General features: G+C 40.0%; 1 protein-coding gene across 1 annotated transcript; it reads right to left on the bottom strand.

Annotated features, from left to right (window-relative positions):
* Positions 1–39,459: 39,459 nt before the first annotated feature.
* LOC104220840 (uncharacterized) lies at positions 39,460–40,329 on the bottom strand. The gene has a single exon (XM_070151767.1). The coding sequence runs from the start codon at positions 40,327–40,329 to the stop codon at positions 39,460–39,462; it is 870 nt and encodes a 289-aa protein (XP_070007868.1).
* Positions 40,330–72,089: the final 31,760 nt, after the last annotated feature.

The raw sequence follows: 72,089 nt of genomic DNA, 5'->3' as shown, positions 1-72,089 counted from the left end.
GAGGTCTTTTGGACGTCGATGTTGGTTTTGGTGTGGGGCTAATGAAAGGCTATAAAAATGAAAATAATTTGATGGGTGATGTGCTACAACTTTGGAATCAAACCTTTGTTGGAACTTAAAACATAACCTCTGCCCCAGTTTTCTTGCTTGGGGAATTTTTTTTTTTTTACACTTATGTTGTGCTATGTGCGTTACGCACACTGTGCCTATTATGCACACTATGTACATTATGCATCCTATATTCACTATGATTCATACTATGACCGAGCCGTGAGGCGCCTACGTATCCTCTTTGAGGAATCAGGTCAAACGTAGTTCCCACGGTTTTTCATTTCTTATGATTTTTATCTTCTTTTTCTTTTTCCTTCTTTTCATTTTTTTTTCAATGTCTTTTCCATTAGTGATTCCAAAAGAGGGGTATGAAAGAATAACTTAAGGCTCAAAGGGGGAAGCGAGGGTTAAAAAGTGTTTGGATAGAAGAAAGAATTGCCTCCGTCATCCCATTATCCAATAAATGCCAAATACAAACAAACGAACCAATAATTGCTATAATTAAAGAAATTACGCATAATATCTCTTGACTGCATCAGAATTGATAGCCATGTCGACACATCTCCCCTCGACATCTGTCAAACACAAAGCACCGTTGGACAATACTCTGGTCACGATATAAGGCCCTTGCCAATTTGGGGCGAATTTGCCTTTTGCCTCGACCTGATGTGGGAGGATCTTCTTCAATACCTGCTGCCCTACTTCAAACTTCCTGGGGCGCACCTTCTTATTATATGTTCTTGCCATTCTCTTCTGGTACAGCTGACCATGGCACACTGCTGCCAATCTTTTCTCATCTATCAGGCTCAACTGTTCCAATCGAGCTTTGACCCATTCATCATCATTAATCCCGGCTTCAGCGACAATTCGGAGGGACGGAATTTCGACTTCCGCTGGTATTACGGCCTCAGTTCCGTACACCAACAAATAAGGAGTTGTGCCTATGGAAGTTCGGACGGTAGTGCGGTAACCCAACAAAGCAAAGGGTAATCTCTCGTGCCATTGTCTGGACCCTTCCACCATTTTTCGCAGTATCTTCTTGATATTCTTATTGGCTGCTTCGACTGCTCCATTCGCCTTGGGACGATATGGGGTGGAATTGCGGTGTGTAATCTTGAATTGTTGGCATACCTCTCTCATCAAGCTGCTATTAAGATTCGCACCGTTATCCGTGATGATCACTTTTGGGATCCCAAATCTGCAGATGATATGGGAATGAACAAAGTCCACCACTGCCTTTTTGGTTACCGATTTGAAGGTTTTAGCCTCAACCCATTTGGTGAAGTAATCAATGGTCACTAGAATGAACCTATGACCGTTGGATGCTGCCGGCTCGATGGGCCCAATGACATCCATGCCCCATGCCACAAACGGCCAGGGTGCTGACATCGTATGTAACTCTGTTGGCGGAGAATGAATCAAATCTCCATGTATCTGGCACTGATGGCATTTCCTCACGAAAGTGATACAGTCGTGTTCCATGGTGAGCCAATAACACCCTGTTCGAAGGATCTTTCTTGCCAATACATATCCGCTCATGTGTGGCCCACAAACTCCAGCATGTACCTCTGCCATAACCGTCGTTGCTTGACTGGCATCTATGCATCTCAACAATCCCAAATCCGGGGTTCTTTTGTACAATACTCCTCCGCTGAGGAAGAAACCATTCGACAAACGCCGAAGGGCTCTTTTTTGGTCTCCAGAGGCATGTTCTGGATATATCCCCATTCTGAGGTATTCCTTGATATCATGAAACCAGGGTTCGCCATCTGCTTCTTCTTCTATGGCATTGCAGTAGGCGTGCTGATCACGGACCTGGATGTGCAGAGGATCAACATACATTTTGTCAGGGTGGTGCAGCATTGATGCTAAGGTGGCCAAGGCATCTGCAACCTCATTGTGAACTCTCGGGATGTGTTTGAACTTCACCGATCGAAATTGCTTGCTCAGATCATGCAAGCATTGTCGGTATGGTATGAGCTTTAGATCTCGTGTTTCCCATTCACCCTGAATTTGATGTACCAAGAGGTCCGAGTCTCCCAAGACCAAGACGTCTTGGACATCCATGTCAGCAGCCAAGCGCAGACCCAGAATGCAAGCCTCATACTCGGCCATATTGTTGGTGCAATAGAAGCGTAGTTGAGCCGTAACAGGATAATGCCGTCCTGTTTCAGAAATGAGTACTGCTCCTATTCCAACCCCTTTCGCGTTTGCAGCTCCATCGAAGAAAAGCTTCCAACCCGGTTCCTCGGGTAATTCCAACTCATTTGTATGCATTACCTCTTCGTCAGGAAAATACGTTCTTAAGGGCTCGTATTTTTCATCAACGGGATTCTCCGCCAAATGGTCTGCCAGCGCCTGGGCTTTCATGGCCGTCCTCGTCACATAGACGATATCAAACTCTGTGAGCAGAATTTGCCACTTTGCCAACCTTCCCGTGGGCATAGGTTTCTGAAAGATATACTTCAATGGGTCCAAACGGGATATGAGATAAGTAGTATACGAAGACAGGTAGTGCTTCAACTTCTGAGCTACCCAAGTTAGGGCACAACATGTTTTCTCGAGTTGAGTGTACTTGACCTCATGTACTGTGAATTTCTTGCTAAGATAGTAGATGGCCTGCTCCTTCCTTCCTGTGTCATCATGTTGCCCCAATACACAACCAAATGAATTTTCCAAGACCGTTAGGTAAAGAATTAAGGGCTTCCCAGGCTTCGGCGGGACCAATACGGGTGGATTGGACAGATACCCTTTGATTTGGTCGAAGGCCTCCTGACACTCTGCCGTCCAACCTACCGCAGCATCCTTTCTCAGCAACCGAAATATGGGCTCACAAGTTGCTGTGAGTTGGGCGATGAACCTGCTGATGTAATTGAGTCTACCCAGCAAACTCATTACCTCTGTTTTGTTCCTTGGCGGTGGCAAATCTCGGATGGATTCAATTTTGGATGGGTCTAACTCAATCCCCCGTCGACTGACGATGAATCCTAGCAGCTTTCCTGATGGAACCCCGAATGCGCATTTGGCCGGGTTGAGCTTGATATCATACCTTCGGAGTCTTTGGAAAAATCTCCTTAGGTCTGCTACATGGTCTTCCTGACGCCAAGATTTGATGATCACATCATCGACGTACACCTCGATTTCTTTGTGTATCATGTCATGAAACACAGCAGTCATTGCTCGCATGTATGTTGCCCCGGCGTTCTTCAATCCGAACGGCATTACCCGATAGCAGTAAGTTCCCCATGGCGTAATAAACGCTGTCTTTTCCGCATCTTCCTCGTCCATTAGGATCTGATGATAACCCGCATAGCAATCTACAAAGGATCCGATCTCGCGCCCCGCGCAATTATCGATCAAGATATGGATGTTGGGTAACGGAAAATTGTCCTTGGGACTTGCTTTGTTGAGGTTGCGGTAGTCGACGCACACCCTGATTTTTCCATCCTTCTTTGGGACTGGTACCACATTGGCCAACCACTCGGGATATCGAGTGACCCGAATGACCTTCGCTTGCAACTGCTTAATCACTTCTTCTTTGATCTTTACACTCATTTCTGTTTTAAATTTCCTTAGTTTTTGCTTGACCGGAGGGTATGCCGGGTCAGTGGGCAATTTGTGAACCACTAAATTGGTGCTTAATCCAGGCATATCGTCATATGACCATGCAAAAACATCTTTGAATTCCATGAGGGTTTTGATCAATTCTTCTCTGACATTCGGCTCAATGTGGATGCTAATTTTGGTCTCTTGGACGTTATCAGCGTCTCCTAGATTCACAGCCTCAGTGTCATTTAGGTTAGGCTTGGGTTTCTCTTCAAATTGGCACAGTTCTCGGTTTATCTCTTCGAAGGCTTCACCTTCGTCACATTCAGATTCATCATCACAAACGACCTCTTGCATCATTGTGTCGGATTCAGATTGATTTATTAGACTAGGTCGAAGATCCGTTGTGCATGCCATGTCATTAGAACCAGTAAAAAGAGAACTGTTCAGAAAGAAAAAGAACAAAACAAAATTAAAATGGGACAAAAGAAAAGAACTTTATTAAACTTGCGGGATAAAAGGGTTCACACTTTTACAAAAACTAAAGTAAAATTTGGATTACACCCTTGAATAATCCGGACAAAACAAAACACACAAAACATAAATCAAAGCCTACTACCAAGACTCCCCTCGGACAGGAAGAGGAGTAACTGTCCAATTGTTGGTCTTGGCCTCAGGCCCCACAAACTGTATCTCTGCTCTGCTGGAACCTTCTCCAGCTTCCACTATACTGACATCCTCGAATAGCCTCTCCAAACTCTGATTCAGGTCTTCATTTATACCGATCAAAGGTCCTAGAATCCTTGGGACCGGTGACCCCTTGGCACTTGCTTTAACAAAAGACCTTGAGAGACGGGGCACCGGCTTAGGCAGAAACCAGACCCTCTTCTTCATTTTTCGCGCTTGCTTCCTATCTGCTGCGGTTGGTTTGAACCCCAATCCGAAAGTTTCCAGATTTTTAGGAAGGGAGACAGGTTGGACAATCCCTTGAAGCTCGACTCCCAGGCCTTTTCCTGGCACAAATCCATTACCCAGCATTTCTGAGACCATCATGACTGTTGCGGCAGCTACCCTAGGGTGCGGGATGATTTCTCCTTCAGAAATTTTGTTGGCCGACCCTGTATCGAAAATCTGGTAGACCCAAGGACCTTTGTCATCAGCGGTCTCTATGAAAGGTACAATGGTTCCGCCCATGGTGCACGTTGTATCCTCGCCGTGTAACACGACCTCTTGTCTTTCCCACTCGAACTTCACCATCTGATGTAGGGTGGAGGGCACCGCCTTGGCTGCATGAATCCATGGTCGTCCTAACAGCAGGTTGTAAGATACTGTGGCGTCTAATACCTGGAATTCCATGGTAAACAGGACTGGACCGATGGTCAGTTCAAGTACAACATCCCCCACAGTGGCTGTTCCGTTTCCGTCAAACCCTCGGACACAGATACTGTTCTTGTGGATCCTTCCATGGTCGATCTTTAACTGGTTCAAGGTAGATAGTGGGCAAATATTGGCGCTTGAGCCGTTATCCACCAATACTCGAGTTACCACCGAGTCTTCACATTTGACAGCTAGGTATAGAGCTTTATTATGCTCCGTACCTTCCACCGGCAGGTCATCATCTGAGAATGTTACCCTGTTCACCTCGAAAATCTTGCTGGCAATGGTTTCCAGGTGGTTTACAGAAATCTCACTGGGTACATGAGCTTCGTTCAATATCTTCAACAGGGCCCGACGATGCTCCTCAGAATGGATCAGTAATGACAACAGTGAGATCTGGGCCGGTGTTTTTCTCAGCTGTTCGACCACAGAATAGTCTTGTACTTTCATCTTCCTCAGGAACTCTTCAGCCTCTTCTTCGGACACAGGTTTCTTGGTTGCAACTGGGTTGGTTCTTCTTAGCTCCACCGGAGCAAAACATCGACCTGATCGAGTCAGCCCTTGCGCTTCACAACTGACTTCTTCCACCTGTTTTCCTTTGTACATCACCACCGCCTTTTCATATTTCCAAGGCACAGCCCTGCTGTCAATCATCGGCAGCTGGACCACAGGCTTTATGGTCACCAGTTCTCTACATACCCCTTTTAACACGACTGCCGGCGTGGGCGGGATCCCTGATACTACCAACTTGCTTGGCTCGGGTTTGCTTGTTATGGCAGACGGGCTTTTTCCCAATATCACTACCGGCTTGACGCCTTCTTCCTACGACTGTACACTCGTTCCTCCACTGGTTGAGACTTCTTTCAGGGTGGCTTGGATCATCATCACTGTTTGTGAGGGTTTTCTCAACTCTCCCCCCTCACACACCAACTCAATCATGTGAGTTTCGTGGTGCGCTGGTAGTGGGTTTTGGTTGATGTTAGGAGCTTCTGGTGTCTGGACCTCGATTTTATTGGTGTCGATAAGGTCCTGTATGGCATGCCTTAACTTCCAACACTTCTCGGTGTCATGCCCGAGCATCCCTGAACAGTATTCACAACTTGTTGATCGATCCAAATTCTGAGGTGGGGGATTTGGTTCCCGAGTATGGACAGGACTAACCAAACCCAATTGCCGCAGCTTGTGGAACACAGCGGTGTAGGTTTCTCCCAGTTCGGTGAAGGTTCTTTGCTTCCGCAACCTGTCATTCCTAGCATCTGGATTTCCCCGGAAACCTGCCCCTGAAGGGTTTCTATATGCCCTTGGTGGAGGGTAGGTGTTTTGTGGTGGTGCATATATGTTCTGGGGAGCCGGTGCGCGCCATTGTGGGCGAACCGGAGGCTGAGTGTATACCTGGGCTTGGTGTACGGAACAATGTGGTTCTCGAGGTGGATAGAAATTTTGTGGTGGGTTGTATGGGTAGTTTGACCTGTGAGGCCTGGGTTGGTTGTAGTGCGGCCTGCCAGCCCTGGACCAACTGCCTGCCTCGATCGTGGCAACCTCTTCTTTCTTTCTTCTCAGCGCACCTCCCGTGCCGCTTTGAATAGCCTGGGTTGTGGCTTTGAGTGCCGAATAGTTCAAGATTTTGTCAGACCTCAGACCCTCTTCTATCATGACCCCTATCTTGACCACCTCGTTGAAAGATTTTCCAACTGTTGTCACCAAGTGACCAAAGTAGGTTGGATCCAATGTCTGCAAGAAATAGTCCACCATCTCTCCCTCTCTCATGGGAGGATCGACTCTAGCTGCTTGTTCTCTCCAGCGGAACCCGAACTCGCGAAAACTTTCCCCGGGTTTCTTCCCAGTTCTCAATAATGTGAGACGGTCAGGGACTATCTCGAGATTGTACTGGAAATGACCTGCAAAAGCCTGTGCCAGATCATCCCACGTGTACCACCTACTGGAATCCTGCCTGGTATACCATTCTAGTGCAGATCCGCTCAGACTTTGGCCGAAATAAGCTATCAGCAGCTCATCCTTGCCGCCTGCCCCTCTCATTTTGCTACAGAATCCCCGCAAATGTGCCATGGGATCACCGTGCCCTTCATATAAATCAAACTTAGGCATCTTGAACCCAGCCGGGAGTTGGACGTCTGGGAAAGGGCACAGATCTTTGTATGCTACGCTGACTTGATTGCCCAGCCCGTGCAAGTTCCTGAAGGACTGCTCCAGGCTTTTGAACTTTCTCAATACTTCATCCTGTTCAGGGGCCTTAGCCGGCTTCTCAATCTCTGCCGGCACTTCCAAATGTGGATTGTAAGCCTGCGGTTCGGGGGCATGAAACGTAGGCTCGGGGGGATAGTATTGTGTATCGTGAGCCTGAAACAATGGCTCACTGGTCGTTCTTTGCAAAGGGGATGATGTTGGTCCCACAAAAAATGGGAATATTGGGTGTTGGGAGAGGTTGATGGGGTGGTGGAGCTTGGGAATCATGAGGGCTTTTTTCTTGATGATAAAGGGGATTTGGGGGACTTGTGGAAGGGCCGGAGTGAGGGTATTCCGGCATGTGTCCCAGTGTTTCAGGGCTCTTTTGTGTTTTGGCTATGGCTAGCTGCATTGCACTCATCTCTAGTCCCATCCTTTCAATCTTTTCCATCGCTTCTTTCAACAACTGGCTCATCGGCCTCTCTTCCTCATTACTATTCTCTGAGGTAGTCATGCTGGTTGCTATCGGTCCTTTGGATCTGGTTTGATAGGAGTGTGTTGCCAGAGTTCTTTAACAACTAACTTGTCTGGTATCAGACAACAACAAACTTTGTTAGCGTTAGAGTTTAACAGATTTGATCATAGCACATAGAGGATGCAATGCACCTAGGCAGTTAACCGTTTCTACATGCTTTGCTTCAAACAACATGCGTCATCCCGGTTTGCTCATTCGTCCCTTCTTAAAGTATTTTGGGAAACCCTGTGTTTTATTTTATTTTGTATTTTCTTTTCTTTCTTTATTAAAAGCAGTCGAATCTTATGGGGATTGCCTACGTATCACGTCCCCGCGTGAATCAGACCAGGCGTAGTTCTGCCTCAAAGTAAAGACACATAGAAATTCTTCTGGAATCACTTAATTTCATTATCAAAAATTGCTATTACACATTACTTTAAACAAAATAGCAACAGTACAGACTCCACGGTTTTAAACTTGGTTTGAGGAAAAGAAAACAACATATGTGGAAACAACAAACAAAACGAACAGGACTCGATCAAAGACTAATTTTCCAACTTAGGGACCCACGAGGCATCTTTCGGCCCTTTCGCGGCCCTAGGTGTAAGGTCTCTTTGCAAGCTCTTCAACTCGTTCATAATCTGGTGGACGCGGCCCATGATGGAGACAATGAGGGTTTCCCGAGGTGTTTGTTCGCATGCCAAGCATTTCAGGTAGATGTAATGCCCGATCTCGTCAATTCTTGCTCGAATGTTGTCCCTTTCTGCGAACAACTGCCTTATATGTCGGCTCTTTAATCCTAGCGTTTGTGCATTGGTGGCGAGCTGATCCTGGAACATCTCCATTTGCCTTTCCATCCTGGTCATTGCATTGTAATAGCGTCTTCTGTCGGCTTGGGCATCTTGTGTTTGCTTGAAGATCCGCTCTTGCAGAGCGGAATTTGTTTCCTTTACCGCTTTGACGCTCAGTTCACAATCCCTCATGACCTGCTGTAGGCGCTTCCTCCGGGCCATTGTACCTTTTGCCCATTTGACCTTCATCCTTGCTATGCAAGCCTCTGATTGGTCTAATTCTTCTTGGCTCTGGATGACCTGATTTCTCAAACTGGCTATCAATCTTTCGTCGGAGCAACGCTTCTGTCGGTCGATGTTATTCTTACTGGCTTGGCGAAGGCGGGCCTTCAGGGTTTGGTTCTCTTGGGCTAGCTTGTCTTTTTCAGCCTGCTCCTGGGCGACTTGCACATTGTTTTCGAATACAATCCTTTCAACTTGTCGCTTTAGCTTCCTGATTTCAACCAGGTAACCTTCCTCTTTTGCGAGCCAGTCCCATTGTTCTCGTGATGACTCAACAAAATCTTGGAGGTGAGGCCGTTTGGTTGGCCGTTCCACAATGTTCTTCTTGTTATGCCAAGCGAGATAGGCCGGCGAGACTTCACCCCTAGACACATCACCTACCCGAGTATTTGCCGTCAGGTACTGGCATTCACTCCATATGCAACGAATTGTCTTTTCAGGAAATTGGCCGTCACTACTGACCTCGACTGCATAAGTGCTGAGATCTTCGTCCGGGTGTAGTACTTGACATCTTCCTAACTGCCTCATCACCCTGTAAGGGGCATAAGGTTGAATACCTCTGAGTCCCATCAAGAGGAAGTGAGGACCAGTGGCGGGCATGTATATGATTTCTTCCACAGAAAGCCAACCCAAAGTCCAGTTTATTTGATCTGCGGTGATGACCCGGAGATAGGATATCCATTCTTCAAACCCTCCCGGTGATCGGAAACCTGAAACCCTTAGGTTATAACCCTCGATGCAGCCCCCATTTGTAGACATGTAGCGCATATACTGAGGATGGTGACACAAGTGTTCGATCATCCACATCTGTAATAACAAGTTGCACCCCTCGAAGAAGTCTGTCTCGGCCTTACAAGCCGTGAGGGCTCGGTACATTTCTGACACTATCATAGGAGCAAGGATGCTTTTATCGTTGGTAATCAGGACTTTAACGATTCCAGCCACTTTCAGATCGATATTTCTATCTTTTTGGGGAAACACCACAAGGCCCAAAAATGCCACCATAAAAGCGAACCGCCTATGCTCATTCCATTTTACCAGATTTCCCCTACTGCAAACACCACTTTCTGGATCATTAAATCCTCCTATGCTCCCGTACCTCTGGTATATGAATTGTAGGGTAGAAAAACCTCTATCCAGTTCAGCGTATGGGACTCCCTTGCTTATCTTCAACAGATCCATGAATTTGTGTGAATTCACAGCTCTTGGAGCGATCAGGTATTTGTGTCTCAAACCTTCAGTGACGTCCATGTAACCCGCCATTTCTTCTAAGGTTGGGGTGAGTTCAAAATCCGAGAAACGGAACACGTTGTGGGCCGGATCCCAAAATGTAACCAAAGCCTTTATGATGTCGCACCGAGGCCTGACGTTCAACAAATTAACCAAACCTCCCAGGTGCAGTTTGATCTTGTCTTGCTCTGACTTTTCCAAATCCTCCCACCATAATCGCACTTCCAGAGGGATTTTGCTTCTAACTGTTACCGGCAAACTTGGACTTATGCTCATTCTGCATGTTTATTGGGGTGATTAAGCAAAGATCCAGACTCATTGGACTCAAATACCAAATTGACACACCCTTTTTTTCCTAGAAAAACGAAATTTGGTTGTTTCTGAAAAGTATGATGTCACCTTAAAAACTTTCGTTCTTTGGATTGTACCTATATTTTGAAAAACAAGTTGAGCCCGATGGGGGTTGCCTACGTATCTCGCACCCTGCGAGAATCAAACTGATGTAGTTCAGGCATAAGCCGAATTTTGGAGACACTATTTTTCTCTTAGAAATGAATCAAAGACTCTTACTTTCTAAAACAAATTAATAAGACACACATTTTTTCTTTTTTTTTTCAAAATTCTGGCAGAGCTTTAACCATTTTCTGGGTATTGATTTTTCAAGAATAAATAATTATCTCTCTATCTGTTATTCTTTTTTTTCTTTTTTTCTCTCTTTTTTTTTCCAAACATTCCCGATATTCAGAAACCGGTCAGCATGCAAGCCTTGAAACAAGTAAATGCATAAAGCAAACAGGATGTAGCAGGATGGTCTTTATTCTCAGGTTGCTTGTCTTAGACGGACCCAACCCCTGTGTTGAGTCCCCTAAGTCAAATGCACATGATGCAAATAAACGTTCCTACTAGGGATCCGGCATGTGGCTTTGTTATACTAGGTTCAAAAACCTGGGTCGGTGTTCTAGACAGTGTACCCGAGCGGACAACTCGAGCTGAGGAAGGAGCTCCTTTCCGGGAACCAAAAGGCCAGCCGGCTTAGAAACTTTCCGAGCCTCTTTTATTTAGGGTATGACACTAACAGAATAGGGAGTCTCAACCAGTGAGCACATCCCCGGAGGTAAGAAGAGAAAGGTTTCGGCACAGTTTATATACAGTTCAAATAATATCAAAGCGGTAAAAGCAGCATTTAGCACATTAGGCTCAAAACATGTAATAATCAGATAATAAATAAAGCCAAATAATAACAATTATTCTAAGCTCGAATTCTTAACCCTGAACCAGTGGTTCTGGGTAGAGTCCCCAGCAGAGTCGCCAGAGCTGTCACACCTCCTTTTTCCGCACCCGAGGGCGCAAGGGAGTTTTTCCAATTAAAGGACAATCGAAACGGGGTTGGTTTATTTATTTCAGAGTCGCCACTTGGGAGATTTAGGGTGTCCCAAGTCACCAATTTTAATCCCGAATCGAGGAAAAGAATGACTCCATATTACAGTCTGCGTACCAGAAATCCGGATAAGGAATTTTGTTAACCCGGGAGAAGGTGTTAGGCATTCCCGAGTTCCGTGGTTCTAGCACGGTCGCTCAACTGTTATATTCGGCTTGATTATCTGATTTTATACAAATATGAACTTATGTGCAAATTTTAAACTTTCAGGAGAGATTTGGATTTGGGTCACATAAATGTGCACCCGAGTTAAGGAAAATAAATTATTAAAGGCGCGCTTAAAGCAACTAGCGTATTGTTATTTTGGGGAAAGCCATGAAATTCGCTAAACGGCATGTCCCGAATTCTAAGCATTTTTATATATATACATTTAGAGGGCCCGCACTTTGTACATTTTTGTTTGTCGAGGCTCGTCTCATTCCTTATGAAAAGAATTTGCAACGTCATGGAAATGCATCTCAGACCACGCCACAATCAATGTACCCGTGGTTAGAGACACATTTCGATTCCGTTGAGATTTGGATTTGGGTCACATAAATGTGCACCCGAGTTTAAGGAGATAACATTATTAGGTACGCGCTTAAAGAGACTATCGCGTTATTATTCTGGGAGGGCCGTGAGATTTGCTAAACGACCCGTCCTGGAAACTGAATGCTTCGATAATATACATTTAACGAGGGCCCCGCAGCTTGTGCATTTTTATTTGTCGAGGCTCATCTCGTCTTTATTTTAAAAGGATATCCTATAGCAACTACGTTTCTTGTCGCATTTGTCTCTACTAATTGAAAGCGGAGATAATCCTAGTTAATTATATGCTTGCAGGTCATTTATAGCAGGATTCAGAATGCGTAAAAAATCAGAAACAAGGTTGCGCCCCACAGACAAGCGATCGAATCTCATGGGCCCAAACCCAGTTTGTGCGGGATTGGCCAGGCTTGGGCCACTGATTTTCTGACGAGGCCTGCTTGGTCTGTTTCAACTTGGGCTCGACCTTCGTGAGGTTGAGACCGTAAACTCGTGTTCTTTGTTTTAAAGGCGTGGTTTATCAATTATAATAAGGCAGTTTATCAAAAGGAAATGAACTTAGCTAACAACGGATAGCTTCATGCTTGGCATGTATTAGAGAATATGCTACACGATTAGATTAAGTCTAAGATACAACCTACTGCATTGGGAATACTTTTACCTAACAGCATACATATACGAACTAACATTCAATCACCATGCATTGATATCTACTAGGCGTGCAAGCTACCATTAGTATCCAAACAAAATGTAAACTATTATACATTACATGATATTCAATATAATAGTCTATGTATAAAAAAAATCTTCAAATCTTCTCTTTTGTATTCATGCTCAACTTTCAAGTTACATTGATGTTGTTAATCGTGTACCTGGTATAGAGGACAAGAAGAAGGGAATGATCAGCTGGGCAGTATGCAATAAACACAGCAACAGCAGATACACAGCGACAACACAACAACAAACCAACAACCACAAGTGTTTTCCACAGTCCACAGACAACCAGCAACAGTTTCCAGAACAAAGAAAACCAGCAGATGGTCGAGCACCAAACAAGTAATCCCAGAAAAGAGTAATAAGATGCAGCCAAGAAAAACCAGAATGTTCAATGCAGTAACAACAGAAAATCAATAACCACAAAAGCTCAGCAAACAGCCAACAACAATCAGCAAAGACAGCTTGAACAACTTGAACTCTTACTCAGTTTTCAAATGATACTTATTCACAGTATTCTGAAATCTCTTTCTGTTTTTTTTTTCTGAACACTAAAAGTCCAACCCTTTTTTAGTTCTGCAACAGCTTATTTATAAGCCAACAACCCAGTGCAGTCAAGCTGTCTGGATCCTGCCAGTTGCAATCTGCCCATACCCCTTAACTCCCCATGCCTAAAGGCATCTTTCTCGGTAAACTTAATCAGCCCCCATGCTTTGTCCTATTGCTCTAATCAAGGATTATGGGTGTATTTAAAGTATTCATTTTGAACCCATGCCCTCATGTTTTGTTCCCCATTGTCATTAGGTTAATCATATTTTAATTACCACTTGACATATTCTGAAATTATCCCCTAATCAGACCTTGTCTTATGCCAAGATTACCCTTATACCTTGCATATTACTGTATTACCCTAACTCTTAATAGTCAGTATATAAACCTCTCTGATTTCAGCCAATACCTGACTACTAGTTAATTAAACTCAATACTGCTTTCAGGTTGATTTGTTAGATTTCTAAAGTTGGTCGCCAATTTTCTGCCTAAGTTCAAACAATGATTCAAACTTTAAGCAAACAGGGGTGCCAATCAAACGGTATGAGTTGGCCACATTGGGAGCCAAACCTGACCAACTCACAACCAATTGATCCAATATGCAGTCAAGGGTGTAAACTATAATCGACGTGCTACTATATCAGGCTTACAAACAACATCATAAAATAAAAGAAACAGGCACAGTAATCGTACTGAAATGTAGGCTCCTGATTTTCAAACATTCAAGTGGATTCAGTTGATGACACTTATTTAGATGACTATACAAACTATAACATACAGCAAACAACCAATAAAATCAACAAAACAAACTCAACTTTAAACTCAAAAGTACACACATGGATAGACGAGTCAGAAACCAAAACAAACCAGAACATGTACGACATATAGAGTTTAGGATGACAAAAGAAAAGGGAAAATACCTCCGGGACTTGAAACTAAGACTGACTCAAGCTCGAGCTCGGGCCAGGTGATTTTGGGGTCTAATGGACTTTAATCGAAGCGTTCTCAACTGAGAACACTTCGGTAAAAGTCTGCTAGGCCCTGATCCTGCCACTGATTCGGACAAAACCCATAAATCTGAATCCTAGGGTTCTTGAGGTTCGATTTGGGAACCGTTCAATTCCAGTCAGATTCGAACGGAACCAAAGCCATTCAGGGGGTGAGGGAGGTCAGGAGGGGCTGTGGTGTGAGTTTAGGGTCAATCGGTGTAGATCTGGTTTTTGCTCGAATCTTCGTTTGAAGATTCGAGAAGCTACGGATTGATTCGAGGTGAACGGTTAACGGATTCATGTTCAGGGTGGTTGGGTGCATCGGGGATGTTATTTTGGTGGTCATCGGAACTGTGGTTACTGGGCTCATGGGGGGGAAACCTAGGCTGCTAGGGTTTGAGAGGAAAGGGGTCCTGGGGAAGATGGTGAACAGTGGCTGAAGGGGGGGTGGTTTGGGGCGTGGGGGTAAAGGGTTAAGTTTATATATGTATTGAGGGTTTAGATCCTGGCCGTTGGATCAAGTGAGATCAAGGGCCAGGATATACTCATTGAAGAGAGACGACGTCGTTCGGGGGCTGATAGTGGGTTGAGACCGGGTAGGGGATTGGACCGGGTCGTGTTAACGGGTTTAAAGGAGGGCTTGGATCCGTTGGATAAATGGGGTTGGACGGCTCAGATCAACTTGCCTGAAACGGCGTCGTTGAGGTGAGATGAACAGCCTGATCAGGACCGTTCGTTTGAATCAGATCAACGGCTTCAATAGGGGTGCCGATACGGCGTCGTTTGAGTCCGTGCTTGGGCAGGCTCGACTTGGACTGGATCAGTGCTTTGGTTTTGGGCCTCGTTTTGGGGCCCAATCAAATTTTCCCCACCTTTTCCTTTTTTTTTTGATTAACAAAAAATTGAAATAAACTTCCTAAATAAATTGTAAAAATTAAAAATTAAATTAAAACAAAATTACACACATATTAGTTAACACCTATAACAACTAACACACATTTTAACATTAAATACAAATCACTCAATGACAAGACATATATTTTTTTATTTTCTTTTCCTTTTGGAGTAACTTTCGCGAAGCAAGAACATTTTCAAATTGCTACAAATGCATTTTCTGGGCAATATTATCCTACTATTTCAAACTGTTTAGTTTATATTGCAGCACTATCTGATTTGTTTGTTGAATTTGGTGAGGGTGGGGACATTTATGAACTTGCTATAAATGAAATGAAACAAAAGTTTAAAAAATATTTTTTTTCCTATCCCTCCTATTTATGGTCTTGCTGCAATGCTAAATCCTACAATGAAATTGGGAGGTCCTCATTTTTGGTATTCAAATATTTATAAGGCTTTAGATCTTTCAAATGAGGAAATTGCTACACTTGCAGATGCAAAAGCTTCAATTAAAATTAATGCTCAAACAGTTTATAATGCTTATCAACTTGCCTTAGAGCATGCTAGGCCAACTATTCCAACCCCTACTTCGTCTAGCTCACAATCCTCTAAAAGAGTTGCGGGCTTAAAAGCTCTTAAATCTTGGACGGAGTTCAGGGGGTCTCAAGGTGAAAATTATGATGAAACTTCACATCTAAATGAGCTTCAAGTTTATTTGTCTCAGGGACTTGAAAAGGAGAATCCAGACGGCTCTTTTGATCTTTTGGAATGGTGGAAGGCAAGGGAAAAACATTTTCCGGTTCTTGCAAGGATGGCTCGGGATATTTTATCAATTCAAGCTTCAACTGTTGCATCAGAGAGCGCTTTCAGTCAAGCAAGACTGCAAATAGGTGATCATAGAGTGTCTATGAGGGATAGCTTGAAAAAATCAGTATTGTTTAGAGATTGGATCCGCTCGGAAAGAAGAAACTTTGGAATTGCAGAAGCACAACCGGCGATAGATGAAGCTTATGAAGAAATGATAGCGGAACTTGCGGAGGATTCGGCTTCGCCCGGAAGTGGTGATGAACAAGCTTCTTTTCCACCACCACCAACGCAACCTCCTCCGAACCTTGAAGGATTTATGAGATTTGTTAGAGATAATACATAGACTAATATGTAACTTGTATTTTGGCACATCTTCCTTAGTTTTTTTCCTTCTAATGGTGGTATTAGTACCTTGTTGTGCTCATTCCATTGGGGGAAGGATGACTAAGAAAGATATGCCATTTTTGGTAATAAAATTTATTGCTTCTACCCATGAATATCTTTTCGCAATATTTCTTTGTCTATACTTAGAATTATTTATAAGCTACAATATATACATAAGATACAATATATATACTACAAGAAAATATATTATGCGAATATATATACATAAGATACAATATATATACTACAAGACAATATATAAGAGAATATATATACATAAGATACAATATATATACTACAAGAAAATATATAAGAGAATATATATACATAAGATACAATATATATACTACAAGAAAATATATAAGAGAATATATATACATAAGATACAATATATATACTACAAGACAATATATTATGCGAATATATATACATAAGATACAATATATATACTACAAGAAAATATATTATGCGAATATATATACATAAGATACAATATATATACTACAAGAAAATATATTATGCGAATATATATACATAAGATACAATATATATACTACAAGATAATATATAAGAGAATATATATACATAAGATACAATATATATACTACAAGACAATATATTATGCGAATATATATACATAAGATACAATATATATATACTACAAGAAAATATATAAGAGAATATATATACATAAGATACAATATATATACTACAAGAACATATATAAGAGAATATATATACATAAGATACAATATATATACTACAAGACAATATATTATGTGAATATATATACATAAGATACAATATATATACTAGAACAAAATATATTATGCGAATATATATACATAAGATACAATATATATACTACAAGAAAATATATTAGAGAATATATATACATAAGATACAATATATATACTACAGGACAATATATTATGCGAATATATATACATAAGATACAATATATATACTACAAGAAAATATACTATGCGAATATATATACATAAGATACAATATATATACTACAAGATAATATATAAGAGAATATATATACATAAGATACAATATATATACTACAAGACAATATATTATGCGAATATATATACATAAGATACAATATATATATATACTACAAGAAAATATATAAGAGAATATATATACATAAGATACAATATATATACTACAAGAACATATATAAGAGAATATATATACATAAGATACAATATATATACTACAAGACAATATATTATGTGAATATATATACATAAGATACAATATATATACTAGAACAAAATATATTATGCGAATATATATACATAAGATACAATATATATACTACAAGAAAATATATTAGAGAATATATATACATAAGATACAATATATATACTACAGGACAATATATTATGCGAATATATATACATAAGATACAATATATATACTACAAGAAAATATACTATGCGAATATATATACATAAGATACAATATATATACTACAAGAAAATATATAAGAGAATATATATACATAAGATACAATATATATACTACAAGACAATATATTATGCATGACAATTTAGTGTTTTACTATTGTTTTGTTATTTTCTTTTTCGTCAAGCACTTTAATAATTAGATCTACATATATACTACATATATATTTTTAATATAGCCATAATACTACAAGAAATTGCCTTAAAAAAAATAAAAATAAAAACCGCTAGGCCCACGAGCCCGGCCCGTTAAGCACAGGACCATGTGGGCTTAGGCCGTCACGGGCCGGTTCCACCCATTGAGCCCACGAAGCCCGGGACCGCGAAGCCCGGGACCACGAAGCCTGGCCCGTTAGGCCCACGAAGGCCCGGGCCAGAATACAGCCCTGGACAATGTATAATATAGTATTAAACTTTGCATCACAAAATATCCGTAACCGTAGTACACTGGCTAGAAAAGACAATATTCGCGGGGTTTTGAATGAAAGGACCAAAAAGACTTCAAAATGAGGATGAAAAGCTTTTCATAACAAGCTGAGACAATAGAAAATTAATTATCACCACTTCCAAGAATAATACTGATACAACATTACAACAACAAAACAAAAAAAAATTATGGGTAAGGCTATTGATATTCTTGCCTCATCTTTATGGTGGGATTAATTCACTTTAACAAGTATTATTATCGCATATTCCTTTCATTTCTCCTTTCCAATATATAGAAAAGAGAAACTTGGCCTAATATTGTCACGACCCGGATTTCAGATCCTCGAGAGTCGTGATGGCGCCTACTGGTGAAAGCTAGGCAAGCCAAATTATCCTAATTACTTAACTTTTTTCCAGTTTTAAACCATTATCAGTGATGAGTAGATATCATGCAAATAGCGAAAATAATTAAGCGGAAGACAAAATCTGACAATTTATCTTAATACAAAACTTTGGAAATCTAAATACAACTCTACCCAGAATTTGGTGTCACAGCTTCACAGACGGTCTAAGAATACTACATACAAAGTTTGAAAGATAAAATAAACACTGTTTCTGAAATGAGTAAAGGAAACAAGATAAAGGAAAAGATAGGAGGTGACGCCAAGGCCTGCGGACGTCTGCAGGACTACCTCGTATCGCCTGTGTGGGCTGAAGATAGCACCCTCACTGCGGTCCAAGCACTCCGGTATCAGTATCTGCACACAGTGCAGAGTGTAGTATCAGCACAACCGACCTCATGTGCTAGTAAGTGCCTAGCCTAACCTCGGCGAAGTAGTGACGAGGCTAGGACCAGACTACCAAATAAACCTGTGCAATATAGCGTACAAAAATAATAGGAAGCAGATAACAATGATGGCAACGATGATCAACCAGTGGTGTAAATAGCAGGCCACAAGAACACCATAAATGTTTCTCAACAAATAATAGATACAAGTGCAATCAATTTATCAAGTCCTTCAAATATAAATCTTTCGCCTATAAATCCTTCAAGTAATAATCTCTAAGATAATATGATTTTCAATGAATATATTTCAAATATATTTCCTTTAAAAAAATATCTTTCAAATAAGCATCTTTCGAATATAATTCTTTCGAGTAAATGTCACCTTGAGACGCTTCATTCACTTAATATAAAGTAGAGTACAACTTCCAACCCAATTAGAAAATCAACAAGGAAAGATGAAGTTATTTTTAGAAATCATTTGATAAAGAAGGTACCCTTTTCAATTAAAGTACAATATCGAATGAATCCTTTACCTTTAATACGAGAAATCAATAAATCAAAACATAGTAGAAATTCCTTTTTAAGTAAAGTACAACCTCAAATGGTTTAAGGAAAATTTAGTTGAGAAATCAATTGAGTTAAAAATGTAACAATTGTTGAAATTTGGAGTATTGAACATATATATATATATATATTAAGCTAAAAACAGAATATATATATATATATATATATAAAGCGTGTCACCCACTCAATTGATTTCTCAACTAAAGCTAAAAACAGAATATCAAGAGAATTATAAAGGAATCAAAACCCAACCACTAACAAGAATAAGGAAAACAAAGGCATATTTCACTTTCTTTTCACATCTTGTTGCAGGCGTGCAACCCGATCCCATTTCCTGTATCTCGTGGCAGGCGTGTCACCCGCTCCCATTTCATTATATCTTGTGGTAGGCGTACCACCCGCTCCCATTTCATTATATCTTGTGGTAGGCGTACCACCCGCTCCCATTTCATTATATCTTGTGGTAGGCGTACCACCCGCTGGTAGGCGTACCACCCGCTCCCAATTACAAGCCAACAATAATCACAAGGAATCCCGGCAAGGGAACAAGAGCAATATAACAACTTCCCGGCAAGGGAACAATGATATTTCAACAACATCCCGACAAGGGAACAATACTATCAAAACAAACATCCCGGCAAGGGAATAATAATATCAAACAAACATCCCGACAAGGGAACAATAATATCAAACAACATCCTGGCAAGGGAACAATGGTGATAATAACATATGAAGCGCAATAAACCACAACGGAGTCATAACAATTATAATACAAGACTCACGAGCATGCTTGACACCAACGTATAGATACTCGTCACAATGCCTATACGTCGTACTCCGCAATTAACATGTAGAAAATAAGACACAACTCCTAATCCCTCAAGCTAAGGTTAGACCAAACACTTACCTCGCTTTGCAACCAATTCAAAAATTCCAACAAGCTTTTGCCTCGCGAATTCGTGCCCGAAATTCTCAAATCTAGTCATAAGCAATTCGATTCAGTCAATAAAAATTATAGGAATTAATTCCATATGAAATTCTACATTTTTCATTAAAAAATCCGAAATTGCACTAAAAATTCACCCGTGGGGCCCACGTTTCAGAACCCGACAAAAATTATGGAATATGAAACCTCATCCAACCACGAGTCTAGTCATACCAATTTTACTAAAATCTGACATCAACTCGACCCTCAAATCTTCAAATTAAACTAAGAGGGTTTTCAAAAAAATTTCAACTAAAATCACCAATTAAATGCCAAAACTAGAAATAGATTCGGGTAATCTAACCAAAATTTAAGTTAATAACACTTACCCGTTATTTTCTCTGAAAATCTCCCGAAAATCGCCTCTTCCCGAGCTCCAATTCGCTAAAATGGTCCCATTTTCAGAACTTAATGTTCTGTCCAGAAAAATTCCGGGTACTGTTCACGCGTTTTCACTATTCACGAGGCACTATACACGATACTGCTCACGGTACTGTACGACACTGTTCACGGGGTACTGTACACAATACTGTTTACGGGGTACTGTATGGCACTGTTCACGGGGTACTGTACACAATATGTTCACTGTGTACTGTACACGATACTGTTCACGGGGTACTATTTCTGGAATTTTTCTGTTTCCTAAGTCCGAAATCACTCCGAAACACCTCCGAAACACTCCCGATCCCTCGGGACTCCTAACCAAACACATGCACTAACTCAACAACATCCTACAAACTTAACCGTGCGATCAAATCGCCAAACTAACATCATATACCACGAATTAAGCTTTAAAATCCAAGAATTCTTTCAAATTTTCTTAAAACATCAAATTTTCCATTTTGAGTCGGAAACACGTCAAACGACGTCCGTTTTCAACCAAACTTTACAGAAAGTGCTTAAACCATATATAAGACCTGTACCAGGTGCCGGAACCAAAATACGAGCCCGATACCATCACTTTCTAATCAAATTTCATTTCCATTTTCCTTAAATATTTTCAGAAAACAATTTTACTCAAAAATTCATTCCTCGGGCCTGGGACCTCGGAATTCGATTTCGGGCATACGTCCAAATCTCATATTTTCCTACGGACCCCCTGGGACCGTCAAATCACGGGTCCGGTTATTTAAAATGTTGACCGAAGTCAAAGTTATTCATTTTAATATCAAAACTTAGCAAATTTTCACAGAATTTCATATTTGAGCTTCCGGCTATGCGCCCCGACTGCGCACGCAAATCGAGGCAACTATAGATGAGGTTTTCAAGGCCTTGAAAGCTCGGAATGGATAAGAAAACAGGTGATGACCCCTTTGGGTCGTCACAAATATGTACTTGGGCGACAAATTAAAATATTGGAGGAATATATAATTTCATGACATAATTCCTTATATGAAAACGACAATCCTAAAACTGGGGCAAATATTAAATCATGAGCTAAAATTCTAAGAGGGCCCAGAATAATACAAGTGAGAACACATGGTGCTAATTGGAGTTGCCGTCTTCTCGTTTCACACGTGTAGAATGTGCTTTTTTTTTTCCCTTCCTACTTTAATACAGACGTAGTCACAATAATAATGAAGTTTTAACCAAAAAAGCACGTGGATCTTTATGTTTTCTATAGCAAATATATATATGTAATGATTACCTATCCTAAATCAAAAATGATAACTAGCATTTTATAATCATAACGCGTAGTTGCGTCACTTTCAAATGATAAACACACCATTCTGATCCTGAAGCCTCCACCATAACAGTACTACGTACGTATTACTATATCGGCATTATTACATTTACTTGTGAAAAATGTAATATCTGGCTTCAAATGCATGGACTGATTTCTAAAAACAAGCAACACCATCTTTTGCTGACTTTTATTCCTAGCCGAGATAATTAATTACGTAGTACTTTAGATCTCATAATTATTGATAAGCTCTAGTTTTTTATTTGTGATATTTAGCTAAATACAATTGATTTATCCTTTTGGTCTCTTTATATAAAAAGAAAGATATATTATATTGGAAATATTTTTAAAAGTAATGACCTGCAAAATATAGTTCAATATTTAAAATTTGATATAAAAGTACATATATAGATTACTGTATGGGTCAAAATTAGATCAGAGAATTTCGGCACACGGAAACGTAAGGCCGAGGTCGGATAGTCATCAATTGGCCGAGGTCGGGCAGTAATGAAACAACTAATTTGCTTTGGAATACTCAAAAGGAATATTCTATCGAATATTCCCTCTAAATTGTACCTTTTTTTAGGATTTTCTATTGATATCTCCTTATAAATATGAGGGGAGGACTTCCCAAAAAGGGCTTTCTCTCTCCCTCTCCCTCTCTCTAGAAAATATGTAAACACATCTCTCTAGAGGATCTGTAATCTCATACCTTCGTCGGATCCAATAAGGGTCCAAAGTTCTTGCATTTGTCTATCATTCGTCTTTATCAAATGAAAGAAGATCCGTCTCACTCAAATTGGGCGAATCTTTTCCTTTATTTATATTTTATTGTCACTTAATGTTACTTAATGCATCTTTCTTTATGCTATTAAATCTGGTCATAGTCACAACCAATATTTATACTCGACTATGTTTTTCTATTCATATTACTCATCTCGGATCTAGAGTTAATTATCTTTAACTAGGATTTACCCCTTCATCTTTGATTGATTGGTTCAAAAAGGTTTTAACATTTTTTGAGTCAAATAATTACTACTAAATAATTTAAAAGTTAATAATAATTCATTAATTTGTGAAGATTTATAAGCAGGATTGAAGGTTAATTATTGAGCTAACAGATACCATGAGAATGAAAAGCAAATTTTTTTAATATTTAAGGGGGATGCACAAAATTCTCCTCTTAGTTTATTTTGATGTAAAAATCAATTTGAACATCCGCGGCTCAAGTTATGAACTTCTTATTTGCACTATGCAAAACTTGGGTTTAGTTCCAATATTCCAAAGTCTTGATTGAAAAAGTTGTACATAGTTTATGGTACGACTTTTGGAGTTTCGTCCCCATTTATGATCTACGAATCAAAGATTCATCTTAAACTTTCTTTGAATGGATAAGGACATCTAGACTTAGCAAAATAGACCAAGTCGTTGATCTTGAGCTTTCCTTTTTCAACAAAAAAAAAAATGACAAAAAGCAAAGGAACTTAGGAAAAGTCCTAGCTATGACCTATGAGGCCTCGTGCAATATGCTACGTCTTGATGACTAAGAAGATACGACTAACGAACACGTCAAGATTAGTATAATATTGACATAGTATTGTACTATGAAATTCCTAAAGATTATAATTTTTGTTTGTATAAAGAAATAGTAATCCCAAGGTTGATAACAAACAATTGAATGTTTATTTTAGAAAAGCTTATTCGCCAAATTTATGTCACACAGAATGCTTTAAACGGTAATTTACTTGTGATATTAGTTCAATTAATTTCACTATAAATTCTCGCGTAAGATAAAACGATATTTAGTGAAGGATAGTGTCACGACCCCAAATACCGGTCATGATGGCGCCTATCACATTACTAGACAAGTCGGACCAACTATCAAACCACAACCCATTTTCATTCTTAATAAATTATTTGCTAACGCGGTTTAATTATCAATTATCATAATAAGTGTGTAAATCAGCAAGTTAGATATGCGGAAATCAACAACACATAAAAACTACACAGCCCACACTGATCTGGTGTCGCAAGTCTATAGCCTCTAATACAAGTCTGAACAACCTACTACATAGATAGTCAAGGAATGCGGAAAAGTAACAAGATCGAAGGGAGAAATCAGGGTTGCGGACGTCATGCAGCTACCTCGAAATCCCCGGCAAATGCTGAACGACTGAAAAGCTCTCACTCGGCCTCTGGGGCACCTGGATCTGCACCAAGGTGCATGAAGTAATGTAAATACTCCGACCCAGTGAGTAATAAATATAAATAATGAATGAAAGTAAGGAAACACGTATACACAAGGTATTCTATAATGAAGCAGTCAAATAAGTAATTTGTAAGCAGTAAACCAATGAAAAATAGAATAGAATACTTCTACAACAAATAAACAAGTAATTGACAGACAATTAAGATAAAGTAAGCACATAGAAGATCGCCCCTCGGGCTCAATCTCACATCACAATGGGTACCCGTGCTCACTGGGGGTGTGCAGACTCCGGAGGGGCCCCTTACGGCCCAAGTACAATATCAAGCCATCTCGTGGCATCAAATCTAGGCCCTCGGCCTCATATCAATCAAGCCACCTCGTGGAGAATATATGTATCTCAGGCCTTCGGCCTCATATCAGTATCAATGTTCCTCACAATATAGGCCCTCAGCCTTACTCAATCCAAAAATCATCACAAGCCCCTCGGGCAATAGTAAATCAGTGTTTTCAGTCCAAACATCATTTAAAATATCATTTAAGTCTTAAAAACTGAGAAAGAATGGCTGAATAGTAAAAACAATGGGAAAATATCATGACCGAGTTCAAGTAACAAGTCAAAATAGTGAGGAAATATCAATAAATAGCCCCGAAGGGTTCAAATAGTTGGCACTAGGCCCAAATATGACATTCAGCCCAAATAATGATGACAACACATAGTTTACAATCAAATACGCGATAAAATCATCAACCGGGACAGACCAAGTCACATTCCCCAATAGTATACGACCCTACGCTCATCATCAAGCGCATGTCTAACCTCAATATAGCACTACGATGTGCAAATCCGGGGTTTCAAACCCTGAGGACATCATTTACAATCATTACTCACCTTGAACCAGCTAACTCTCTAGCTTGCGATGCCTTTGCCCCCGAATCAGCCTCCACGCACGTCGAATCTATCCAAAATCAGAACGAATATGTCATAATATGCTAAGAGAACAAAGCCCAAGCGAAAACAATCGAAAAATACCAAAACTTCCGAAATTAGCAAAATCCGAGCCCCGGGCCCACTTCTCGAAACTCAAAAATTTTCACATCATTAGATTTTTCGTCTCTCCACGAGTTCATATATATCAAAAACACAAGAATCAGAGTTCAAATGATCCCTCAAATCCTCACTTTAAGCCCTTTTAAATTCAAGCCTTAAACCTCCATTTTTAGTCCTTTAATTCCTTAAATTTTAGTCTCAATCCATGAAATATTACCATAAAAGTGTGTTTTAGGTCCAAAATTCTTACCTCAACGAAGTCCCTTTGATTTCTCTCTTTAAAATCGCCCAAAGCTTCCAATTCCGAGTTCAAAAATGGTTAAACCCTTCAAAAATCGCGAAGGATAAAATATATACCTTCTGCCCAGGCCTTTCCGCATATGCGGTCCAAAACCCGCTTTTGCGGTCCCGCATATGCGCTCAAAACAACCGCTTCTGCGGTCTCTAACTTAATAGCTAGAATCGCATCTGTGATAGAAATTCCGCATTTGCGGCTTCGCAGATGCGGCCACCTTGACCACTTCTGCGGAAACTGCTCGCCAAACCAACTTTCGCATCTGCGGCCTCCTCCCTCGCACGTGCGGCACCGCACCTGCGGTCCCCAAACCTCAAGTGCGAAAACACCAGAAGCAACAATTTTCTGAAATCTCCCAAGTCCCAAATCTTCCCGTTAACCATCCGAAATCACCCCGAGGCCCCCGGGACCTCGACCAAAAACACAAACATGACCCAATACCTTATTCAAACTTGTTCCAATTATCAAATCACCTCAAATGACATCAAATCTACTAAATCACATCGGATTCAAGCCTAAGTTTCTAAAATCTTCCGAAATACGCTTTCGATAAAAAACCCAACCAAACCACGTTCGAGTGACCTGAAATTTTGCACACACATCCCAAATGACACAACGAAGCTACTGCAACCCTCAAAATTTCATTCCGACCCTCATACCAAAATCTCACCTATCAACCAGAAATCGCCAAAATATCAACTTCGCCAATTCAAGCCTAATTCTACTCTGAACCTCCAAAACCAATTCCGATTACGCTCCTAAGTCATAAATCACCTCCCGAAACTAACCGAACAATCGGAACTCACATTCGAGCTCTCTAACACATAAGTCAACATCCAGTTGACTTTTTCAACTTAAACCTTCTTAGAAGAGACTAAGTGTCTCATTTCTTACCAAATCCTCTCCGAACTCAAACTGATCAACCCGATCATATAAAATACGGATAACGAAGCATAAAGAAGCAAAAATGGGGGAAATAGAGCGGTAACTCATGAGACGACTGGCCGGGTCGTCACATCCTCCCCAACTTAAATAAATGTTCGTCCTCAAACGAGTCAAGAAACATACCTGAAGTCTCAAATATGTGAGGATATCTGCTCCGCATCTCTTGCTCGGTCTCCCAAGTAGCCTCCTCCACTGGCCGACCTCTCCGCTGCACTTTCACTGAAGCTATATCCTTTGACCTCAACTTCCAAACCTGATGACCCAAAATAGCTACTGACTCCACATCAAAGGTCAAATCATCATCCAACTGAACCGTGTTGAACTCCAAAACATAAGACAGATCCCCAATATACTTCCGAAGCATAGAAACATGAAATGCCGGATGCACACTCGACAACCTGGGTGGCAAAGCAAGGTCATAAGCCACCTCCCCAATCCTCCGAAGCACCTCAAAAGGCCCAATGAACCGAGGACTCAATTTCCCTTTCTTCCCAAATCTCATAACACCCTTAATGGGGGAAACCTTCAATAGAACTTTCTCGCCAACCATGTAGGACACATCTCGAACTTTCCTATCAGCATAACTCTTTTACCTCGACTGCGCTGTACGAAGCCTCTCCTGAATCACCTTCACTTTGTCCAAAGCATCCTGTACCAAATCAGTCCCCAATAGCCTAACCTCACCGGGCTTGAACCAACCAACTGGAGATCTACACTGCCTCCCATACAAAGCCTCATATGGAGCCATCTGAATACTCGACTGGTAACTGTTATTGTAGGCAAACTCTGAAAGCGGTAGAAACTCATCCCATGATCCTCCGAAATCGATTACACAAGCACGCAACATGTCCTCCAATATCTGAATAGTACGCTCGGACTACCCGTCCGTCTGAGGATGAAAAGTTATGCTCAACTCCACCTGAGTACCCAACTCTCTCTGCGCGGCTCTCCAAAACTACGAAGTAAACTAAGTACCTCTATCTGAAATGATGGAAACCGGAACACCATGCAACCGAACAATCTCCCAGATATAAATCCCTGCCAACCGCTCTGAAGAATAGGTAGTACACACAGGAATGAAGTGTACAGAATTTGTCAGCCGATCCACAATCACCCAAATAACATCGAACTTCTTCAAAGTCCGTGGGAGTCCAACAACAAAGTCCATAGTGATCCCCTCCCACTTCCATTCAGGAATAACCATTTGCTGAAGCAAGCCACCCGGTCTCTGATGCTCATATTTCACCTGCTGACAATTGAGACACCGAGCTATAAATCCCACAATATCTTTCTTCATTCTTCTCCACCAATAGTGCTGCCTCAAATCTTGATACATCTTTGCGGCACTCGGATGGATGGAATACCGCGAGCTATGGGCCTTCTCCAAAATCAACTCCCGAAGCCCATCCACATTGGGCACACAAATCCGGCCCTGCATCCTCAACACCCCATCATCACTGATGGTCACATCTCTAGCATCATCATGTTGAACTCTGTCCCTAAGGACAAGCAAATGCGAATCATCATACTGGCACTCTTTGATGCGATCATATAAGGAAGACCGAGAAACCACACAAGCCAACGCCCGACTGTGCTCCAAAATATCTAACCTCACAAACCGATTGGCCAAAACCTGAACATCAACTGCAAGAGGTCTCTCCCCAACTGGAATATATGCCAAACTCCCCATACTCACCGCCTTTCGGCTCAAAGCATCGGTCACTACATTGGCCTTTCCCGGATGGTACAATATAGAGATATCATAATCCTTAAGCAACTCCAACCATCTTCACTGCCTCAAATTAAGATCCTTTTGTTTGAACAAATGCTGAAGACTACAATGATCAGTAAACACCTCACAAGATACGCCATACAAGTAATGCCTCCAAATCTTCAATGCATGAATTATGACAGCCAACTCCAAATCATGAACGCGGTAGTTCTTCTCATGGGGCTTCAACAGACAAGAAGCATAAGAAATAACTCTACTCTCCTATATCAATACAAAACCAATCCCAACTCTCGAAGCATCATAATACACGGTATATGAACCTGAAGCTAATGGCAAAACCAATACTAGAGCTATGGTCAAAGCTGTCTTGAGCTTCTGAAAGCCCTCCTCACAGTCGTCCGACCATACAAATAAAACACCCTTCTGAGTTAACTTGATCAAGGGCGATGCGATGGATGAGAATCCCTGAACAAGCCGGCAATAATAGCCTGCCAAACCAAGAAAACTACAAATCTTTGTGGCTGAGGATGGTCTAGCCAACTCTGAACCTCCTCTATCTTCTTCGGATCAACCTGAATACCATCGCTGGACACCACGTGCCCCAAGAAAGCCACCGAACTAAGCCAAAACTCACACTTGGAGAACTTTGCATAAAGCTTCTCCTCCCTCAATCTCTGCAACACAACTGTCAAATGCTCCGCGTGCTCCTCCTGACTACGCGAGTACACCAGAATATCATCAATAAAGACGATCACAAACGAATCAAGATAAGGCCGAAACACACTGTTCATCAGATGCATGAACGCTGCTGGGGCATTGGTTAGCCCGAAAGACATCACAAGGAACTCATAATGACCATAACTGGTCCTGAAGGCTATCGTAAGAATATCCGAATCTCTGATCTTCAACTGGTGATAACCCGAACGGAGATCAATCTTGGAGAACACTCTCGCTCCCTGAAGCTGGTCAAATAAATCATCAATACGAGGCAAAGGATACTTGTTCTTAATTGTTACCTTGTTCAATTGCCTATAATCAATGCACATTCTCATTGTGCCATCCTTCTTCTTCACAAACAGAACCGACACCCCCAAGGTGACACACTAGGCCGAATAAACTCCTTATTTAGGAGTTCCTGAAGTTGTTCCCTCAATTCCTTCAACTCCGCTGGTGCCATACGATATGACGGAATAGAAATCGGCTGAGTGCCCGACACTAGGTCAATACCAAAATCAATATCCCTGTCCGGTGGCATGCTCGGCAGGTCTGCAAAACATCGGGAAAATCCCTCACAATTGGGACAGAATCAAGACTGTGAGTCTCAGCTCTGACATCCCTCACAAACGCTAGATACGAAAGACAACCCTTCCCAACTATACGCTGGGCCTTCAAGAAAGAGATCACTCTACTAGGAATGTAATCAGTCACACCACGCCACTCGATCCGCGGCACACCCAGTATAGCCAAAGTGATTGTCTTAGCATGACAGTCCAGAATAGCACGACACAGAGATAACCATTCCATGTCCAAAATGACATCAAAATCCACCATGCTCAATAGCAATAGATCCACTCGGGTCTCCAGACCCCCAATAGTCACCACACATGACCGGTACACACGATCTACAACAACAGTATCGCCCACCAGGGTAAATACATAAACAGGTAAGGCAAGAAACTCCTGGGGCATACCCAAATAATGAGCAAAATACGAGGACACATAAGAAAAGGTGGAACCGAGATCAAATAATACAGAGGTATCTCTGTGGCATACTAAAACAATACCTATAATGATAGCATCTGAAGCAATAGTATATGTCCTGCCTAGGATAGCATAGAAACTAGACGGGCCACCACCTGATCGACCTCCCCCTCTGGGGCGACCCTTGGCTGCCTGACCTCCACCCCTAGCTGGTTGGACGAGTGATGAAGTAACTGGAGCAGAGGTCGAGGGCTGACCCCTCTACTAAGATGAACTAGCAACCCGATGAGGACACTGCCTCCACATGTGGCCCATCTCGCCATACTCATAACAACTCCCAAGTACTGGAGAAGGGGACTGAAGGGAACCCCTCACACTGGAGTGACTAGCAGATGCACTCGACATAGAAGAACCCTGAACCGATGGAGCATGAGATGAACTCTGGGCTGGAAGGGCGCTGAGTGATGACTGACCCTGCTGGGTCCCATGATAACCACGACCTAAAGATGCCCCGCGATACTCTGGGCGGACTGACTGAGCAAGCCTGATAGAACGGCCTCTACCATACTAAAATTGTCCCCTTGAAGGAGCACCACTAGAGCTACCAGATCCTCAAGGCCTCTTGACCTCCCTCTCCTCTCGCTCCTGATGGCGGACCGACTCAATCTCACGAGCGATATCAACCACCTCCTCGAAGGTGGTACCCGTCACCCTCTCTCTAGTCATAAGAATATGGAGCTGGTAAGTAAGGCCATCAACAAATCTCCTGATCCTCTCTCAATCCATCGGAACCAACCAGATGGCATAGCGAGCCAACTCAGAAAACCTCCTCTCATACTGGGACACGGTAATCTCCCTCTGACGCAGCCACTCAAACTGTCTACGTAGCTCCTCTCTGCGAGACGACGACACATACTTCTCCAGGAAGAGAACGGAGAACTGCTACCAAGTAAGGGGTGCTGCACCAACAGGCTTATGCCTCTCAAAATCCTCCCACCAAGTGAAGGCAGCCCTCGAAAACTGAAAGGTGGTAAATGCCACACCGCTAGACTCAAGAATCCCTACTGTACGAAGCATCCGCTAGCACTTATCCAAGAAGCCCTGGGCATCCTCGCCCTCTGCTTCGCTGAATGTCAGAGGCTGGAGTCTACCAAACCTCTCAAGTTGACGTTGCCTATCATTCGGCATAACTGGTACTACAAACTCCTGAGCTGGTGCAACCGGCTGGGCTGAAGGTGCCCCCAACGTCTGAAGTCGCTGCACTACCTGCTCAGGTGTGCAAGCAGTGGGGGTCTGATTGCCTCCCCCGACCTGTGAAGTAGTTGCTGCTGTAATGGCTGAAACTGCCTGAGCCAGTCTTGTGCAAACTGATAAGATCTGTGCCAAGGCCTCCTGAAGATCCGGAATCACGATGGGCACAGCTGGTGCTTGAACTGGTGCTTCTGGAGCATCCATAGCTGGAGCCTGATCCTGAGCTAAGACAGCTGGTGGGTCTACAGGTGCTGCCCTTGCTGCTTTGCCTCTACCACGACCACGACTGTATCCACGACCTCTGGTGGCCTCCGCTGGTGGCACTGGTGGTTGTCCACCCCGTCCGGTAGCTCGTGTCCTCACCATCTGTGAGAGAATAGAATAACAGAAGTTTAGTACTCGGATCAACAAGTTCGCACGACAAGAGTTTCAAGAATATGAAGTTTTTCCTAAAGGTTCCACAGCCTCTCGAGGGTAAATACAGACGTCTCCGTACCGATCCGCGAGACTCTACTAAATCGGCTCCTGACTCGCGAGACCTATGTAACCTAGGCTCTGATACCAACTTATCACGACCCCAAATACCGGTCGTGATGGCGCATATCACATTACTAGGCAAGTCGGACCAACTATCAAACCACAACCCATTTTTATTCTTAATAAATTATTTGCTAACACGGTTCAATTACCAATTATCATAATAAGTGTGTAAAACAACAAGTTAGATATGCGGAAGTCAACAAGACATAAAAACAACACAGTCCACACTGATCTGGTGTCGCAAGTCTAGAGCCTCTAATACAAGTCTGAACAACCTACTACAGAGATAGTCTAGGAATGCGGAAAAGTAACAAAATTGAAGGGAGAAATCAAGGCTTCAGACGCCATGCAGCTACCTTGAAATCCCCGGCAAATGTTGAACGACTGAAAAGCTCTCACTCAACCTCTGGGGCACCTGGATCTGCACGCAAGGTGCAGGGAGTAATGTGAGTACTCCGATCCAGTAAGTATTAAATATAAATAATGACGGAAAATAAGAAAACATGTATACACAAGGTATTCTATAATGAAGCAGTCAAATAAGTAATTTGTAAGTAGTAAACCAATGAAAAGTAGAATAGAATACTTCTACAACAAATAAACAGGTAATTGACAGACAATTAAGATAAAGTAAGCACATAGAAGTTCGCCCCTCGGGCACAGTATCAACAATTTCCGCCCCTCGGGCTCAATCTCACATCACAATGGGTACCCGCGCTCACTGGGGGTGTGCAGACTCCGGAGGGGCTCCTTATGGCCCAAGCGCAATATTAAGTCATCTTGTGGCATCAAATCTAGACCCTCGACCTCATATCAATCAAGCCACCTCATGGTGAATATATGTATCTCAGTCCCTCGGCCTCATATCAGTATCAATGTTCCTTACAATATAGGCCCTCGGCCTTACTTAGTCCAAAAATCATCACAAGCCCCTCGGGCAATAGTAAATCAATGTTTTCAGCCCAAACATCATTTAAAATATCATTTAAGTCTTAAAAACTGAGAAAGAATGGCTGAATAGTAAAAACAGTGGGAAAAAATCATGACTGAGTTCAAGTAACAAGTCAAAATAGTGAGGAAATATCAATAAATTGCCCCGAAGGGTTCAAATAGTTGGCACTAGGCCCAAATATGGTATTCAGCCCAAATAATAATGACAACACATAGTTTACAATCAAATACGCGGTAAAATCATCAATCGGGATGGACCAAGTCACAATCCCCAATAGTATACGACCCCACGCTCATCATCAAGCGCGTATCTCACCTCAATATAGTACTACGATGTGCAAATCCGGGGTTTCAAACCCTCAGGACAACATTTACAATCATTACTCACCTCAAACCGGCTAACTCTCTAGCTCGCGACGCCTTTGCTCATTGAATCGGCCTCCACATGCATCGAATCTATCCAAAATCAGAACGAATACGTCATAATATGCTAAGAGAACAAAGCCCAAGCGAAAACAATCAAAAAATATCAAAAACCCGAAATTAGCAAAACCCGAGCCCCTGTCCCACTTCTCAAAACTCAGAAATTTTTACATCATTAGATTTATCGTCTCCCCACGAGTTCATACATATAAAAAACACAAGAATCGGAGTTCAAATGACCCCTCAAATCCTCAATTTAAGCCCTCTTAAACTCAAGCCCTAAACCTCCATTTTTAGTCCTTTAATTCCTTAAATTTCAGTCCCAATCCATAAAATATTACCATAGAAGTGTGTTTTAGGTCCAAAATCCTTACCTCAACGAAGTCTCTTTGATTTCTCTCCTCAAAATCGCCCAAAGCTTCCAATTCCGAGTTCAAAAATGGTTAAACCCTTCAAAAATCGCGAAGGATGAAATATATACCTTCTGCCCAGGCCTTTCCGCATCTGCGGTCCAAAACCCGCTTCTGCAGTCCCGCATATGTGGTCAAAACAACCGCTTTTGCGGTCCTTCACTTAATAGCCAGAATCGCATCTGCGATAGAAATTCCGCATCTGCGGCTTCGTAGATGCGACTACCTTGACCGCTTCTACGGAAACTGCTCGCCAAAACAACTTTTGCATCTGCGGCCTCCTCCCTCGCACGTGCGGCACCGCACCTGCGGTCCCCAAATCGCAGGTGCAAAAACACTAGAAGCAGCAATTTTCTAAAATCTCTCAAGTCCCAAATCTTCCTGTTAACCATCCGAAATCACCCCGAGGCTCCCGGGACCTCGACCAAAAACACAAACATGACTCAATACCTTATTCAAACTTGTTTCAATCATCAAATCACCTCAAACAACATCAAATCTACCAAATCACATCGGATTCAAGCCTAAGTTTCGAAAATCTTCCGAAATACGCTTTCGATAAAAAACCCAACCAAACCACGTCCGAATGACCGAAATTTTGCACACACATCCCAAATGACACAACGAAGCTACTGCAACCCTCGAAATTTCATTCCGACCCTCATACCAAAATCTCACCTATCAACTAGAAATCGCCAAAATATCAACTTCTCCAATTCAAGCCTACTTCTACTCTGAACCTCCAAAACCAATTCCGATTACGCTCCTAAGTCATAAATCACCTCCCGAAACTAATCGAACCATCGGAACTCACATCCGATCTCTCTAACACATAAGTCAACATCCGATTGACTTTTCCAACTTAAACCTTCTTAAAAGAGACTAAGTGTCTCGTTTCTTACCAAATCCTCTCCGAACTCAAACTGATCAACCCGATCACATAAAACACGGATAACGAAGCATAAAGAAGCAGAAATGGGGGAGATAGAGCGGTAACTCATGAGACTATTGGCCGGATCGTCACAGATAGTTTGTTATAAGTTGGAAAACATGTGGGATCGGTGGTGAAAGGCCACTTTTGGTGCCTTTTAAGTCCTTGTCCTTTTATGTATTTGATTTAGAACACATACTCTAATATATGTGCAAATACATATATGTTATATATTATATATTAATATCAAAGACTTGGACTTGGACTGGCTTGGGACTTGGGCCGAGTCGGATCTAAAATAAATAATTTATATTTTATTTATTTCTACAATTAAATCTATTTTATTTAAAATTTAAATTTTTAAATTTATTTGAATAAACATATGTGTCTGTTTATGAAAGAACACATCTTTTGAAAAGGTCCGATGGTTGCTCTATAAATAGAAGTTCTTCCAACAAAGTGGACATAGAAAAATTTGCAAGTATATTCCTGGCTTGTTGTAACCTGAAAAAAATTATTTGTATTTCCCCAATTTGTATACGGGTAATATCTTCTTTAAGAAAAGTCGTTCTCACGCCTCAAGCCTTCTGCAATTTCGTTTTTCAACTATTATTTTTCTTAACATTTAGTTGGTCTCATATAAATTAAAAAAGCCACTGCAAAATTAATACAACATTTGGTTGGTGCATTACATAATATATACATGTATTTAGTAATGCTGGAGTTTATATACTTATTTCATGCAAGATAGATTATAAACTAAACTAAGAATACGTGTATTAATGCGAGGATTATAATATAAAATAAAAATATCATTCTTAATAAATAATTCATAATTCATAATATAATAATATCTTTATTATATCACATAAATGATTATTGTTTTATAGTTTTCGCATAACTAGTTATAAGTGAACCAAACCATCGGTTAAAGTATTCGATGTGGGAATTTTGTTTTGCTGGATAAGATGCAGATTTTATTGAAAGAAGATAATTAACTAGGATTATTACAAACTGGGACTAATCGATTCGAAATAGTCCCGTAGAGGTCTTTACGAAAAGTAGATCATAAAAGCATGAAAATGAGGAAATGTTCAAAATAGTGTATCCATTTCAAGCCCAAACATGATTTCTTGATCTGTCATAGAAGTGCAATCTGTAGCATCAAGTAGAAACCTGTAATCATTCAACAAATATAATAATTGACACAGTTTTAAAAGGGGCTGTAATTAATGTGGTGAACCGGTACCTGAGAATCTATTTCTACTGTCAGAACGTTATATTAGATAGACATTGGGTTGGGAATAATAATATGTATGGTCATAATCAGTAAAGGTCCAAATAGAAGAAAGAGAGGGAATAAAGGAACGGAAGTTGCCTAAACAATTCAAGAAAATAATGGGTGGACTGAATGCTGATGTAGCTTTGTAAGAGAATCAGATTTCATTCCATAGTACATAAACTTTTAAATATTTCAAATTCATATTAACTAATATTTATGAGTTATTAAAAATATTACAGGAAAAAAATGTAGGATTCTAAAAATAATAAATATTAATCCTATTTAGCAAGCATAAAAGAAGAAATTATGTGCTACATAAATGCTCATATGCATTGTCTTTTTTATTTTTGGATTAATTAGCATATATATGCTTGATACAAATATGATATATTTCTTTATCTCCTTTTAAATTAGATTATTTGAACACGAAGTACACTTATCAAATTTTCTTTCAAAAGTTATTTGTCAGCTTAAAAATTAAATTTACTTATATGATGAAGTTGAAAAAGAATTGAATTGAATATTTTCTCTAATTAGTTAATTAAGAGCTCAATTATTTATTCATTTTAATATCAAAATTTTGCTGCCTTTGTTAGCTTTCAAATTATGGTCAAGCTATTCTATTGTAATTTTAACCGTTTTCTTCCATTACATTATATGCAAATCTTAGGAAATATAGTACGTAACATTTATATTTTTGATATTACAATATCATAGTAATATATGTAGGAATATATACCACAGCGGAAGCAATAACAGAATCTTATTCACGTGTAATCTAAACAACTAGCACGTATGGAGATTTTAGGATTACCTCTTGAAGAGTAAACACAACAAATCTATGTCGTTCTCCAGTTCCTCAGTTGAAAACACACCAGCAGATGTCCACAGTCTTCTACTGTGTTACCCAAACAATAACCGAAAATGGAGAATTTTGGATGGGCAAAATTCTAGTAGAAACTGCAGTCAGAATCCTGTCAAAAACGTCCAGCCCTTATATCCATATATATAGCTGCGTTTTAGGTCAAAACCGTTTTCAAAACCTGTTAGGTTTCCTTCTCCCACTAAGGAACGGTTTCCACGTTTTCTTTCCCACTAAGTAACAGTTTCCACTATTTTCTATTATTTAGGCACAGTAAGGACCACAGAATTTAATTAACAAGGCTTCCTATTATGATATTAATTTCGAAATTCTGAAATTAATTTCCATCATAATAAATTACGAATTATTCCACTAAAAATTCGTAATTGCACTCCTTAGTTCAATTTCGAAATTCTTCCATAAAACCTTATTTAACTCCCCATGTTAAGATTCAGATACTAATCAATCAAATTAAATTACTGACTATTTAATTTATTGATTACTTCCTTTAGACTTACACTTAACTTATTTCATGTGTCGGATACAAAATCCACCGGCCGGGTTTACACATGAAAACTTATAAGCTTTCATAAAGGAGTATCATCAATCTCAAAATCGAGACATGGATTCCATCAACTAATTATTACTTCGCCAATGTATATCATTGTTATCCAATTTACCAGGCTTATTGACTCGCGAAAGAATCTCGCCTTTTAATAAATCAAAACAACAAGTGACATACACAGCTAATAATAATTATATCAGGATTAAGAGTATAAGTACATTAAATGGACTAGAGAAATTATTTTATAAAGTCAGTATAAAATACTCATCTCTACTTGATCCGTTCAATACATACAAAATGTACTAGCACAAGAAGTTGGAATTAAACCATTCTCATAATCAAGATAAATTATATTTAATCTTGTGCTACAATCATTCCGATGATTTGTTCAATTCCACCATTAGATTGTGAACATTAACTTTTATGTCTTACAAGAACCGATGATTTAATCTTCTGTGTATAAGCTAAACTCTATACACTAAATCATCTACTATGTAAGCAATGGACGCACAAACACATGATCTATTTAAAATGAAACTTTATTGAATTTAAACAAGTAAATAAATAATTATTCATAAAGAATACTATAACAATACGCATGGCTTATAGTATATTCTAACAATCTCCCACTTAGACTAATAACCATGCATCTACAATTTTGACACACATTCCTTCTACATGCTTATCAAAAGTCTTCTGTGGTAAGCTCTTAGTAAACGGATCTGCCAAGTTGTTCTCTAACGCAATCTTGGTGACCATTACATCCCCTCTCGGCACTATATCACGAATGAAATGATATTTATGCTCTATGTGCTTTGCCCTCTTATGGCTTCGTGGCTCCTTTGAATTTGCAACCGCACCACTATTATTACAGTAAAGCGTAATTGGCGCTTGAATCGAAGGAACCACACCCAACTCTCTCAGGAAGTTACCGAGCCAAACTGCCTCTTTGGCTGCCTCAGAGGCTGCCACATATTCGGCTTCCATAGTGGAATCAGCAACACAAGTTTGCTTGATACTCCTCCAACTTATGGCTCCACCTCCAAGAGTAAACACATTACCTGAGGTAGACTTTCTAGAATCTCTGTCTGATTGAAAATCCGAATCAGTATACCCAATAGGTACCAGGTCATCCGAATGATAGATCAACATGTAATCCCTAGTCCTTTTCAGGTACTTGATTATATGTTTAACCGCCGTCCAATGCTCTTTCCCAGGATTAGACTGAAATCTGCTAACAACGCCAACGGCAAAGCAGATATCAGGCCTAGTGCATAACATAGCATACATGAGGCTCCCCACAGCTGATGCATAAGGGACCGCCTTCATCTTTTCTATCTCTTCATCAGTCTTAGGAGACTGATCTTTAGATAGAGAAATTCCATGTCTGAAAGGAAGGAATCCTTTCTTGGAATCATGCATGCTAAACCTGGAGAGTATTGTATCAATATAAAGACCTTGGGACAAGCCTAATATCCTTTTCTTGCGATCTCGCAAGAGTTTGATCCCAAGGATATGAGCCGCTTCTCCCAAATCTTTCATATCAAAATGTGTGGACAACCACTGCTTAACTGAATTCAACATGCCCACATTATTTCCTATGAGCAGTATGTCATCTACATATAAGATCAAAAATGCCACTTTGTCCCCATCCCACTTTTTGTATACACAAGATTCGTTAAGACACTGATCAAAACCAAAAGTTTTAATCGCCTTATCAAAACAAGTGTTCCATGCCCTAGATGCCTGTTTTAGTCCATAAATGGACCTTTTAAGCTTACACAACATGTGCTCTTTGCCACTTTCCATAAAACCGTCTGGTTGCATCATATAGATGCACTCATCAAGACTTCCATTAAGGAAAGCTGTCTTGACATCCATTTGCCAAATCTCATAATCATAATGAGCAGCAATGGATAAGAGAATCCTTATAGACTTAAGCATGGCTACCGGCGAGAAGGTTTCCTCATAGTCAATCCCTTCTTTCTGAGTAAACCCTTTCGCTACAAGCCTTGCTTTAAAAGTTTGTACTTTTCCGTCTACACCTCTCTTTTTCTTATAGATCCATTTGCATCCAATGGGTTTAACCCCATCAGTTGGTTCTACAAGATCCTAGACCTGATTAGAGTACATAGACTCCATCTCTGATTTCATAGCAGCAACCCACTTATCGGCATCCTTATCATGTTGTGCTTGGTCGTAATTGACATGTTCGGAGGTAGGCTCCTCAGGGATCTGATCATATGATTCTCCCAAGAGCGTATAACGAACTGGCTGTCTTATTTCTCTTCCACTACGACTATGCACTACATCAGTTGCAACTACATCACTTTGATTTTGTGGTTGAACCACAACATCATCAGAAACATGAGTCTCCATGCTATCCACAGGGATATCAACGACTTCTTCCTGTTGTATAGTCTGCTCAACATGACTCCCACTACTTTGTGGTAGTATGACTGCGGGCACTTGTTGTTGTCGGACATTAAGTCTATTGACATTTCTCCCACTATTAAAGTGCAATGGTATGTCAAAATCGACTTCCGGGGTTTGGATATGGTCGTTTTGATTTTCAGATGACTGAGTTTCCATTCCTTCGCTAAGTTCCTGTAAAACAAGTTTACTTCTAGGAACATGGTTCATCAAATAGTCCTCTTCTAGAAACTTGGCATTTGTGCTAACAATTACCTTTTTCTCTTTAGGACAATAGAATAAACCACCTTTCGTCCCTTTTGGATAACCTATAAACACGCATACATCCGTTCTTGCCTCCAATTTATCCGTTTTCCCCTTTAGCACATGTGCCGGACAACCCCAAACTCGAATATGCCGCAGACTAGGCTTGCGCCCAGTCCACAATTCTGTAGGGGTCAAGGGTACTGACTTTGAAGGAACTAAGTTCAGAACATAATTCGCCGTTTCTAAGGCATGTCCCCAAAAAGACGAAGGCAAATCGGAATAACTCATCATTGATCTAACCATTTCCATAAGAGTCCTATTTCTTCTTCAGCTACACCATTTTGTTGTGGAGTTCCAAGTGCAGATAAGTGAGATGTAATTCCACATTCTAGTAAATAACCAATGAAGTCCGTAGAGAGGTACTCCCCACCACGATCAGATCGTAGTGTCTTGATATGTTTATTATGTCGCTTTTCAGTCTCAGTCTTGAATTCTTTGAACTTTTCAAAAACATTTAGACTTTCAACACAACAAATAAATATATCCATATTTTGAGTAATCATCTGTGAAAGTCACAAAATACTCAAAACCACCTCTTGCTTGGACATTCATTGGACCACACAAATCAGAATGAATTAACTCTAATTTATCACTTGCCCGATTTCTTTTTGAGGGGAAATTTCGTTTTGTCATTTTTCCTTCTAAACAAGATTCACAAGTTGGTAGTGCCTCCACTTTCAATGAACTTAAAGGTCCATCCTTGACCAACCTGAAAATTCTGTTCAGATTTATATGACCCAAACGCAAGTGCCATAAATATGTTTCACTCAATTCAGAAGAACGTTTTCTCTTGCTTGGTAAATCAACATTATTCAGTTCTTTAGGTGGTAACGGTTTAGGAATAGAGTCAACAACAAAAAGACCATTAATCAATGTAGCCGAAGAGAGATAACGCTTATTATGAGTAATAACACATTTATCAACGTCATGACAATTAAAATCATAACCATCTCTCATAGCGCTAGAAACCGAAATTAAATTCCTTCTAACGGAAAGTACATATAATGTGTCTTTTAAAGCTAAAACTCTACCACTACCAAACGAAATACTAATATTTCCTAATGCTAAAGCTGGGGCTGCTGAACCGTCTGTTTGATAAACATTGATTTCTCCTTTACTTAGCCGCTGCGTTACCTGAAACCCCTGCAAATAAGTGCAGATATGATTAGTGGCTCCCGAATCTACACACCATGACATGGTAGAAACAGCCGCTAAAAATGTTTCAACGACAAGTAGATGTAAATCACCTGGTTTATTTTTCAGCTTGGCCAGATAAGTTGGACACTGCTTCTTATGATGCCCGGGCTGCTTGCAGTGATAACACTTGCCCTTAGCCTTTTTCACACCAGCAGTCGCGCCACCAACAGAGGGTTTTTGAGCCTTTTTCTTTTTCTGCCCGCCTCTCGGCTTAGAAGAAGAACCTGCCTCAAAATTCAATGCCACGGGAGGAGCTTGGGACTTGATAATAGTCTCCGCCGACTGCAGCTCATTCAACAATTTCGCAAGGGACAAATCCATTTTGTTCATGTTATAATTCAGGCGAAATTGCTGAAAACTGTCAGGCAAAGTCTGCAGGATCATTTCAACCTGCGTGTCGTTATCAATGTTAGTTCCAAGGACCTCCAGTTCATTCAGAAGACTCATCATCTTCAGAACATGGTCCCTGACCGATGAACCTTCAACCATTTTGTTATTCAGAAGGGCTTTCATGGCAGTCTGCTTAGCCGCACGATTCTGATCTTCGAACATTTCTTTGAGATTTTCCAGAATGTCATAAGCAGACTCCATCGACTAATGCTGATGTTGCAGAACATTCGACATGGATGCCAAAATGTAACACCGCGCCATCTCATCAGCCTTAATCCATTTCTGGTAAGCCTTCTGTTCATCATCTGTGGCATCATCTCCAGGTTTTTCTGGACACACCTCATCGAGCACAAATTTGTACTCTTCAGCAATTAGAACAATATCCAAATTTCGTTTCCAATCAACATAATTTGGACCCTCAAGTTTGTTTTGGGTAAGAATGGCAGTAAGGGGATTAAAAGCAGTCATTGTTAATCTGGGAGACATTAAATATTTAAATAGATCAAATCAGTTTGTATTATGAACATTAAAATTCAAAACACATTATATATATACAATCTATGCACCTTGAACAACAAATTTCGATGGGAAAGAAGCTATTCTTGCAATATACATATATAATGACAGATTTTCACTCCATAAACTTAAACATGTCATACTCAGATGGAGAGTAAACTGTTAATTTAAGCCAAGTGAATATCAACATTCAACATATATTAGTCCCATTGAACCAACATGCATACTCAGATGGAGAGTAAATACAAATAATCAATGACTAGTATAACATAGTGATTATTCATAATATTTTTATCCGATATGGAAGAAGACCTACGTCAACGTGTAAAAACATTATATCACTAATTTTTTAAGACCGGGGACCAAGGGAATTGATCCCCATAATTACTGGAATTAAAAACAACTAATTTTTTTTTAGAATTTTAGAAAAACAGCAAAAACACCATCTAAACGACCCCGAAAGCCCAAAAAACAACTTCAGTCATGAAATTCATGTGTATTGCTCACTGGGCCGTTTCGCATGGACATGCCAAGTTTCAGGTCAATCGGAGTCCGTCACCTTTTTGACCTCCGATTTTCTACCCTAATTCGGCAAAACTTGTTTTTCCGTTTTACATGATAAAATTCAACTTTCAGATTATTCTAACTCAACATCACCAATATTAAAAGGATACATCAAGTTTTCAGAATAATCAACACAATCCATAACAGATAATCACACCAAAAAATAGTGCAGGTTTTCAGAAAAAACAAACTTTGCATGTAATTCAAAACTTGCATATAGAACATGATATTAATCCTTATGGTTTATCCTAATTATTTAATTAGACGTGAGTAGGCTCTGATACCAATTGTAGGAATATATACCACAGCGGAAGCAATAACAGAATCTTATTCACGTGTAATCTAAACAACTAACGCGTATGGAGATTTTAGGATTACCTCTTGAAGCGTAAACACAACAAATCTATGTCGTTCTCCAGTTCCTCAGTTGAAAACACACCAGCAGATTTCCACAGTCTTCTACTGTGTTACCCAAACAATAACCGAAAATGGAGAATTTTGGGTGAGCAAAATTCTAGTAGAAACCGCAGTCAGAATCCTGTCAAAAATGTCTAGCCCTTATATCCATATATATAGCTGCGTTTTAGGTCAAAACCGTTTTCAAAACCTGTTAGGTTTCCTTCTCCCACTAAGGGACGGTTTCCACGTTTTCTTTCCCACTAAGTAATAGTTTCCACTATTTTCTATTATTTAGGCACAGTAGGGACCACAAAATTTAATTAACAAGGCTTCCTATTATGATATTAATTTCGAAATTCTGAAACTAATTTCCATCATAATAAATTACGAATTATTCCACTAAAAATTCGTAATTGCACTCCTTAGTTCAATTTCGAAATTCTTCCATAAAACCTTATTTAACTCCCCATGTTAAGATTCAGATACTAATCAATCAAATTAAATTACTGACTATTTAATTTATTGATTACTTCCTTTAGACTTACACTTAACTTATTTCATGTGTCGGATACAAAATCCACCGGCCGGGTTTACACATGAAAACTTATAAGCTTTCATAAAGGAGTATCATCAATCTCAAAATCGAGACATGGATTCCATCAACTAATTATTACTTCGCCAATGTATATCATTGTTATCCAATTTACCAGGCTTATTGACTCGCGAAAGAATCTCGCCTTTTAATAAATCAAAACAACAAGTGACATACACAACTAATAATAATTATATCAGGATTAAGAGTATAAGTACATTAAATGGACTAGAGAAATTATTTTATAAAGTCAGTATAAAATACTCATCTCTACTTGATCCGTTCAATACATACAAAATGTACTAGCACAAGAAGTTGGAATTAAACCATTCCCATAATCAAGATAAATTATATTTAATCTTGTGCTACAATCATTCCGATGATTTGTCCAATTCCATCATTAGATTGTGAACATTAACTTTTATGTCTTACAAGAACCGATGATTTAATCTTCCGTGTATAAGCTAAACTCTATACACTAAATCATCTACTATGTAAGCAATGGACGCACAAACCAACACATGATCTATTTAAAATGAAACTTTATTGAATTTAAACAAGTAAATAAATAATTGTTCATAAAGAATACTATAACAATACGCATGACTTATAGTATATTCTAACAATATATAAGGTAAACTTAATTAATTTTGATGTTCTAATACATTACATTATATGCAAATCTTAGGAAATATAGTACGTAACATTCATATTTTTGATATTACAATATCATAGTAATATATAAGGTATATTTAATTAATTTTGATGTCCTAAATAATAGCATTTTCTATGTAGTCATTCAAATAAGGAAACTTTGGTAGGTAAAGTTTTAGTTGACTTCAAAATATTAAATATTAGGAAAATAATTAAATAACTATTTTGTCTAGTGTGAACTCTATTAAATAATAAAAAAATAAATAATATTTCGTTAAGGGGCTTCGTACTTTTAATATAATATATAGGTATAGATGTTCAGATGATCGAGTTATCTTTATATTCTTTTTTTGCAAGTATATCCAAATGCTCTTTCCACTTATTTTAAACTTTTATTATAATTAGAGGAAATGCATTAATTGGATGAAACTCAACTCTTTGCTTTAGTTCTTTTATTGTTTGTTTTTTTATCTTTCCGGTTAGAGTAAGTCAAGTGAACCTAAAATGTATATTGCTATACGCACTCTTACTATGAGACATCGGGTTGAGAAAATATAATAATTGTTATAAAATAATGACGGTAAAGTAAATAAATTGAAGACAAGTATAGAGAAACTAATATATTATTCAACTTTCAAATTGATATACATAATAAACTGAAATCTCCTCTATTTATAGAAGAAAGAATGTGATGACCCAAGGGGCATCGATTGTTTTTAAATGAAATTTCATATTTTGAGTCTTTAAAAACCTCTTTTAGTATCAACTCGATTTGCGTGCGCAGTCCGTACGCATAACCGGAAAGCTTATATGTGAAAATCTGTGAAAAATGATAAGTTTTGACTATAAAATGAATTAATTTGACTTCGGTCAACGTTTTGGATAAACGGGCCCGGACCCACAATTTGATGGTCCCGGAGGGTCCGTAGGAAAATATGGGACTTGGGCGTATGCCCGGAATCGAATTCCGAGGTCCCAAGCTCGAGAAATGAATTTTTGAAGAAAATTATTTTCTGAAATTGTTTAAAGGATTTGGAAATGAATTTTGATTAGAACGTGTTGGTATCGGGCCCGTATTTTAGTTCTGGTACCTGGTACAGGTCTTATACGTGATTTTGATATAATTCTATGAAGTTTGGTAAGAAACGGAATCCGTTTGATGTGATTCGGACCTTAAATGCAAAATTTGATGTTTTAAGAAGTTTTGAAATATTTCATTGATTTTGAGGTTTAATTCGTTGTTTAAGGGGTTAATTTGACGATTTGATCGCACAGATAAGTTCATATTATGTTTTTGAGTTAGTACGTATGTTTGGTTTGGAGCCCCGAGGGCTCAGATGTGTTTCGGAAGGTTTTTGGAACTCAAAAGGTTGCAGGTTTTTCAGTTTCTGGTGTGCTGCTATTTTCTTCTTCGCGTTCATGGGAGGACCCTCGCGAATGTGATGTGTTATTCATGCCGAAGGAAAATTCCTTCTATGCTAACGCATAACCCAGGTCGCGAACGCGAAGCTTTGGGGGGTCTTCCCTTCGCGAACGTGGGCCTGGTAACGGGAATGCAAAGGCTTATGAGCCTGGGCAGGGGGAGGGGTATTATACCTACGCAAACGCGATCACCCGGACGCGAACGCGAGGGCTCGAGGAGTTGCTTCTCCGCGAGCGTGAGCCCATTATCGCGAACGCGAAGGTCTGTCAGGCCTAACTCATCGCGAACGCGATGAGCCTGTCACGAACGTAAAAACCAAATTTGCCCAGTTATTTTAAGTTCCAAAAACATAATGTATTACGGGATTTCCACCATTTTCCATAAACTTCATCTTCTCCACACCTCTTGGGCTATTTTTGAAGAGGAACTTCACCATAGCTTCATAGGTATGTAATTCTTAGCTCGTTTTCTTCCATTTTTATCAACACCTACAAGATTTCTAGGCCTAAAACATGAGATTAAGGGTAGAAAATTAGGGATTTGGGTAGAGTTAGGGCTTTTTGATTATTTGGGAATTTGACATCGTTTCGAGGTCGGATTTCAAAACAAATTATATATTTGGGCTCGTGGGTGAATGGGTGATCGGGTTTTGGTCTGATTATGTTATTAAGTCGATTATGTCTAAATACAATTGATTTGGAGCCGAATTCGAAAGGAAAGGCGGTGTTTGAGGCTTGAGTTGGCCGTGGAAGTTCGAGATAAGTGTTCGGTCTAACCTTAGCTTGAGGGATTAGGAGTTGTGTCCTATTTTCTATTTGCTTCTTGCTGAGTACGACATATAGGCATGGTGACGAGTATCTATACGTTGGTGTCGAGCATGACCGTGAGTCTTAAATTGTAATTTATTGTGTTCTTAAATGATACTGCGGATGCTTTAATTGATGATTCTCGGTATTGAGTAAGGATTAAGATTGTTTTCATGGAAATTACTTGTGATTGAGTATTGGTGTTAGCTGAGATGGTTAGATGTTGGGTTAAGATTGGTTATAGCTGATTCTCCCTTGCCGAGACGTATTTACTTTTACTGTCGAACCCCTTGTCGGGACTCTTGGTATGGTTGTTAAAGGTATATAAATGTTATATTGGATCGGGTTGCACGCCGCAACAGTGTTATTGGATCTGGTTGCACGCCGCAACAATATTATATTAGATCGGGTTGCACGCTATAACAATGTTATATTGGATCGGGTTGCACGCCGCAATAGTGTTATATTGGATCGGGTTGCACGTCGCAACAATGTTATATTGGATCGGGCTGCACGCCGCAACAATGTTATATTGGATCGGGTTGCACGCCGCAACAGTGTTAAGTGATAGGGATCGGGTTGCGCGCCGCAACAGTGTTATTATTGTTTTGTTGTAGATCTTGAGTTGTTCTCTCATAGTTTTCTTAAGTTTCTGCTGGATTTGATATTTCCCCATAGCATGTACCCCCTCTCATGTTAATTGTTTATTCCTGTTTATTTTTCCAATGTATATTATATAACTGCATAGATTTATCTGGAGTCTGGTCCTAGCCTCGCCACTACCTCGCCGGGGTTAGGCCAGGCACTTACCAACACATGGGGTCGGTTGTCCTGATGCTACACTATGCACTATGTGCAGATTCCGGAGTAGCTTTTGGACAGTATCCCTTGGGGAGCCTGCCTTCAGTCCAGCCAGAGATCCCGAGGTATTCTTGCAGGCGTCCGCAAGCCCGACGTTCTCTTCTACTTTATTTTGTACTATGTTTTCATTAGATTTCGAAACAGCTTGTATTTCTTTCAGACATTTGTATGTAGTACTCTTAGACAGTCCGTGAATAATGTGACACCAGATTTCGGGTAAAGGAGTGTATTGGCATTGTAGTACTGGCTTGGTTATCTTTAGATGTTTAAGTCTTCCGCTTGTTCTGTTCATCGTTAATATTTAAATGTTAATTACCTGTTAATTCAAAATCGTAAAAAGGATTAAAATGAAAGATTTAGAATTTCTATATGTTGCGACTTGCCTAGCTTCTACGAGTAGGCGCCATCACGACTCCCGAGGGTGGGAAATCCGGGTCGTGACAAGTTGGTATCAGAGCTCTAGGTTATATAGGTCTCACAATTTACGACAAGCTTAGTAGAGTCTGAGGGATCGGTATGGAGACGTCTGTATTTATCCCAGAGGCTACAGAGTTAGAAACAACTTTACATTTATTCCTTCTTGTCGTACGGTTTGGTTTCTCAATGCTAATTGAATTTCTACTCTGTTCTTTCGCAGATGGCGAGAACACGCGTTTCCTCATTCACCGATCAACAGCTCCCACGAGGGGTAGAGGGCGAGGCCGAGGCCGTACTAGAGGCCGAGGTCGAGGCCGGGGCAAAGCTCAGCCCAGAGCAACAGCACCGGCGGCGGAGCCTCAGGTTGACTTTGATGATGAGTTCCGGCCCAGACAGTTCCAGTAGGCCCAGCTCAGGTCCCATAGGGGTTTATTGCTACCCCAGTACTTCAGGACGCTCTGGTCCGTCTAATGGGCCTTATGGAGAGTGTCACCCGAGCAGGCTTGCTTCCTGTGGCACCAGCCGTCTCTCAGGTTGGAGGAGGAGCCCAGACTCCTGCTACTCGCACTCCGGAGCTGGTAGCTCCTCAGTTTTAGACTCCAGCGGTTCAGCCAGTTGGAGTAGTTCAGCCGGGTGTGATAACTCAGACCAGTGATGGAGCAGTTATGTTTGTCGATGCTTTGTGGAGGCTGGAGAGGTTCACCAAGCACTTCACCACTACTTTCAGTGGTGCATCTACTGAGGATCCTCAGGATTATCTAGACAGCTATTATGAGGTTCTTAGGAACATAGGGATAGTTGAGATCAATGGGGTCGATTTTGCCATTTTTCGCTTGTCTGGATCCGCCAAGATTTGGTGGAGGGATTTCTGTTTGGCTAGACCATCCGGATCGCTAGCTTTGACTTGGTAGAAGTTTACTCAGCTATTTCTAGAGAAGTTTCTCCCCATCACTCAGAGAGAGGCCTATCAGAGGCAGTTTGAGCGTCTCCAGCAGGGTTCCATGACTGTTACTCAGTATGAGACCAGATTCATCGACTTGGCTCATCATGTTTTTGTCATACTCCCCACCGAGAGAGAGAGAGAGAGAGGGTGAGGAGGTTCAGTGATGGACTTATTCAACCGATTCGTCTTCAGATGGCTAGGGAGAATGGGAGTGAGATTACTTTCCAGGAGGCAGCCAATGTGGCCAGGAGAATGGAGATGGTTCTGTCGTAGGGAGGTGGTCATGGGTCGGACAAGAGGCCTCGTCATTCAGGCAGATTCAGTGGTGCCTCGTCTGGAGGCAGGGATTCATATGGTAGAGGCCATCCTCCTAGGCCCTTTGGTCAGCACTTCAGGTTTCTCATGGTGCTTCAGGTGGCCGTGATTCTCACATGTAGTATTCTGATCAGCAGTCCTACAGTGCACCACCAACTCCTATCAGTGCACCATCGCTCCAGAGTTTTCAGGGTGGTCATTCAGGTTGCCAGGGTCAGTCTCAGTTTCCTTAGCCGCAACACTCAAGTGGATGCTATGAGTGTGGTGAGTATGGTCATATCCGGAGGGCTTGTCCGAGATTGGTGGGTACTCAGTTGCAGCAGCAGGTTTCCCGTGCTATGGTTCAGGCACCAGGTGCTCCACAGCCCGCCCAGCCAGCTAGAGGTGGGGGTAGAGGTGCTAGAGGTGGAGGTAGAGGTGCTAGAGGTGGAGCTCCGACCGCAAGAGGTGGAGGCCAGCCAGCTGCAGGCCGTCCCGGAGAGGTAGTCCAGGGTGGTGGGGCCCATCCCCGATGTTATGCTCTTCTAGCCATGCCTGAGGCTGAGGTTTCTGATGCAATTATCACAAGTACTGTTCTGGTTTGTGATAGATATGCTTCAGTGTTATTTGATCCAGGGTCTACATACTTGTATGTGTCATCTTATTTTGCACCGTATCTGGTCATGCCTAGTGATTTTTTGAGTGCTCATGTTTATGTGTCTACACCGGTGGGTGATTCTATTGTGGTAGATCAAGTCCATCGCTCTTGTATAGTCGTGATTGGGGGTCTTGAGACTCGTGTAGATTTGTTGCTTCTGATCATGGTTGATTTCGATGTTATATTGGGGATGGACTGGTTATCACCTTGCCATGCTATCTTGGATTGTCATGCCAAGACTGTGACCTTGGCCTTACGGGGTTTACCTCGTTTAGAGTGGAGAGGGACTCCTGGTTATTCTACTCGCATTGTTATTTCTTATGTGAAGGCTCGGCGTATGGTCGAGAAGGGGTGTTTGGCCTTTTGGCATATGTTTGTGATTCTAGTACTGAGGTTCCTTCTATTGATTCTGTGCCCGTTGTTCGTGAGTTTCCTTAGGTTTTCCCTTCAGACCTGCCGAGTATGCCACCCGACAGGGATATTGACTTTTGCATTAATTTGGCTCCGGGCACTCAGTCCATTTCTATCCCGCCGTATTGTATGGCCCCGCCTGAGTTGAAAGAGTTGAAGGAGCAGTTGCAAGACTTGCTTGAGAAGGGTTTCATTAGACCCAGTTTTTCGCCTTAGGGTGCGCCGATGTTGTTTGTTAAGAAGAAGGATGGATCGATAAGAATGTGCATTGATTACCGGTAGTTGAACAAGGTTACAATCAAGAATAAGCATCCATTGCCGAGGATTGATGATTTGTTTGATCAGCTTCAGGGTGCCAAGGTATTTTCAAAGATTGACTTGAGATCTGGCTACCATCAGTTGAGGATTAGGGCATCCGATGTTCTTAAGACCGCTTTCTGCACTCGGTACGGGCATTATGAGTTCTTGGTGATGTCATTCGGGTTGACAAATGCCCCAACAACTTTTATGGATTTGATAAACCGAGTGTTCGGGCCTTATTTGGATTCATTCGTTATAGTTTTCATTGATGATATTTTTATCTATTCCCGCAGCCGGAAGGAGCACGAGCAACATCTTAGAGTGGTTCTTCAGACCTTGAGGGATAGTCAGTTATATGCTAAGTTCTCGAAGTGTGAGTTCTGGTTGAGTTTAGTTGCATTCCTGGGTCATGTTATATCAACAGAGGGTATTCAGGTTGATCCGAAGAAGATAGAGGCAGTCAAAAACTGGCCTAGACCAGCATCAACTACAGAGATTTGGAGTTTCTTGGGATTGGCAGGCTACTATCGTCGGTTCGTGGAGGGGTTCTCATCTATCGCAACACCGATGACCAGGTTGCCCAGAAGGGTGCCTAGTCCAGATGGTCGGACGAGTGTGAGGCAAACTTTTAGAAGCTTAAGATAGCTCTGACTACGACATTGGTGTTGGTTTTGCCCACAGGTTCATGGCCTTATACAGTTTATTGTGATGTGTCTCGTATTGGGCTTGGAGTAGTATTGATGCAGGATGGAAAGGTCATTGCCTATGCTTCGCGGCAATTGAATATTCATAAAAAGAGCTATCCGGTTCATGATTTGGAGTTGGCAGCCATTGTTCACGCGTTGAAGATTTGGAGGCATTATCTGTATGGCGTGGCATGTGAGGTGTTCACGGATCACAAGAGTCTTCAGTATTTGTTCAAGCAAAAGGGGTTGAATTTGAGGTAGAGGAGGTAGTTGGAGTTGTTGAAAGATTATGATATCACTATCTTATATCACCCGAGAAAGGCCAATATGGTGGCCGATGCTTTGACTAGGAAGTCAGCCAGTATGGCCAGTCTTGATTATATTTCGGTCGGTGAGAGGCCGCTTGCTTTGGATGTTCAGGATTTGGTCAATCAGTTCGTGAGGTTGGATGTTTCTGAGCCCAGCCTTGTGTTAGCTTGCACAGTCGCTCGTTCTTCATTATTGGAGCGTATCCGAGATCGGCAGTATGATGATCCCCATTTGTGTGTCCTTAGAGACCCGGTGTAGCACGGAGGTGCCAAGCAGGTTACCTTAGATGATGATGGAGTTTTGAGATTGCAGGGTCAAGTTTGTGTGCCTAATGTGGATGGTCTTCGAGAGTTGATTTTAGAGGAGGCCCATAGCTCCCAGTACTCTATTCATTCAGGCGCCACGAAGATGTATCAGGATTTGCGGCAGCATTATCAGTGGCGAAGAATGAAGAAGGATATCGTTGCATATGTGGCTCGGTGTTTGAATTGTCAGCAGGTTAAGTATGAGCATCAGAGGCCTGGTGGTTTGTTCTAGAAGATTGAGATTCCTGAGTGGAAGTGGGAGCGGATCACTATGGACTTCATTGTTGGACTCCCACGAACTCCAAGGAAGTTCGATGCAGTGTGGGTTATTGTTGATAGACTGACTAAGTCAGCGCATTTCATTCCTGTGGTAGTCTCCTATTCTTCCAAGAGGTTATCTGATATCTATATCCGAAAAATTGTTCGTCTTCATGGTGTGCCCGAGTCTATCATTTCCGACTGAGATACACAGTTTACCTCGCATTTCTGAAGAGCAGCTCAGCGAGAGTTGGGCACATAGGTTGAGTTGAGCACACCATTTCATCCTTAGATGGACGGGCAGTCCGAGCGGACTATTCAGATTTTGGAGGATATGCTCTGAGCTTGTGTCATTGACTTTGGAGGCTCGTGGGATCAGTTTTTTGCCTTTAGCAGAGTTTGCCTACAACAACAGCTACCAGTTGAGTATTCAGATGGCTCCTTATAGGCTTTATATGGTAGGCGATGTCAGTCTCCGGTTGGATGGTTTGAGCCAGGAGAGGCTCGGTTGTTGGGTACAGATCTGGTTCAGGATGCCTTGGACAAAGTCAGGATCATTCAGGATAGACTTCGTACAGTGCAGTCCAGGCAAAAGAGTTATGCCGACCGCAAGGTTCGTGATTTAGCATTTATGGTCGGTGAGCGAGGTTCATTGGCCCGTTTGAGATTCTTGATCGAGTGGGAGAGGTGGCTTATAGACTTGCATTGTTGCCGAGCTTATCAGCTGTGCATCCAGTATTTCATGTATCCATGCTTCGGAAGTATCACAGCGATCCATCCCACGTGTTAGATTTCAGCACTGTCCAGTTGGAGAAAGACTTGTCTTATGAGGAAGATCCAGTAGTTATTCTAGATCGGCAGGTTCGCCAGTTGAGATTGAAGAGTTTTCCTTCTGTTCGTGTTCAGTGGAGAGGTCAGCCTGCTGAGGCATCGACCTAGGAGTGTGAGTCTGATATGCGGAGCCGTTATCCCCATTTTCCCCCGACTTAGGTACTTCCTTTTTATGTCCGTTCGAGGACGAACGATTCTACATTCCGAGGCTTTAAAAACCTCTTTTAGCATCACCTCGATTTGTGTGTGCAGTCCGGGCGCGTAGCCGAAAAGCTTATATGTGAAAAATCTGTGAAAAATGATAAGTTTTGACTATAAAATGAATTAATTTGACTTTGGTCAACGTTTTGGGTAAACGAACCCGAACCCGCGACTTGGGCGTATGCCCGGAATTGAATTCTGAGGTCCCAAGCCCGAGAAATGTGAAGAAAATTATTTTCTGAAATTGTTTAAAGGATTTGAAAATGAATTTTGATTAGAACGTGTTGGTATCGGGCCCGTATTTTAGTTCCGGCACCCGGTAAAGGTCTTATACGTGATTTGATATAATTATGTGAAGTTTGGTAAGAAACGGAATCCGTTTGACTTGATTCGGACCTTAAATGCAAATTTTAATGTTTTAAGAAATTTTGAAATATTTCATTGATTTTGAGGTTTAATTCGTTGTTTAAGGGGTTAATTTGACGATTTAATCGCATGGATAAGTTCATATGATGTTTTTGAGTTAGTATGTATATTTGGTTTGGAGCCCCGAGGGTTCGGGTGTGTTTCGGAAGGTTTTTGAAACTCAAAAAGTTGCAGGTTTTTCAGTTTTGGTGTGCTGGTATTTTCTTCTTCGCGTTCGCGGGAGAACCCTCGCGAACGCGATGTGTTATTCATGCTGAAGGAAAATTCCTTCTATGCAAACAAGTAACCCAGGTCACGAACGCGAAGCTTTGGGGGGTCTTCCCTTTGCAAACGCGGGCCTGGTAACGCAAACGCGAAGTCTTATGTGCCTTGGCAGAGGGAGGGGTATTATACCTATGCGAACGCGACCACCCGAACGCGAACGCGAGGGCTCGAGGAGTTACTTCTCCCCGAACACGAGCCTATTATCGTGAACGCGAAGGTCTATCAGGCCTAACTCATTGCGAACGCGATGAGCCTGTCGCGAACGCGAAAACCAAATTCGCCCAGTTATTTTAAGTTTCAAAAACAGAATGTATTGCGGGATTTTCACCATTTTTCATAAACTTCATCTTCTCCACACCTCTTGGGCTATTTTTGAAGAGGAACTTCACCATAGCTTCATAGGTATGTAATCCTAAGCTCGTTTTCTTCCATTTTAATCAACACCCACAAGATTTCTAGACCTAAAACATGAGATTAAGGTTAGAAAATTAAGAATTTGGGTAGAGTTAGAGATTTTTGATTATTAGAAATTTGACCTCGTTTCGGGGTTGAATTTTAAAAAAAATTATATATTCGGGCACGTGGGTGAATGAATGATCAGTTTTTGGTCCGTATCTCGTGTTTTGACCAAGCGGGCCCGGGGTTAATTTTTGACTTTTTGGGAAGAATGATGGGAAAGCTATAATTAACCATTGAAATTTGATTGTTTAGCGTTTATTGATGTTATTAAGTCAATTATGTCTAGATACAATTGATTTGGAGCCGAATTCAAAAGGAAAGGCGGTGTTTGAGGCTTGAGTTGGTCGTGGAAGTTCGAGGTAAGTGTTCGGTCTAACCTTAGCTTGAGGGATTAGGAGTTGTGTCCTATTTGCTATTTGCTTCTTGTTGAGTACGACGTATAGGCATGGTGACAAGTATCTATACGTTGGTGTCGAGCATGACCGTAAGTCTTAAATTGTAATTTATTGTGTTCTTAAATAATACTGCGGTTACTTTAATTGATGATTCTCGGTATTGAGTAAGGATTAAGATTGTTTTCGTGGAAATTGCTTTTGATTGAGTATTGGTGTTAGCTAAGATGGTAAGATATTGGGTTAAGATTGGTTATAGCTGATTCTCCCTTGCTGGGACGTACTTACTTTTACTGTCGAATCCTTTGTCGGGATAGTGTAGTTTATTGTTGATCTCTTGCCGGGACTCTTGGTATGGTTGTTAAAGGTATATAAATGTTATATTAGATCGGGTTGCACGCCGCAACAGTGTTATATTGGATAGGGTTGCACGCCGCAACAGTGTTATATTGCATCAGGTTGCACGCCGCAACAATGTTATATTGGATCGGGTTGCACGCCGCAACAGTGTTAAGTGATAGGGATCGGGTTGCACACCGCAACAGTGTTATTATTGTTTTGTTGTAGATCTTGAGTTGTTCTCTCATAATTTTCTTAAGTTTCTGCTGGATTTGATATTTGTCCGTAGCATGTACCCCCTCCTATGTTAATAGTTTAGTCCTGTTTATTTTTCCGATGTATATTATATAACTCCATAGGTTTATCTGGAGTCTGGTCCTAGCCTCGTCACTACCTCATCGGGGTTAGGCCAGGCACTTACCAGTACATGGGGTCGGTTGTGCTGATGCTACACTCTGCACTATGTGCAGATTCCGGAACAGCTTTTGGACAGTAGCCCTTGAAGAGCCTGCCTTCAGTCTAGCTAGAGATCCCGAGGTAGTCCTGCAGGCGTCAGCAGGTCCGACGTTCTCTTCTACTTTATTTTGTATTCTGTTTTCATTAGATTTTGAGACAGGTTGTATTTCTTTCAAATATTTGTATGTAGTACTCTTAGACAGTCCGTGAATAATGTGACACCAGATTCCGAGTAGAGGAGAGTATTGGCATTGTAGTACTGGCTTGGTTATCTTGAGGTGTTTAAGTCTTTCGCTTGTTTTGTTCATTGTTAATATTTAAATGTTGATTACCTGTTAATTCAAAATCGTAAAAAGGATTAAAATGAAAGAGTTAGAATTTCTATATGTCGCGGCTTGCCTAGCTTCTACGAGTAGGCACCATCACGACTCCCGAGGGTGAAAAATCCGGGTCGTGATATAGAAAGATGCTGTGTAAGTTGCTACTGCAAGCTGCTGCTGCAAGCTGCTGTGTAAGTTGCTACTGTACTAGATATAGATAATCTTCTACCGGAGATAATATTTATTCATAATGGAGTATCGAGATATAGATAATCTCGATATAGATAATCTTCTACCGGAGATAATATTTATTCATAACGGAGTATCGAAATGATAAGCTTCTTTAGGAGGCTTATTTCCAATAGAGTACTAAATAGATAAACATATTTACGGCGGAGTCCCATATGGATAAGCTTCTTCAGGAAGCTTTATTTCAACGGAGTACTAAATGAACATCCATAATATAATATATATTTATAACACTCCCCCTTGGATGTTTATTAAAAAATAATGTGCCTAATTAAAACCTTACTAGGAAAAACCCCGTGGGAAAAAATCCTAGTGGAGGAAAAAGAGTACGCATATCTAGTAATACGCATTGCTAGGTGCCTCATTAAAACCCTTATAAGGAAAACCCTGTGGGAAAAAATCTTAGTAAGGAAAAAAGAGTGTATCGCGTATTTTACTTCCATTGATGAAAACCTTGTTTCAAATATTTGAGTCTCCGCATTTCAACCTTGTATATCATCTTCTCAAAAGTTGAAGTTGGCAGAGATTTAGTGAATAAATCTCCTGGATAGTCACTTGAACAGATTTGTTGTACATCAATGTCACCATTTTTCTGAAGATCGTGTGTGTAACATAATTTGGTGAAATGTGCTTCGTTCTATCTCCTTTTATAAATCTTCCCTTCAATTGGGATATGCATGCAACATTGTCCGTATAAAATTGTAGGTCTTTTCTCACATTTCAAATCATATTTTTCTTGAATAAAATTAATTATTGATCTCAACCATACGCATTTACTACTTGCTTCATGAATAACTATTATCTCATTATGATTTGAAGAAGTAGCAACAATAGATTGCTTTGTGGAGAGTTATGATATGACAATACCTCCACATATAAATATGTACTCGATTTGAGATCTAGCTTTATGAGGATCAGATAAATAACATGCATCAGCATAATCAACAAGATCTGCACTATCTTTGTTAGCATAAAACAAACTCATATCAAGAGTTCCCTTTAAATATCGCAATATATGCTTAATCCCGTTCCAATATCTCCATGTAGGAGAAGAACTATATCTTGCTAGTAAATTCACAGAAAATGCTATGTCAAACTTTGCAGCATTAACAAGATATATTAGTGCACCAATTGCACTAAGATAGGGTACTTTGGGACCAAGGAGTTTCTCATCCTCTTTTGGAGGTCGGAACAAATCCTTATTCATTTCAAGTGATCTAACAACCATTGGTGTACTCAATTGGTGTGCTTTATCCATGTAAAAGCGTTTTAAAACCCTTTCTGTATAGGCAGATTGATAGATAAAGATCTCGTCTGCGAAATGTTCAATTTGCAGACCAAGACAAAGTTTTGTCTTCCCAAGATCTTTCATCTCAAATTCTTTGTTAAGATATTCAATTGTCTTTTGGAGCTCTTCTGGAGTTCCAACAAGATTTATGTCATCAACATAAACAGCAAGTATAACAAATTCTGAAGCCATTTTCTTTATAAAAATATATGGACAAATAACATCATTTATGTACCCCTTTTTCAGCAAATATTCACTGAGGCGATTATACCACATGCGCCCATATTTCTTTAAACCGTACAAAGATCTTTGTAATCTAATTGAGTACATTTCCTGAGATTTTGAATATGCTTCACGCATTTTAAATCCTTCAGGAATTTTTATGTAAATTTCATTATCAAGTGACCCGTACAGATAAGCTATAACCACATCCATTAGATGTATTTCAAGACTTTCACGCAAGGCTAAACTGATGAGATATCGAAATGTTATGGCATCCGTAACAGGTGAATATATTTCTTCATAAAGTTATTAAAAGTTCCTCACTCACTTGAGTCTCGGATTCATTGATTTCTTCAGAAGTCTCAGAACTAATCAGATCTTGGATCTCTTCAGGAGATCCTTTCATAATATAATTTTGATCATTTGTTGATTTCTTTTTCTAGGATTTTGATCCTTAGAACCCAAAGGCCTACTACACCTCAGGCGTGCTTTGGGTTCACTTGCTCTTATGCTAGTAGATGGTCCTGCTGGGACATTAATTCGGATAGTCACATTCTCTGCAGGGATATATGACTTAGTTATCCTTTTCAAATCAGTAAATGTATCTGGAATTTGATTTGCTATATTCTGTAAATGGATGATCTTCTGGACCTCCTAATTACATATAGGGGCACATGGATCAAAATGAGATAACGATGACACTTTCCACATAATTTCTCTTTTGATTTCCTTTTTCTCTCCCCCTAATTGTGGGAAATATGTTTCATCAAATCAACAATCTGCAAATCGAGCAGTAAATAAATCTCCCTTCAATAGTTCAAGATAATAAAAGGTGATTCAAACTCAATATATATTCCTAACCTTCTTTGTGGGCCCATCTTACTATATTGTGGTGGTGCTACTGGCACATATACAGCGCATTCAAAAATTCGTAGATGGGCAATATTTAGTTCATGACAAAAAATTAATTGTGACAGAGAATATTTATTATAATGTGTCGGTCTGAGACGAATAAGTGATGTCGCATGCAAGATAGCATGGCCCCAAACAGTAGTGGACAATTTTGTTTTCATAAGTAGTGATCTTGCTATCAATTGCAGGCATTTAATAAATGACTTTGCAAGGCCATTTTGAGTATGAACATAAGCTTCAGAATGTTCAACTTTTATCCCAACTAATAGACAATAATCATCAAAAGCTTGAGATGAGAATTCTCCAGCATTATTAAGGCGAATAGCCTTTATAAGATAATCTCGAAATTGTGCCCTTAATCGAATTATTTGGGATAATAGCTTTGCAAACGCTGGGTTGCAAGATGATAGAAGGCACACATGAGACCATCTTGAAGATGCATCTATTAGGACCATAAAATATCTAAACAACCCACTTGGTGGGTGAATAGGTCCACATATATCCCCATGTATACGCTCAAAAAAGGCAGGGGATTCCATGCCAACCTTTAGTGGTGATGGTCTAGTGATTATTTTGCCTTGATAACCAGCATCACAAGAAAATTCATCATTTGTAAGAATCTTCAGGTTCTTTAGTGGATGCCCACTCGAATTTTCAATAACTCGTCTCATCATTATTGATCCAGGATGGCCCAAACGGCCATGCCAAAGCACAAAAGTATTTGAATCAATAAATTTCTGATTTATAATAGAGTGTGCTTCAATTGTACTGATCTTTGAATAGTATAAGCCAGAAGATAAAGTTGGTAACTTTTCTACAATGCATTTCTGGACAGAAATATTCTTTGTAATACAAATATATTCCATGTTCATTTCATCTATTGTCTCAACATGATACTCATTTCAGCGGATATCTATAAAAGTCAATAAGTTTCTTCAGGACTTGGAGGAGAACAATGCATTGTCTATAATAAGTTTTGTTCCCTTAGAGAGAAATATAATGGCTCTTTCGGAGACAATCAAACCTATATTACCAGAATTGTTGAAATATTTGCTTTTTCCTTATGCAAATAAGAAAAGTATTTCTGATTCTTGAATATGGCATGAGTTGTTCCACTATCAATTACACAAATATCTTCATGATTGATCTTTGATCCAAACATAATTTGAGGATCATCCATATTCTTTAAATTGACATTAACAAAATAAATATTATAGTAAATATTATTATCAAAGCATAACTTTTACATAACCATACTAACTAATACAAACAACAGAAATTTAAATTTCTACAGATGCATCAACGATCACATGACTTGTTTCTCCTTCTGGGAGTGCAAAGTAATCAGCTACATCCAAATGCATGAAATCAACATTATCTTTAGAAATAAAATTTGCTTCAGCATTTTTCTCTGTCTTCTTTAGGGAGGCTTGATAAAGCTCAACCAGGTGTTTTGGCGTACGACAGGTACGTGGCTAGTGCCCTTTTCCTCCACATCTATAGCATGCATTTTCTGCATTTGTTGTTGCACCGCTTTATGCTTTTGTTCCTTCATTTTTCATTGCTGGTGGTTAGGAGGGTTCTTTGGTGCATTATTATTATCATGATTATATTTTCTTCCCCGGCCACGGTCATGACCACGATTGGGGCCACGACCTCTTCCACGCTTAGCTTGGTGAAAGTTCGTCTCATTCACTTCAGGGAATGGACAAGAATCAGTTGGTTGGCTTTCATGGTTTTTCATTAGTAGCCCATTATGTTGCTCGGCTACAAGAAGATGTGAGATAAGTTCATAATACTTTTTGAATCTCATTTCTCGATATTGCTGTTGCAGGAGCATATTCGAGGCATGAAAGTAGTGAAAGTTTTCTCCAACATATCATGATCAGAAATATTATCACCACATAATTTCAATTAGGAAATAACTCTGAACATAACAGAATTATACTCACTAATATATTTAAAATCTTGTAACCTTAAATGAGTCCAGTCATAATGTGCCTGTGGAAGAACGACCATCTTCAGGTGGTCATATCTGTCTTTTAATTATTTCACAGTATGACTCGATTTTTAACAGTAAGATATTCCATTTTCAGGCTCTCATCAAGGTGATAGCGTAGGAATATGATTGCTTTGGCACGGTCTTGGTTTGATGCCTGATTTTTGTCCTTGATGGTGTCTGTCAGACCCATCGCATCAAGATGAATTTCAGCATCTAGCACCCAAGACATGTAGCTTTTACTCGATATATCCAGGGCTACAAATTCAAGTTTAGAAAGATTTGACATTATTTAGAAAAAAAAGTTCGTACCTCTAATACTTTCAAAGTATTTGCTCAAGATGATAGATTCTCGTGCTGATAACGTGTTATAGAATAACGACTGTAAAAGAAATAAACTAAAGACAAGTATAGAGAGAAACTGATATATTATTCAACTTTCAAATTAATATACATAATGAACTGAAATCTCCTCTATTTATAGAAGAAAGAAAGCTGCTACGACAAGCTACTACTGCAAGCTGCTGTGTAAGCTTCTTCTGGGGATAATATTTATCCATAATGGAGTATCAAAATGATAAGCTTCTTCAGGAAGCTTATTTCTAATAGAGTACTAAATAGATAAATATATTTACGACGGAGTCCCATATGGATAACAGGATAAACTTCTTAAGGAAGCTTATTTACAACGGAATACTAAATGAACATCCATAATATAATATATATTTATAACAATAATATAATTTTATAGCTCAACTGAACTCAATAGACATGTATATTGCACACCCCTTAAAAATTTTAAAAATACTAAATGAAGAACTAAAAAATTTCAAAAGTAAACTAATCAAATTTAAAATTTAAAATTTAAAATTGTATCCGCTTACTATAGAGAAAGAGGGAGCATATATAATAATATAGTGAGGGAAATTTCAAGAGATTACCACTTCGTCATGTACAGGGTCCCTCTCAATGACATCTTATTAGGCGTTTCTTGTTCTTTCTCTTTTTACTCGGTTTCTTCTGCTAAAATAACCTTTGGTTCTCTTAAAATAGTACTCGCTCCGTCTTACAATATGTTGTGGTTATTAAAAATAATTGTCTCAAATTATTTGTTATTTTAAAAGTTCAAGACAAAATTAATTATATTTTTTTATTCTTAATAATCAATTACATTCATATTTAATAAAAATATGAATAATATCATTGATAGAGATGACACACAAATTGAAAAAAGATTTAATAAGGATAAAATAATCAAAAACCACTCTTTTTTAAAGGACGTTCACAAGAAAATCACTAATACTCCACATTACATTACATTAAGGGGTCGTTTGGTAGGGTGCATAAGAATAATGCTGAATATGGTGTATTAGTAATGTCTGTATTAGTTATGCTTGCATTAGTTATGCTGGTATTAGTTATGCTGACATATTTCTTATCTATTGTTTGGTTTGATGTATTAAAGTATTGTACAATTTCTAAAAGAATTATTTGCTTACAAAAATGCCCTCAAATCTAGTCCACACTCTAACTTTTTTAAAAGAAACATATGTTGAGAAATATTTTTATATGAAAAAGTTTTAAAAAAATTATTTTATTTGTCTACCTATGTTGTAAAATAAAATTAAATATTTATTTATAAAAAAGGAAATATGCTAAGTATTTATTTATTTACTAGGAATATAATTTTATTTCTCACTATTTGGATTATTTTAAACTTGCATTAATATACTAATTAGTATATTTTAATAAAACATAAACTTTGAAGGATAATTTTGTCTTTAATTAAGTTAATGCATGCATTAAAATCCATTGCATTGCTAATACCATTGTTTCTATGCATTAGTTATACATAGGATAATACCAAATAAAATGTATAACTAATACCTGCATAACTAATGTATAAGTTCAAAATATTCACCAAATAATATATTATTAATACATAAAGTTAATACATACATTAATTTATCTAATGTATCCTACCGATCGATCTAAGGAGTATAACAAACGACCGTTCCATTATACTGTGAGTTGGGACATGGATTCCTAGGCCAGGACGCTGGAAATGTCACGTGTGCGTCCACAGGTGCATAGGTAAAAGCGAGGTTAAATTTAATCCCGTGGCCTTTCAGAGTCGCAAAAACAAATTCTGCTTTTTTCGATCCGAAAATCCAATTGTGAAAGTCAGCTAAAACGCGTAAAACGTCCGGTCAAAGTGGAGTTAAAAAACAAAACAAGATGTAGCTCCAAATTTAATTGGTGTGTCTGTGTTGGCTCAATTTAACACTTGTCAATATAGTCACTTTGATGAATAGAACTGAGTGCAAAGACACACATATTCTGATGTTGGCCTGGCTGACACGTGATCATCACCTCCTCTCAGTCTCTACCTTCATACTAATGGATGCCTTTTCTCTGCCTCGTGACCACTTGCATCACTCTCAGTTTTCATCCTCCAAAGCGCGTGCTTTCAATTACTTACATCAATTTCAATTTTCATTACCCTCGAAGTTCAAGCCGGAAAAACAATTATTAATATTCGCATTATGATAAGGGTGATGCTAAACGATTTAACCGGTGTGACCCAACTTTAGTCATACTAGTAAAAAGATATCCAAGACCCCGTAACTAATTAGTAGCCTGCATTTTCCCTTTCAAAATACAAAATTAAATTCCAAGCCTTGAAATATGTGAAAATTAAATAATGGGAGCCGAAGAGTCTTGTGTATTATATTTGTATTTCCATTGTATTTATGTGTATTTTATGTTTATATAAATTATACTATTTAGTGTGTATACAAATTATTGTATTTTCTTCCTTTCTTAAAAACAAATACGGTATACGATTTATTATACTTCCTTCATATCAAACCAAGTCAAGTGGACACTTTACCCTATCTAAAAAATGGATTCAAAAAAAGAAAATTCGGTGGTGCAAGAAAATATGAATCCATATCTACTTATTATTTATATTTCATAATTAAATTGCTAATTATATCCCAAAATATAACGATTGGTGTTAATTGACTAGTGAAACCATAGTAAACGTAATTATATGGTCGCTATCAATATACGCATGACCTTAATGAATGAAATTATATGTTGGCTACTATACACATACACACACACATATATAGACGTTCAATGTAACTATATATAAAGCGCACCAATGTAATTAACTAGTGTCAATATCTACTTATTGTTTATATTTCATAATTAAATTGCTAGTTAAATCCTAAAATATAACGATTGGTGTCAATTGACTAGTGGAACCATAGTAAACGTAATTTATGGTCGTTATCAATATCTACTTATATATATATATATATATATATATATATATATATATATATATATATATATATAGACGTTCAATGTAACTATATATAAAACACAACAATGTAATTAACTAGCATAAATATCTACTTATTATTTATATTTCATAGTTAAATTGCTAATTATATCCAGAATATAATGATTGGTGTCAATTGACTAGTGGAACCATAGTAAACGTAATTATATGGTCGTTGTCAATATACGCATGACCTTAATGAATGAAATTATATGTTGGCTACTATACACATATATATAGACGTTCAATGTAACTATATATAAAGCGCAACAATGTAATTAACTAGTGTCAATATCTACTTATTATTTATATTTCATAATTAAATTTCTAATTAAATCCTAAAATATAACGATTGGTGTCAATTGACTAGTGGAACCATAGTAAACGTAATTTATGGTCGCTATCAATATCTACTTATTATATATATATATATATATATATATAGATAGATAGATAGATAGATAGATATAGACGTTCAATATAACTATATATAAAGTGCAATAATGTAATTAACTAGCATCAATATCTACTTATTATTTATATTTCATAGTTAAATTGCTAATTATATCCAAAATATAATGATTGGTGCCAATTGACTAGTGGAACCATAGTAAACGTAATTATATGGTCGCTATCAATATGCGCATGACCTTAATGAATGAAATTATTTATTGGCTACTATACATATATATATAGACGTTCAATGTAACTACATATAAAGCGCAACAATGTAATTAACTAGCATCAATATCTACTTATTATTTATATTTCATAATTAAATTGCTAATTATATCCCAAAATATAACGATTGGTGTCAATTGACTAGTGGAACCATAGTAAACGTAATTTATGGTCGCTATCAATATCTACTTATAAAGCGTTCAATGTAACTATATATAAAGCACAACAATGTAATTAACTAGTATCAATATCTACTTATTATTTATATTTCATAATTAAATTGCTAATTATATCCAAAATAAAACGATTTGTGTCAATTTACTAGTGAAACCATAGTAAACGTAATGTTATGGTCACTATCAATACCTACTTATTATATATATAGACGTTCAATGTAACTATATATAAAGCGCAACAATATAATTAACTAGTGTCAATATCTACTTATTATTTATATTTCATAATTAAATTTCTAATTATATCCCAAAATATAACGAATGGCGTCAATTGACTAGTGGAACCATAGTAAAAGTAATTTATGGTCGCTATCAATATCTACTTAATATATAGATAGACGTTCATTGTAACTATATATAAAGTGCAACAATGTAATTAACTAGTATCAATATCTACTTATTATTTATATTTCATAATTAAATTGCTAATTATATCCCAAAATATAACGATTGGTGTCAATTGACTAGTGGAACCATAGTAAACGTAATTTATGGTCGCTATCTGTCACGACCCAATTCCCGACCCCGGTCGTGATGTCGCCTCTCGTGAAGACAAGGCCAGCCAGACTAAAACAGAACACCTCTTTTAAATAGTTAAATATCATAAACAGTTCTAAAGCATGATATAATATCCATAATTTGCGGAATTAACGATAACAACAATAAAAGCCATCCCGACACAGCCCAAACCGGGGTGTCACAAGTCATGAGCAACTAAGAGAAATCTTGATACAGTCTACTAATAACTAAACCCGATACAATAGTTCTAAGAACATGAAAATTATAAGATAAGGGAGGCACGGGGGCTGCGGACGCTAACAACTACCTTGTGATCTCCGAACACTGCCTGGACGGGAAGATCAGCACTTAGGAGCGGACTCTGCGATGCCTGAATCTGCACATACGGTGCAGGGAGTAATGTGAGTACTCCAACACAGTGAGTAATAATTATAAATAATGGCTGAAAGCATGAAAACACGTAAAGACACAAAGCAATTCTATATCAAAGCAGTAAAAATCACGTAAAACAGTAAATTAGTGAAGAAGTCAAGTGAAATCTCTTTAAATCAGGTAAAACAGGAAATTTAGCAGGTAAATAACAAGTAGAAATCCGCTCCTCGGGCACAGTATCAATCACTCAGAACAGTATCAGCTCCTCGGGCTCACTCTCATCACTTAGTGCTCATTCTCAGCTCTCGACCCATATATCTCTCATAATAACATAAATCAGAATAACCGTTGCGGCGTGCAGCCCGACCCGTACATCGCTTCGACATGCAGCTCGATCCGTACATCGCTGCGACATATAGCTCGATCCGTACATCGCTATGGCGTACAACCCGATCCATATAGATAGTCGACTGCGCTCATTGGGGGTGTGCAGACTTCGGAGGGGCTCCTACAGCCCAAGCGCTATATTGTTGCGCCGTGAAGCCTGATCCATATAAGTATTGCTGCGGCGTGCAGCCCGATCAATAACATATATAATATCCTCACCATTGGGTTCCCAACCCCTCTCAGTCATTAACCTCACAGCCTCTCGGGCACAATAATAGAAGATAGGGATCTCAGCCCATAAATTCCTCTCATTTAGGAATAGTATGATAAAACCGGCTCGAATCATTTAAAACAGATAGAAACATGTTTGAGGATATGATTTTTAACAAGTATAGTGAGAAAAATCAGTCAAAATTCTCGAAGGGGTTCAAATAATTGGCACGAAGCCCAATTATGGCAATTAGCCCAAATCATGATGATAACAAATATGTTTCAGTCAAATACGCGGTAAAATCATCAGTCGGGACAGACCAAGTCTCAATCCCCAGTAGTAAAAGACCCCACGCTCATCATCCAGCACGTGTCTCACCTTAATATAGCACTACGATGTGCAATCCAGGGTTTCAAACCTTCAGGACATCATTTACAATCATTACTCACCTCGAACCGGCTACAACTCTAGCTCGCGACGCCTTTGCCCCTCGAATCGACCTCCACGCACGTTGAATCTATCCAAAATCATAACGAATACGTCACAATATGCTAAGGGAACAAAGCCCAAGCGAAAACAATTAAAAAATATCAAAAATCCCGAAATTAGCAAAACCCGAGCCCCGGGCCCACTTCTCGAAACTCAAATTTTTTTATATCAACGGGTTCCTTATCCTCCCACGAGTTCTTACATATCAAAAGTTCTCAAATTCAACCTCAAATGGTCCTTCAAATCCCAATTTAAAAGTTCAAAATTCCAAGCCCTAGTTCTTCCATTTTTAGCTTAGGTTCCATGAATTTCTAGGTAAATTTCACAATAGAATCTCGTTTTAGGTTCACAAATCTTACTTCCAATCAATTCTCCTTGAATCCCTCTTTAATCACCTTTAAAAAGTTCCCAAAATACTCAGCTATGGAGGAAAAATGGCTCAAAATCGCGGATGAAATAACTTATAAACTTTCTACCCAGTTCTTACTTTCCTTCTTCGCGAACGCGGTCAAACTCTCGCGTTCGCGATGCACAACTTATCTTGACCAGATTTTCCTTCTACGCGATTGCGACATAGGACTCGCGAATGCGATGCTTTGCCTAGGCGACCCTTCGCGAACGCGACAACACACCTGCGAACGCGATGCACAATTTCACTTCTAATCGCCTGACTCAAATCCTTCTATGCGAACGCGACAGTACCCCTCGCGAACGCGATGCACCAAGCTCACTCCCCTTCGCGAACGCGTGACCTGCCTCGCGAACTCAAAGGCCAATTTCACACCTTACTCTTCGCGAACGCGAGGATCCTTATGCGAACGCGAAGAGATAAATTGCTGCAACTGCTGAGATCAATTTTCTGCAACTTTTGAAACTCAAATATGGTCTGATTGACCACCCGAAACTCACTCGAGGCTCCCGGGACCTCAATCAAAAGCACAAACACATCCTAAACCTCATTCAAACTTGTTACAATCATCAAAACATCTCAAACAACATCAAATTACCCAAAACTCATCGAATTCAAGCCTAAGTTTTCTAAAAACTTCCGAAATACGCTTTCGATCAAAAACCCAACCAAACCATGTCCGAATGACCTGAAATTTTGCATACACATCCCAAATGACATAACGAAGCTACTGCAACTATCATAATTAAGATCCGACCCCCAGATCATAATCTCACCTATTAACGGAAATCGCCAAAATACTAACTTCGCCAATTCAAGCCTAATTCTACACCGGACCTCCAAAACCAATTCCGATCACACTCCTAAGTCATAAATTACCTCTCGAAGCTAACTGAACCATCGTAACTCATATCCGAGCCCTCTAAACCATAAGTCAACATCCGGTTGACTTTTCCAACTTAACCTTTCTTAAAGAGACTAAGTGTCTCATTTCTTACCAAATCCACTCCGAACGCAAACCAACCAACTCGACCACATAAAACACGGATAACGAAACATAAAGAAGCAGAAATATGGAAAACAAAGCGATAACTTATGAGACGACTGGTCGGGTCGTCACATCCTCCCCTACTTAAACAAACGTTCGTCCTCGAACGAGTCAAGAAATATACCTTAGGCCTCAAATAGGTGAGGATATCTGCTCCGCATCTCCCGCTTGGTCTCCAAGGTAGCCTCCTCCACGGGCCGACCTCTCCCCTGCACTTTCACTGAAGCTATATCCTTTGACCTTAACTTCCAAACCTGACGACCCAAAATAGCTACTGGCTCCACATCAAAGGTCAAATCATCATCCAACTGAACTGCGCTGAAGTCCAAAACATGAGACGGATCTCCAATATACTTTTGGAGTATAGGAACATGAAATACCGAATACATACTCGACAAGCTGGGTGGCAAAGCAAGCTCATAAGCCACCTCCCCAATCCTCCGAAGCACCTCAAAAGGCCCAATGAATCGCGAACTCAACTTTCCCTTCTTCCCAAATCTCATAACACCCTTCATGGGCGAAACCTTCAGCAAGACCTTCTCATCAACCATGTAGGACACATCTCGAACCTTCCGGTCCGCATAACTCTTCTAACGCGACTACGTTGTAGGAAGCCTCTCCTGGATCACCTTCACCTTCTCTAAGGCATCCTGAACCAAATCTGTCCCCAATAGTTTAGCCTCGCCGGGTTCGAACCAACCAACTGGAGATCTATACCGCCTTCCATACAAAGCCTCATACGGAGCCCTCTGAATACTCGACTGGTAGCTGTTGTTGTAAGCAAACTCTGCAAGCGGTAGAAACTCATCCCATGAACCTCCGAAATCAATAACACAAGCACGCAACATGTCTTCCAATATCTGAATAGTATGCTCGGACTGCCCGTCCGTCTAAGGATGAAATGTTGTGCTCAACTCCACCTGAGTACCCAACTCTCTCTGTACGGCTCTCCAAAACTGTGAAGTAAACTAAGTACCTCTATCTGAGATGATGGAAACCGGAACACCGTGCAATTGAACAATCTCCTGGATATAAATCCCTGCCAACTGCTCTGAAGAATAGGTAGTACACGCTGGAATGAAATGCGTGAACTTGGTTAGCCGATCCACAATCACCCAAATAGCATCAAACTTCTTCAAAGTCAGTGGGAGTCTAACAACAAAGTCCATAGTAATCCTCTCCCACTTCCACTCGGGAATAACCATCTGCTGAAGCAAGCCACCCGGTCTCTGATGCTCATATTTCACCTGCTGATAATTGAGACACCGAGCTACAAATCCCACAATATCTTTCTTCATTCTTCTCCACCAATAATGCTGCCTCAAATTCTAGTACATCTTTGCGGCACCCGGATGAATAGAATACCGCGAGCTATGGGCCTCCTCCAGAATCAACTCTCTAAGCCCATCTATATTGGGCACGCAAATCCGGCCCTGCATCCTTAACACCCCATCATCACCGATGGTCACATCCTTGGGATCATCATGCTGAACTCTGTCCTTAAGGACAAGAAAATGTGGATCATCATACTGGCGCCCTCTGATGCGATCATATAAGGAAGACCGAGAAACCACACAAGCCAACACCCGAATAGGCTCCAAAATATCTAATCTCACAAACCGATTAGTCAAGGCCTGAACATCAACTGCAAGGGGTCTCTCCCCAACTGGAATATATGCCAAACTCCCTATACTCACTGCCTTCCGGCTCAAAGTATCGGCCACCACATTCGCCTTTCCTGGATGGTACAATATGGTGATATCATAATCCTTAAGCAACTCTAACCATCTCCGCTGCCTCAAATTAAGATCCTTTTGCTTGAACAAATGTTGAAGACTGCGATGATCAATGAATACCTCATAAGATATGTCATACAAGTAGTGCCTCCAAATCTTCAATGGATGAACTATAGCAGCCAACTCCAAATCATGAACATGGTAATTCTTCTCATGGGGTTTCAACTGACGAGAAGCATAAGCAATAACTCTACCCTCCTGCATCAATACACAACCAATCTCAACTCTCGAGGCATCACAATATACGGTATATGAACCTGAAGCTGATGGCAAAACCAATACTGGAGCTGTGGTCAAAGCTGTCTTGAGCTTCTGAAAGCTTTCCTCACACTCGTTCAACCATACAAATAGAGCACCCTTCTGAGTCAACTTGGTCAAGGGCGATGAGATAGATGAGAATCCCTGAACAAATCGACGATAATAGCCTGCCAACCCAAGAAAGCTACGAATCTCTGTGGCTGAGGATAGTCTAGGCCAACTCTGAACCGCCTCTATCTTTTTTGGATCTACCTGAATACCCTTACTGGACACCACGTGTCCCAAGAAAACCACTTAACTAAGCCAAAATTCACACTTGGAAAATTTTGCATAAAGTTTCTCCTCCCTCAGTCTCTGCAATACAACCCTCAAATGCTCTGCGTGCTCCTCCTGACTACGAGAGTACTCCAGAATATCATCAATGAATACTATAACAAACGAATCCAGATAAGGCCGAAATACACTGTTCATCAAATGCATGAACACTGCTGGGGTATTGGTCAGCCCGAAAGACATGACAAGAAACTCATAATGATCATATCTGGTCCTGAAAGTAGTCTTAAGAATATCTGAATCCCTGATCTTTAACTAGTGATAGCCCGAACGGAGATCAATCTTGGAGAACACTCTCGCTCCCTGAAGCTGGTCAAATAAATCATCAATGTGAGGCAAGGAATACTTGTTCTTAATTGTTACCTTGTTCAATTGCCTATAATCGATGAACATTCTCATTGTGCTATCCTTCTTCTTTACAAACAGAACAGGCGCACCCCAAGGTAACACACTAGGCCGAATGAACCCCTTATCTAGGAGTTTCTGAAGCTGCTCCTTCAATTCTTTCAACTCTGTTGGTACCATATGATACGACAGAATAGAAATAGGCTGAGTGCCCGGCACCAGGTCAATACCAAAATCAATATCCCTATTCGGTGGCATGCCCGACAGGTCTGCAGGAAAAACATCGGGAAAATCCCTCACAACTGGAACAGAATCAATGTTAGGAGTCTCAGCTCCCACATCCCTCACAAATGCTAAATATGAAAGGCAACCTTTCCCAACCATACGCTGGGCCTTCAAGAAAGATATCACTCTACTATGAACATAATCAGTCACACCACGCCACTCGATCCGCGGTACACTCGGCATAGCCAAAGTGACTATCTTAGCATGACAGTCTAGAATAGCACAACACGGAGATAACCAATCCATGCCCAAAATGACATCAAAATCCACCATGCTTAATAGCAATATATCCACTCGGGTCTCCAGACCCCCAATAGTCACCACACATGACCGGTACACACGGTCTACAATAATAGTATCGCCTACCGGGGTAGATACATGAATAAGTAAAGCAAGAAACTCTTGGGACGTACCCAAATGATGAGCAAAATATGAGGACACATAAGAATAGGTGGAACCGGGATCAAATAATACAGAGGCATCTCTATGGAAGACTGAAACAATACCTGTAATAACAACATCTGAAGCAATAACATTTGTCCTGCCTGGAATAACATAAAAACGAGCCTGGCCACCGCCTGATCAACCTCCTCCTATGGGGCGACCCCTGGCTGCCTGACCCCCACCCCTAGCTGGCTGGGCGGGTGGTGAAGTAACTGGAGCAGAAGTCGAGGGCTGACCCCTCTGTTGAAGCTGACCATTATGAAGTCGAGGGCACTGCCTCCTCATATATCCAAACTCTTCGCACTCATAACAACTACCCGGTGCTGGAGATAGGAACTGAAGGGAACCCCTGGCTCCGAAATGACCAGTAGAAGGACCTGGCATGGAAGAACCCTAGACTGATGGGGCACGTGACGAGCTCTGGGCTGGTAGAGCACTGGGTGATGACTGGCCCTGCTGAGATCCATGATGACCATGACCCGAAGATGCCCCGTGAT

Source organism: Nicotiana sylvestris, chromosome 7 (genome assembly GCF_000393655.2).
Source record: "Nicotiana sylvestris chromosome 7, ASM39365v2, whole genome shotgun sequence".
NCBI classification, from domain to species: Eukaryota; Viridiplantae; Streptophyta; class Magnoliopsida; order Solanales; family Solanaceae; genus Nicotiana; species Nicotiana sylvestris.
Note: the sequence above shows the minus strand (reverse complement) of the source record. Positions and strands in the feature narration are given on the sequence as shown.

What these genes read in the sequence shown, in the direction of transcription:
- LOC104220840 (XM_070151767.1), bottom strand. Translation starts at nt 40,329, where the DNA reads ATGGTTAGATCAATGATGAGTTATTCCGATTTGCCTTCGTCTTTTTGG.